Here is a 72,089-nt window from a genome sequence, read left to right as displayed (position 1 = left end):
CTGAGCCCACTGTCTCCCAAGCCACTGAGTCTCTTTTAAACTTTCTGGCAGACGAAGGCTAGAAGTTGTCCAAGGAAAAAGCCCAATTATGCCAGACTAAGGTTACCCATCTGGGGCTTGTCTTGGCTGGGAGAACAAGAGCCCTAGGGGAAGATAGAATTCAGCCAGTTTTAGTCTTCCCCCTCCCCAAGACCCTAAAGCTGTTGAGGATCTTTTGGGGGGGTGACAGGTTATTGCAGGATATGGATTCCAGGGTATGCAGATCTTGCTCGACTCTTTTATCAAGCCCTTGGAGAGGCCCAAAAACACTCCCAGCTCTCCATTGAATAGGATAATGCTACCACTGATGCATTTCACCAATTAAAAAGAGTTCTAACTAGGGCTCCTGCCTTAAGCCTCCCTACTCAAGATAAATTCCAGCTATTTGTCTGTGAAAAGAAAGGGCTGGCTCTGGCAGTAGTAACCCAACACCAAGGAACAACTCCCCAACCAGTCCTCATGTATAGAGGTATTCTATATTCTAAGGGAGGCTTTTGATAGTTGGACGGCTGTCTCCTTAAATATAGGCCCTATTGTTAGAAGGAACTGAAGTTACTTTAAAGACTTGTCAAAGTCTCATTCCTGTGTCTTTCCTACCAAAGAGGGAGGGAAAACTTGAACATTCATGTGAAAAGGTACTTGTGGAAAGTTATGCCACCAGACCTGACTTAACCGATCTGCCAACCCCTTGATAACCCCGATCTGTTACTATACACTGATAGCAGCTCATTTGTCAGGAATAGAATCAGATATGCCAGGTTCACAGTAGTGATGGAGTTTGGCACACTCCATTTAGGCCCTCTCCCTCCCAATACCAGCACTCAACTAGCAGATCTAGTAGCCCTTACAAAGATAAGAGAGTTAATATTTATACAAACTCCAAATATGCCTTCTTTATCCTCCATGCTCACACAGCCATTTGGAAGGAAAGAAGGATGCTGACTACAATGGGGTCCCTTGTTAAGCATGCAGAGGATGTACTTGCTCTCCTGGATGTCATTTTGTTACTCAAACAGATATCAATGATCCATTGCCTAGGCCATCAAAAAGGGGAGGACAGTATCACTAAAGGAAACAGGGCAGCCAATGAAGCTGCAAAAAAGGGCAGTCCTGGGAGAATCATCAGCTGGTCCTCTCCTATGAGAAAAGTCTCTACTCCTGCCAGAGAGGCCTCATTACCAACCCGAGGAGGCTTGACAGGCCTCCAATCAGGGATGCCAAACTAGATCATAGTGGCTGGTGGCTTTCCTGCAATGGGCAGCTATGGCTCCCAGGGGCCCTCCAATGGAAAATATTAAAAATTCTCCATCAACTCTATCACCTATGACTAGAAAATACCTTACTCCTAGTCAGTAAAATGTTCAAGGGAACAGGCCTAAAATATACAGTCCAAAAGTAGTACAAGAATGCGAGATATACCGAAGGACAAATCCTAACAACAGGCATCTCCAAGTTCCAGGGACACAGAGACAGGAAGCTTACCCTGGTGAGGATTGACAACTAAACTTCACTCATATGCCAGGGGCCCAATTCTAAGCTACTATTGGTATTGTCAGATAATTTTACAGAATGGGTGCAAAACTGGATGTGCCAAGGAAGTAGTTAGGGTGCTTACCATGGAGCTCATACATCACTTTGGCCTCTCTAGGAGCCTCCAGAATGACAATGGCCCAGTCTTCAAGGCTGAGGTGATCCAGGGACTTTCATGGGCCTTGGGAATAGACTGTTATCTCCATTGTGCCTGGTGCAACCAATCTTCTGACAAAGTAGAAAAGACAAATGAACTTTTAAAACATCACCTAACCAAGCTCATTCAAGAAACTCACTCCTCCTGGACTAAGCTGCTCCCCATTGCACTTATTAGGTTTAGAAACACTCCAGAAAAACAGATCCTGGCTCCTTTTGAATCTGTATATGGCTGTCCTTTTCTCACTAAGCCTTCTGTTCAAAAAGGATACCCACTTCCTCAGATAAGTCACTCCCATAAGACCCATGAATCTTGGGTTACAAAACCTGCTGCTAAGTTTGTTAGTTTTGCTCCTGCTCATCCTCAGGATGGGATTGGCCACTACTGATCCTTCCAATTGCTCTAAATTTCAAAAAGCAGTGTTGACCTGTTCTATTTATCTGCTAGCTATATTGTTATGGGGCTTAGTCTTTTGGCTAACAGAGGAAGCCAAACAGAGGAAGATCATAACAAACTACAACTCTGGGATAAAAATGCTTCCTTGAATTTCTCCAGAGCATTTGCCTTCCTTAGTTCCCTGTTTTAAAAAAAATTGTTGGATTTTCTCTGAAAAACCAGTTGCTCCTCATTTACTGGCTTGGGTCCAGCTTAACTTTTCTAATTACCACTGGAACCCCCAGAGATAGCCCCACCATCCCTTGGTGCACCCAGGAAATGCTAATCATTCCTACACACTCATTTCCCTGATGGTGATTTCATAGACTAATACCCCAGAAAGAGAGGATCCAAGATGGCAGATAGGGTAGGGAATCAAAATTCCTTTTGCTCTGTGACTCCAGAAAACACTTTGAGATGTGAGAGCTACACTTGAGTAATTCTGCTTGTTTCTACCCAAAATAATAATTGCCAATACATTAGGTGCACATAAAATTAAAGGGCTGACCCATAAAACAGCTTTTAATTACACCTAACAGCTGGAAAAATCTCAGTGTGGCACAGCCAATAGGGCATGTCTGCCCTGAGGGGGGGAAAAAAAAAACCCTGACTATTCCTCTCCTTTCTTTCTTTCTTTTTTTTCAAAAAGCAGAAGATCCTGCAATATAGTAGATCCCTAACACATGGAAAGCCTACCTATACTGCACCATGCTGAACCCAGTCCTAGTAAGTATCTGCCTTGAGAAAAGCAGGATGCTATTTCTTCCCACTGGCTGGTTTCAAAGCTTCCTGCATAAATCTGCAGACTCAACAGGTGAGCAATACACACCACACACAACTCCTCTACCTACCCACCAGGAACATAATCCAACGCAGCCCCTGGGGAGATTGAACCCCCCCGCCCCGAACAAAACCAAAAAGCATAAATAGTGAATTGTGAACTACCACCAACAGTAGGGGTGGGTGGAAATCTGAACCAGTCTCAGAAAATGGAGTTGGGCAAGGAGCTGAACTCTCAGTGAAAAAGGCAGGATAATAACAAAAGCTGAGAGTGAGGATGAGTTAACAAGCCAATCTCCCAGAGGAACCGAACTATCAGTGAGCAGAGGCAGAGTGAGGCACAAAGGATGAGAGCAGGAATGGGGTGACATGCCAACCTCTCAAGGCAGGGGTTTGGTGGATCACTGAGCTAGTCTCATGGGACTAAGGGAGGTTCTCAAAACTGAATTACACCACCTTGCTGGAGGAGGAGCTGACCAGACAGAGTTGCAGTGGTAGGGAAATGCAGATGCTGCCTGGCAAAAACAACAGATCAGACCACTTTGCACAAACTGGTACTGAGTTACCTCAGGTCCCAATTGCAACCTCCCCTGTGGACAGAAGAAAATAAATACTTCTTGCAAGCCAGTCATCTGGTGGCATTAGATGCTCCCACTTGTAATGGATGGCCAATAAGACCAAGGAAAGCCATCTCCCCCCCGCCCCCAGGCTGTCCAACAAAGGGTCAATATCCTCTGCCACAGAGCCCAGAATACCAAGCACCAATACCAGGACTGAACACCAAAGGAATAAGTCCAGAACTTTTGCCAAGCAGACTGAACTTTTTGTTGTTGTTCTTGTACCTGGGGTTTTTTGTTTTTCTTTTTTTTTCCCTTGTATTATTAATTTTACCATTACTATTTTCTTATCCCTATTCTTACTCCCTTCACTTTCTCTCCTTTTCTTATGCTACAATCCATGGTTCTCCTCCCTCCCCAACTACTTTTTCTACCTCTTCCCATTCACTCTCTACCCCTGTCTTTGCCTACCCTTCCTATCCTTCCCAACCTGTTATCCCATTATCCCTCTGACCTACACATTCACCACCCACTGAATAGTCTACTGTGCCAACCATTCATACCTCCAGGATCCTGCAATCCCTGACAAAAGCACCCTCCACTAAAACAGTGCAAACACACATAAGAGCTGCAAAACCCAGAGGCTCCCATACCTGTTCCTCCACCAACCCCACCTCACTCCTTTCCACCACCACCCCCTTTACCAATCACCACCTTTACCAATTACCCAAGTATCTACCTTTAGCCAAACAACCATAACCCTCCCCCCAACTCAGTTTATAGATACTATTACCAAGGGGTTTTCTATATAATATGTGAACTACTGATCTGGCATTGAACCTGTGAATTTGTTGTTGCTAATTTACACCTCCACACCAGGGACAGAAAAAGCACACCAACCTAGCTAACAACTAAGTCAGTTACAACACAAAAATCAAATCAAGGCAAAGAAACAGGCAATTAGAACTGACAACTAGCTAATCAAGAACATAGTTGCACAGCAACAATTAGAACAATGGGGAGAATAAGGCAAGGAAACTACACTTCTCAAAAAAATAATTCAATAGAGAATTTAGTGGGAAATGAACAAAATGAACACCCAGTTCCTGACCCCAACAAAATAATGATAAATGAGCTCAGTGATGCCCACAAAAAAACTCTCAAAGAGGAAATCAAGGAAGACATCCCTAAGAAACTCATGGAGAAGTTACAAGACATGATTAACCAGAAAGTATAAGATGCACTCAAGAAATTTCAAGACACCACAATTAAAAAACTTGAGAAGGCAAAGAAACAACTAAATTAACTCAGAGAGGACTTCAACAAACACCGAAGTGAAACAAAGGAAATTATAAAAAAGGAGAAATATGAAATAAAGAAGACAAAACAAGATATGAAAGAAGAGTTCAACAAACATATGGAAAACCTCAGAAAAAAGAATCAAACAAATCCTGGAAATAAAAAGTCCCTTTAGTCCAATAAAAACACATTGGAAGACCACTCCAGCAGAGTGAACAAGTAGAAGACAGAATCTCAGAGCTCAATGACAAAATACATATTAAAGGAAAAAAAAACAAAAAAACTATTAGTCAAACAACTTCAGAACTATGAAAGGAATATGCAAAAACTCAGCAACTCCATCAAAACACCAAACTTGACAATAATGGGCATTGAAGAAGAGGTGTAAGCCAAAAGGACACGAAATATATTTGACAAAATAATAAAAAATTTCCTAGATCTCAAGAAAGAATTGCCCAATCAGGTACAGGAAGCCTCCAGGACACCAAACAGACATGACCAAAATAGAATATCTCCATGGCATATTATCATTAACACAACGCAGAGAACAGAGAAAGAATATTGAAGGCTGCAAGAGAGAAAAAACAAAAATAAAGGTAAAATCATCAAAATAACAGCAGATTTCTCAACAGAAACCTAAAAAGCAAGAAGGGCATGGAGTGAGGTATCTTGAGCACTGAAAGAAAATAATTTCAGACCTAGAATACTCTACCCAGTTAAACTACCATTCAAAATTGATAGAGGAATAAAACTCTTCCACAAAAAAAAAAAAAATAGAAACTAAACCAATATACGACCACCAAGCCACCACTACAGAAGATTCTACAAGGAATTCTGCACACAGAAGGTGAAAGCAAAAAAACAATGAAAGGACGGGAAGTATCAAACCACAGGAAAGGAAAACACAAGTAATCAGAAAGGTGCATTGATTCAGCTGCAAACACTCAAATCCTTAAACAAAAAAAACAACTCAATGGCAGGAATCACCACATACCTATCAGTACTAACACTGAATGTCAATGGATTCAACTCTTGCATCAAAAGACCATTTGCCGAGAGAATTCCAAGATGGCAGCTAAAGGGAAGAAGCAGAAAGCGTGCCTCCTATAGTGAAATCTTGGAGAGAAGCTGGAGACACACCTTGCAGGCAAAACCACCGAGAAGAGGCAAAACTTTGACCCCTCCACACCTCCAGCCAGCGCAGAGAATCTCCACTTCACATTAAACGGAGAAACCAGTAGGGCCTCTGGGCCGCCAGTCACCCGCGCCCAGACAGCTTGGGAAGAAACAGACAAGGTGAGCTAAGTGGTACGTGGTACTTCCATAGACAACCCTGGGCCAGATCAGCATAGCCCCCTGGACAGACTGACCCCCACCCGGGGAAAAAAGAGAAACTGAGTAATAAGCACTAAGAACAATAAAGACATGTTGCAAAGAGCGTGGGATGCACTGAGCGCCGAAGAGGTGGGGAGAGGGAAATCCTTCCCAGAACTGAATAAACAAGCCAGGCCTGGCCAGAGAGGCTCTGGAGGGAGCGGGGGTATGCACCCAGCAACCAGGAGCGGGAAAGCTTGTGAGAGTGGTGGAGGGAGGAAAACTCCACAGGAGAGGGGGGAAGACCCACCTCCCACTTGAGCTGTAAACAAAAACACCGGCTGGCAAGAGCAGCAGCACTGCCCAACAATCAGGAGTGGGAAAGCTTGTAAAAGCGATGGTGGGAGGAAAACTCCACAGGAGAGGGGGGAAGACCCACTTCCCACGTGAGCTGTAAACAAACACGCAGGCCAGAGAAAGCGGGTGCACTGTCACCGCCCCCAGGTGCTTGGAAAGGGGAAAGCTTGTAGCAGTGGCATCGCGCACAGGAGAACTCTGAATAAACAAAGTCTGCGAGGCCAGGGGAGTGTTAAGCTCACTCCTGAGATCTGCATAAATAATGCCTCCAGCAACAGCAGACTGACAGCAGCAGGCAGGAAAGCCACAGCCACAAATAGCCATTCACAGACCTATCTCCAGACTCTTTTTTTTCTCTTTCCCTACCTTTGATGAGAAAACAACCAAACTACACCTGCATACTGAAAAACTTACTGAAACTGTATTGCATTTGAACTTGGGACACTTTGTGGGGTTTTGTGGGGTTTTTTGTTTGTTTGTTTTTGTGCAGTTTTGTTCTACTTTATGCGTCCCCTTTGATGAGACACGACAGAACAACATCTGAGGCACCATCTACAGAATTGGAGGCTAAGACGGATACCAAAATTATTAAGACCGAAACTTCATTGCATTTGAATTTGGATGTTTCTTTTTTTTCTATTTTTCATTTTGTTTTATTTTATTTTATTATTACATTTTTTTGTTTCATTTACTTGTTTTTCATTTTTCTTCTTATCTTTATTCTTTTTATTTTTTATTTTCAATCCTCTCTCTGTCTCTCAAATGCCTGTTCACCTTACTGTTGATTAGTACACTAACGCTCCCTGCTTATATCTTTGAAACTTTTTAGTTTGATTCTTGTTTTGTTCTTTCCTACTTGTCTGCTTGTTTTTCCCTTTTTCTTTCACTTCTTTGCTTTACATCTCCACTCACCCTTCCATTCTAAATATCACCATTGTTATTATTACAAGCCAGAAAATACTTAATCGCACACAGTACAGGGACAGTAACAACACCAAAGACAATGACGGGAAGACAGAAAAAACAGGGAAATCAGTTTCCCCACAGCAAAAAATTAGTACAGGAACCAGAGGGAAATGAAGAAAACAAATACTCAGATCCAGACTCCAAAAAAATGAAGATAAACTAAGCCAAAGAACCCAATGAAGCCCACAAGAATAATTTAAAAGAAGACATACTACAGGGACTCAATGAGAATTTTATAGAGATGGTACTGGATATGGTCAACAAAATGTACAGGAGACACTCAAGAAATTCCAAGACAACAAAAATAGAGAATTTGAAAAAGCAAAAGAAGAAATAAAGGAAACCATAGAAGCACTATATAAACACCAAAGTGAAACAGAGAACATGATTAATAAAGACATAAATGAACTCAGGACGAAAACAGACAACATTAAAGAGGAAACAATCCAGGATATAGAAAACCTCAGAAAAAAGAATGAAACAGAACTGCAAAACAAAATGGAAGGCCAATCCAGCAGAATAGAACAAAGAGAAGACAGAATCTCAGAACTCAAAGATGAAATGGTAATTAAAGGAAAAACTGAAGAACTATTAATTAAACACAAGACCTGTGAAAAGAAAATGCAAGAACTCACCAACTCCATCAAAAGGCCAAACTTGAGACTCATGGGCATTGAAGAAGGAGAAGAGGTGCAAGCAAAAGGAATGCGTAATCTATTCAACAAAATAATAACAGAAAATTCCCCAAATCTAGAGAAAGAGATTCCCATACAGATGCAAGAGGCCTCCAGGACACCAAACAGACCAGATCAAAATAGAACTACCCCACGACATATCATCATTAAAACAACAAGTTCAGAAGCTAGGGAAAGAATATTGAAGGCTGCAAGAGAAAAAAAAATAACATACAAAGGTAAACCCATCAAAATCACAGCAGACTTCTCAACAGAAACATTAAAAGTAAGAAGAGTGTGGGGTGAGATCTTCTGGGCACTGGATGAAAATAACTTCAACCCCAGGATACTCTACCCAGCAAAACTATCATTCAAAATAGATGGAGCAATAAAAGTCTTCCATGATAAGCAGAAACTAAAACAATATGTGAACACAAAGCCACCACTACAAAAGATACTTCAAGGGATTCTGCACACAAAAAGTGAAACCAAACAAACAACAGGAAAAGAAAAAGCAAGAAAGTAGAGAGTAACCTCAACTTAGTACACACAAACCTTCAAACAACTAAGACAACTAAATGACAGGAATCACCACATACCTATCAGTACTATCACTTAATGTTAATGGACTTAATTCACCCATCAAAAGGCACCATTTGATGAAATGGATTAAAAAGGAAGATCCAACAATTTGTTGCTTACAGGGGACCTATCTCACCGACAGAAATAAACATAGGCTTAGGATGAAAGCCAATCGCCCCCCAAAACAGGCAGGAGTAGCAATACTTATCTCTGAAAAAGTAGACTTCAAACCTACATAGATCAAACGAGATAAAGAAGGACATTACATACGAATAAAAGGGGAAATAGACCATAAGGAAATAATAATTATCAACCTATATGCACTCAATGTCAACACACACAATTTCATCAAACATACCCTGAAAGACCTAAAAGCATACATTACTTCCAACACAGTGGTTGTGAGAGACTTTAACACCCCATTATCAACAATAGATTGGTCATCCAAACAAAAAAATCAATAAAGAAATCCAAGATCTAAAATATACAATAGATGAAATGGACCTACTTGATGTCTACAGAACATTTCACCCAAATTCTACACAATATACATTCTTCTCAGCAGCCCATGGAACCTTCTCCAAAATAGATCGTATCCTATGGCACAAAGCAAGCCTCAGCAAATATAAGAAAATAGAAATTATACCATGCATACTATCTGATCACAATGCAATAAAACTAGAACTCAACAACAAAAGTAAAGACTAAAAAGATGCAAACTGCTGGAAACTAAATAACTCATTACTTAATGAACAATGGATCATTGATGAAATAAAACAGGAAATTAAAAAGGTCCTGGAAGTCAACGAAAATGAAAACACAACCTACCAGAACCTATGCGACACAGCTAAGGCAGTCCTGAGAGGAAAGTTTTTACCAATGAGTGCATATATTAAAAAGACTGAAAGATCCAAAATCAATGACCTAATGATACATCCCAAATTCCTAGAAAAACAAGAACAAGCAAATATCAAAACAAATAGAAGGAGAGAAATAATAAAAATAAGAGCTGAAATCAATGAAATAGAAACCAAAAAAATCATACAAAGAATTAATGAAACAAAAAGGTGGTTCTTTGAAAAAATAAACAAGATTGACAGATCCCTGGCAAACCTGACTAAATGAGGAGAGAAAAAACCCAAATTAGTAGAATCAGGAATGCAAAAGGGGAGATAACAACAAACACCATGGAAGTCCAGGAAATTATCAGAGACTACTTTGAAAACCTATATTCAAATAAATTTGAAAATCTTAAAGAAATGGACAGATTTCTAGATACATATGATCATCGAAAACTGAACCAAGAGGAAATTAATCACCTGAATAGATCTATAACACAAAATGAAATTGAAGCAGCAATCAAGAGTCTCCCCAAAAAGAAAGTCCAGGACCTGAGGTATTCTCTGCTGAATTCTATGAGACCTTTAAAGAAGAACTGATATCAACCTTCCTTAAACTGTTCCACAAAATAGAAAGGAAAGTAAAACTGCCTAACACATTTTATGAAGCCAGTATTAACTTATCCCAAAACCAGGCAAAGACACCTCCAAAAAGGAGAACTATAGGCCAATCTCCTTAATGAACATCGATGCAAAAATCCTCAATAAAATAATAGCAGACCGAATTCAACAACATTTCTAAAAGATCATTCACCATGACCAAGTAGGCTTTATCCCAGGAATGCAGGGATGGCTCAACATATGAAAATCAATAAATGTAATAAACCGCATTAACAGAAGCAAAGACAAAAACCACTGGATCATCTCAACAATGCAGAAAAAGCCTTTGATAAGATCCAACACCATTTCATGATAAAGGCTCTAAGATAACTAGGAATAGAAGGAAAGTACCTCAACATTATAAAAGCTATATATGACAAACCTACAGCCAGCATTATACTTAATGGAGAAAAACTGAAACCATTTCCTCTAAAATCAGGAACTAAACAAGGATGCTCACTATCTCCACTCCTATTCAACATAGTACTATAATACCTAGCCAGAGCTATTAGGCAAGAAGAAGGAATAAAAAGAATACAAATAGGTAAGGAAATTGTCAAAATATCCCTACTTGCAGATGATATGATCCTATACCTTAAAGACCCAAAAAACTCTACTCAGAAGCTCCTAGACACCATCAATAGCTATAGCAAGGTAACAGGATATAAAATCAACATAGAAAAATCATTAGCATTTCTATACACTAACAATGAACAAACTGAGAAAGAATATATGAAAACAATTCCATTTACAATAGCCTAAAAAATAATAAAATAGCTAGGTGTAAACTTAACAAAGGATGTGAACGACCTCTACAAGGAAAACTATAAACTTCTAAAGAAAGAGATTGAGGAAGACTATAGAAAGTGGAGAGATCTCCCATGCTCATGGATTGGCAGAATCAACATAGTAAAAATGTCGATACTCCCAAAAGTAATCTACATGTTTAATGCAAGTCCCATCAAAATTCCAATGACATTCATTAAGAGGTTGAAAAATCTACCGTTACATTTATATGGAAACACAAGAGACTATGAATAAACAAGGCAATACTCAGCCAAAAGAACAATGCTGGAGGTATCACGATACCTGACTTCAAACTATATCACAAAGCAATAACAATAAAAACAGCATGGTACTGGCACAAAAACAGACATGAAGACCAGTGGAACAGAATAGAAGACCCAGATATGAAGCCACACAACTATAACCAATTTGTCTTTGACAAAGGAGCTAAAAATATACAATGGAGAAAAAGCAGCCTCTTCAACAAAAACTGCTGGGAAAACTGGTTAGCAGTCTGCAAAAAACTGAAACTAGATCCATGTATATCACCCTATACCAAGATTAACTCAAAATGGATCAAGGATCTTAATATCAGACCACAAACTCTAAAGTTGATACAGGAAAGAGTAGGAAATACTCTGGAGTTAGTAGGTATAGGTAAGAACTTTCTCAACGAAACCCCAGCACCACAGCAACTAAGAGATAGCATAGATAAATGGGACCTCATAAAGCTAAAAAGCTTCTGTTCATCAAAAGAAATGGTCTCTAAACTGAAGAGAACACCCACAGAGTGGGAGAAATATTTGCCAGCTATACATCAGACAAAGGACTGATAACCAGAATATATAGGGAACTTAAAAAACTAAATTCTCCCAAAACTAATGAACCAATAAAGAAATGGGCAAGTGAACTAAACAGAACTTTCTCAAAAGAAGACATTAAAATGGCAAAAAAACACATGAAAAAATGCTCACCATCTCTAGCAATAAAGGAAATGCAAATTAAAACCACACTAAGATTCCACCTCACCCCTTTAGAATAGCCATCATTAGCAACACCACTAACAACAGGTGTTGGCGAGGATGTGGGGAAAAAGGAACCCTCTTACACTGTTGGTGGGAATGTAGACTAGTACAACCACTCTGGAAAAAAATTTGGAGGCTACTTAAAAAGCTAGACATTGATCTACCATTTGATCCAGCAATACCACTCTTGGGGATATACCCAAAAGACTGTGACACAGGTTACTCCAGAGGCACCTGCACACCCATGTTTATTGCGGCACTATTCACAAAAGCGAAGTTATGGAAACAGCCAAGATGCCCCACTACTGATGAACGGATCAAGAAAATGTGGTATCTATACACAATGGAATTTTATGCAGCCATGAAGAAGAACGAAATGTTATCATTCGCTGGTAAATGGATGGAATTAGAGAACATCATTCTGAGTGATGATTGGACTTTGAGCACATGATAAAAGCGAGAGCACACAAGGGAGGGGTGAGGATAGGTAAGACACCTAAAAAACTAGCTAGCATTTGTTGCCCTCAACGCAGAGAAACTAAAGCAGATACCTTAAAAGCAACTGAGGCCAACAGGAAAAGGAGACCAGGAACTAGAGAAAAGGTTAGATCAAAAAGAACTAACCTAGACGGTAACACACAAGCACAGGAAATTAATGTGAGTCAACTCCCTGTATAGCTATCCTTATCTCACCTAGCAAAAATCCTTGTTCCTTCCTCTTATTGCTTATACTCTCTCTTCAACAAAATTAGAGATAAGGGCAAAATAGTTTCTGCCGGGTTGAGGGGGTGGGGGGAGAGAGAGGGGGCGGAGTGGTGGTAAAGGAGGGGGTGGGAGCAGGGGGGAGAAATGACCCAAGCATTGTATGCACATATGAATAACAAAACAATAAAAATTAAAAAAATAAACCATCCCACCAAAGTTAAAAAAAAGAAGTTAGGTGCTAACAGCACACTCATCCCAAACGTGGTTCTCAGAGCAGGAGGACCATGAGTTTGAGACTAGCATGGGGTACATAGCAAGTTTAAGGCCATTCCAAACTGCAGAGTGAGATTTGTCTCCAAAAACAAAGGGCTGAAGGGGAGATCAATGAAACAAGGACTTATCAGATTTCCCCAAATGGGAGACCATAGCAGTTTCAGTAGCATGGGGAAGGTAGAAGCCAGGTGGTGGTAGGTGCAGGAAGAAACAGGACAAGAAATAGAGAGCACTCATCTGAAAAACTTGTGGGAATACAGACAGAAGTGAGAGAGCTCTGACTCTCTGTTTTCTCTGTTTTCTCTGTGAATTCTCTGTTTTCTCTGTGAATGAGGAGGAGACAGATCATCTACTGAAACTGAAGGAATACAGACAGAAGTGAGAGAGCTCTGACTCTCTGTTTTCTCTGTGAATTCTCTGTTTTCTCTGTGAATGAGGAGGAGACAGATCATCTACTGAAACTGAAGGAACCCACATGAAAGAAAGTCAGAGGTGAATTTAAAAGATAGTGTTAGAAAGCCAACCTTGAGAAGAGAAAGACAGCTTCATTTCTACCTCATCCTGACCTCTGGACTTGTCCTTTAAGGAAAACCTCTCTGCTCAAGAGACTCAAGTTTGACCTGGAGTTAACTGAAGTACAGAGAAATGAACTCTTCTACCTGAGGCCACAGCATGGTTCTTTAGAATTCAGAACTAATTCTGCAAGGGGATCCTCTCCAGCTGTGGCTCTTGTTTTTCAGCCTCAGACTTCAGTTTCCTTTAGTATCCAGGTCAGGCCAGCCAGTGGAGTGTTTTCAGTTTCTAGAGTTGATTTACTTCAGTACTTGCATGAAATACTAATGAGCTCAGATTTGGACCCCACTCCATTGTACAGAGTATTAGAGGCAGGGAGGGCTATTTGGCATAGTACTACTGTCCTTCAGATAGATAAATAGATACTAAACTCTTGTGTCTTATGATTGATGTTAGTAGCTATTCAGAGAAAAGTTAAAGTTCCACACAGAGTAATGAGGAACCTTGTGTTCCAGCCAACAACCACCTTTCTCAGCATAACAAATAGGATCTCTTGTTGGCAGCTTTCCGAGTTGTTGCTGAAAACACAAAGGTGGCTCTGTCTTTGCCTATGGTAAATAGGCAGCAAGCATTTAATTCTTTAGTAGATAAATCACACTGAGAAGCCTCAGGACAATATGTGTCCGGCCCTGGTTGTAGATTGGTTTTTTAACCTCAATTTATTAATTTCTCCTTTCTTAACTAACTTGATCCTCAAGACACAAATATATATATATATTTAACAATGGCAGTTTTTGAAAAGTAATTAGAGAAATGAGTTGTTCAACAATGCTTAGTGAAAAATCTCTCCAACTTTTGCTCTAAGTTCCCATAAAGATGCCACCTGTAAGATAATGAATTAAGTGTGATAGTTTAATGGCTATTGCTATGGTTTGACTATGGTTTATCCCCTCTAAAACTCATGTTGAAATCTGATTGCCATTGTGGTGGTGGGAGGTAGACATTTAGGAGGTAATTAGGTTGTTAAGAAGGATTATTGCCTCTCTCTTTGGAGTGAGTTCTCTTGCCCACTGGCCTGGACTAGTTACAGTGAGGTTGGGTTTTTAGAAGCAAGGTTGACCCTGAAATCCCACTTGCCCTCTTTTTTATTTGCCTGGTTCATCTTCCATCTTTCTGCCATGACCTCACACAGCATGCATCCCTCACCAGATGTGGCCATCTGATCTTGGACTTTATAAACTCCAGACAAACTTCTTTTTTTATAAAATACCTAGGGATTGGGTGTAGTTCAATAGTAGAGTACTTGCCTATGTGTGAAAAAAAAAAAGGAATTTCTCAGAGAGGTATATCCCAATGCAGAACTGCTGTAGGAAAATGTAATGATCAGAAGTCATTTTGGTACTGAGCACCTATGTGTCAGGAGCCATATTATTTCTAATGCAATAGCCAGGTGTCTATTGTCATCACCATTTTTTAAATGAAAAAAGTAAGTTGAACATGGTGGTACATACCTATAATCCCAGAAGCTGTGAACCTAAGACCAGAGGATCCTTTGTACAAGGCCAGCCTGGGTTACACAGTGAGTTCCTGGTCATGTGGACTGCAAACCAAAACCCTCTATCAAAGGTAAAACAGAGAGGGAGGGAGGGAGAGAGAGAAAGAAAGAGAAAGACGGACAGGCAGACAAAGAGAAGGGAGGCCCAGCATGCTAAGTAATGTGCTCAAGGTCAAACAATCAAAAAATGACCCTCATTCCTTGACTGGAGGCTACATGACTCCAATATCTGCCTCCATCTTCACATTGCCTTCTCTCACTCTACTTCTGTCATCTCATCATCTCCTCTGCCAAATCTTACTCTACTGCTTCCCTCTTCTAAAGACCCTTATGATTATACTGAACCATCTTAATAATCCAGGAAAATCTCTCCATCTCAAGATTGTTAGTCATTTCTTCCAAGTTCCCTTCACCAAGTGAGGTAACATAATCATAGTCTCTGAGGACATCAACATCTTTGAAGGATGTTTATTCAGTCATTCTTACCATAAATTGTGTTTTCTATTTGTTGAAAATAAATTTGGGTCAGGTGCTGGTAGCTCATCCTGTAATCCTAACTACTCAGGAGGGAGAGACCAGGAGGATCGAGGTTCAAAGCTAGCCAGGCAAATAGTTCAAGAAACACTATCCTGAAAATAACCAATACAAAAAAGGCCTGGCACAGGGGCTGAAGCAGTAGAATTCCCACCTAGCAAGAGTGAGGCCCTGAGTTCAAACCCCAATACCACAAAAAAAAATCAATTTGGCCTATTTGTGTAGTCTACATCTGAGTATTCTGCTCTGATCTATTGATCTATATATCTATTATCAATCTCACGCTATTACTGTGAGACTCTTATGAGGATTATGTTTGCTGTTCATTAAATATATTAACAAGTATATAAAAATGTAATATATTGTAAAACCCATAGGAAAACAATATTGTGTGCACTTGTAAGCCCTACAAATATCACTTGGCAACCAATATGAAAATCAGCCAACCCACAGCTGGTGCCAATATGCAGATCAGCTAACCCTAAACTGGTGCTGATAAACCAGTCCGCTAGGAATACTTAAACTCCACTCGCCAGGACACCATCGGCACTTCCTCCTGACAAGGCAACACGCATCATGCTGGTTGAGAGCAGCCCAGGACGAGGTGAACCAGACACTCCACACAGCCCGTCAGATGCCCTGGGCGTCCTGGAGGCATATCGAGACTGAGAACTAGCCAGGACCAGCGGACTAAGATTCACGTTGCAAGGTGAGTACTAATTCATTTAGCGCCTGACTGACGGTCAACTTTGCACTGTCGCCTGCTTGCGACAGACTTGATATTCAACAGATTTCCCCTCTTAACCTTTTCAAAATGTTTTATAAATTCTAGTTGCTTTGACTTTCCACATTAAAATTTAGAATAATATTGTCTGTACCTATAAAAATCATGATGAGTTTTGACAGAAATTGCATTAAATCTTCACATCAATTTAGGAAGAATTGATATTTTGCTTTGTTTAGTCTTCCAACCTATGAACACAATGTGTCATACTGATTAGATATTCTTTGGATTCTTATCACCTTTTTTTTTTGCCACTTTTTTTTTTTTAATACTGAGGTTTAAACTTAGGGTCTCATACTTGCTAGGCAGGTGCTCTGCCATGTGAACCATGCTTCCAGCTCTTATCACTATTTTGTCATTTTCAGTATGCAGATTTTGTCTATAATTTGTCAGGTTTATTTTCAGTATAATTCTCAGTTTAATTATATACTTTCTTAGGTGTTTTATTGGGATACAATGTCATTTCATTTTTTTCGAGGTTTTAATAAATAAAATTGTATATATTTAAGCTGTATAATGTGGTGTTTTGATACACATATACATTACAGTATGATTGCCAAAATCAGGTACAGTAACATATGATCACCTCACATAGTTGCCTTTGTGTGTGTGTGTTTGTGAGTGTTCATTTCCACGTGTAGATAGTGAGAAGACAAATATGGTTGATTTCATACCTTAGCTATTGTGAATAATACTACAATAAATATGAAGTGCAGATGTTCAACCATCCTCACATTCCTGGGATGAATTCCAATTGATCATGGTAAATAATCTTTTCAATGTGGTACTGGATTCAGTTTGCCAGTATTTGGCTGAGGGTGTCTCTGAAACATAATATTGAAATTAGACCAATTAATAACAAGTAACATGGCCTCTGAGCATTCAAGTGAAAGAGTCATGTGTCTCAGTTTACAGCAAAAGCTAGAAATGATTAAGCTTAGGGAGGAAGGCATGTCAAAAGCCAGATATGCCAAAGACTGTCAGAGTAGCTCAACTGGTAAGAATACAATGCTGCCTACCAAGAGCTGTACTTCTCATGCTGAACAGCCAAGTTGTGAATGCAAAGAAAAAGTTCTTAGAAGAAATTAAAGGTGCTATTCCAGTGAACACACAAATTATAAGTAAGCAAAACAGTATTAGTGATATGGAGAAATTTTAGTGGTCTGGATAGAAGGTCACACCAGCCATAACATTCCCTGTAGCTAAAACTTAATTCAGAGCAAAGTCCTAACACTCTTCAATTCCAGGAAGGCTAAGAGAGGTAAAGAAAATGCAGAAGAAAAGTTTGAAGATAGCAGAGACTGATTCATGAGGTTTAAGAAATGTGGACAACTTTGATCTAAAAGGGCAAAAATGAAACAGCAAGTGCAGGTATAGAGCTGAAGTAAGTTATCCAGAAAATCCAGATAAGATCATTAATGATGCTGACTACACTAAACAACAGATTTTCAGTGTAGCTGAAACAACCTTACATTGAAAGACCAAGATAAAGTCTTCTATCCAGATCACCAAATCTTTCTCCACATCAGCAGTAAGGCTGTTTTGCTAAAGCTGCCATCTAGGATTTTCATAGCTACAGAGAAGTCAGAACCTAGCTTCAAGCTCTCAGAGGACAAGCTGACTCTTGTTAGAATCTGATGCAGATGGTGACTTTAATTTGAAGCCATTGTTCACTTACATTCCCAAAATGCTTGGGCTCTTAAGAGTAACACTAATTGTACTCTTTGTGTGCTGCGTGAATGAAACAACAAAATCTGGATGACAGTATATCTGTTTCTAACGTAGTTCACAGTATATTTTAATATTTCCGTAAAGACCTGCTGCCATAAAAAAATTTCTTTCAAAATATTACTGTCACAGACAATGCACCTATTCCCCCAAAAGTTCTGATGTTAATGAATAATCAGGTTGATGTTGCTCCATTTTTACAACTCAGGGAATCAATGAGTAACAACTTAAGGTTGTTGAATTGCTGCAATCTCATAATGAAACTTTAAAAAGATAAGGAGTTGGTTTTCATGGATGAACAAAGAAAGTGGTTTCTGGAAATGGAATCTATTCCTGGGGAACATTCTGTGCACATTGTGAAATGACAACAAAGAATTTTAAATATTATATAAACTTAGTTGACAATGTAGTGACAGAACTTGGCAGAATTGACTCCAATTTTGAAAGAAGTTTTACTGTGGCTAAAATGCTATTCAACAGCATTGCATGTGACAGAGAAGAATTTTGTGAAAGGAGGAGTTCATGGGTACCATAAACTTCACTGTTGTCTTATTTTAAGAAAGTTCCACAGCCACCCAACCTTTGTCAACCTTCACTGTGATCGGCCAGCAGCCATCAACGTTGAAGCAAGGATTTCACTGGCAAAAAGATGATGATGTGTTAAAGGCTCAGATGACTGTTAGCATATTTAGCAATAAGATATTTTAAGTTGTGTACCTTTTATGCACTTGTGCTATTGCACACAATCCTCTACAATTTGGTGCAAAAACATAAGTTTCATATGCACTGGGAAACCAAAGTATTCATGTTTATCACTGTGTGGCAGTAGTTGGGAACTTAGCCCATGATGTCTACTGAGATGTGCCTTTGGCGGGGAATAATTTTTAAAGAAATAAAGGATACACCATAACCTTTTTGAGATCAATGTCAAGTTATAAAACCGAGAAACTAACATCACCAAAAGTAAACATATAAATCAAACTATCACATTTCCCTCATAACTGAATGAACTGTTCGGTCCGATTCATTTAGTAATTGGTCCAAATGCCCAATCCAATGACCTATCTTTATTTACAATATTGTATAGCCAAGAACTTTCTGCAAGGCAAAAGAAAACAATAAAAAGATGCCACTCTTTAAAGCAAGGTACATTGTAACTACAGCCATCAGCCCAAATTCTAAAGCTGTTTGCAAAGCCTAGAGGTAATTAAGTATTGATAGAAGAAAGAACAGGAGAGTTAAGAATTATATACCTGATTCCCGTAATAGCTGCTTCCTTAGAGTTGGTGTCACATGAAGCTGAAACTGGAGTTTTGAGCCCACAGCCCAAATGCCTGGGATTCCAACATGCCAAGTCAGGCCACTCACCCCTTATATGCCAAAGTGTAACCACTCAGCCCATCTTCAGCCATCTTCCTGGGGTACAGACATGAATATAGGCTTAAGTAAACAAAAGAACTGGGGGCAGAGGACAAAAGGAATGCTTAGTTAAACAGTTCCAGTCACAGGTGTATTTTTTTCTTTTTTTTTTTAATTTCTTTTATTCATATGGGTATACAATGTTTGGGTTATTTCTCCCCCCTTCCACCTGCACCCTCCCTTTCTCCCCAACACCTCCCTCCCCCCCACTCCCTTGCTACCAGGCAGAAACTATTTTGACCTTATCTCTAATTTTGTTGAAGAGAGAGTATAAGCAGTAATAGGAAGGACCAAGGGTTTTTGCTAGTTGAGATAAGGATAGCTATACAGGGAGTTTACTCACATTGCTTTCCTGTACATGTGTGTTACATTCTAAATTAAATCTTCTTGAACTAGCCTTTTCTCTAGTTCCTGGTTCCCATCTCCTAATGGCCTCTGTCGCTTTAAAGTTTCTGCATTAGTTTCTCTGCATCGAGGGCAACAAATGCTATCTAGTTTTTTGGGTGTCTTACCTATCCTCATACTGCCCTTGCGTGCTATCACATTATCATGTGATCAAAGTCCAATCCCCTTGTTGTGTTTACTCTTGCTCTAATGTCCACATATGAGGGAGAACATACGGTTTTTGGTATTTTGGGCCAGGCTAACCTCGCTCAGAATGATGTTCTCCAGTTCCATCCATTTACCTGCAACTGATAAGATTTCATTCTTCTTCATGGCTGCATAAAATTCCATTGTGTATAAATACCACATTTTCTTGATCCATTCGTCAGTGGTAGGGCATCTTGGCTGTTTCCATAACTTGGCTATTGTGAATAGTGCTGCAATAAACATGGGTGCACAGGTGTATTCTGATTGACCATTATCTAGTCAGACGGTTCCAGAGAAGCTGTCATGGCTGTCATCACTCAAGGGGAGCAATCTTGTTACAGGGTTGATTCATCTAAGAAGACATTAGTTCAGAAGACTCTGAGTCCTGTTGTCACCTGAACAGAGAAGTGGACATTGACACAACTAGCAAAACTTTATTGATAGAAAAGGAAAAAAGAGTAAGAGGAAGAACCACAAGAGAAAAGGGGCAGGCCCCTGCCAGATGGCATGGAAGCATTGATCTCTTTGTTTAAAGACCAAATTATAAATTGTAAGGTGGGAAAAATCTGGGGAGTCCTTAGGGAGGAGCTAGGGTGGCTGGCAGGTATACTTAACACAGCCTTGTCACATAACAAAGGATACCCTGCACATGTGCTTATGATAAATTTGGGCTTTAATTGTAGGTATGAGAGGTAACCAATATTCATGAGGGCTTAAGTAAAAGGACTTGACCTAGGAGGTTAAATTGGGGGCATATCCAAAGACTATTTTGCAATGATATTTACAACCACCAGGTTTTATACAACTTAGAGAGGGCAATTATTTCTCTAGAGATAGTTCAGGGATGTGCTGGGTTGCCTGTTAACTTTGTTTAAGAGAAGAGAGACCCTGGTATGTTATTTTCCCTGCCTGCTAACCTACCTCAGAGTCTTAAGTGCTGAACAAACAGTAAATAGTTAATAAACATGGGTGTGCAAGTGCCTCTGAAGTAACCTGTGTCACATTCTTTTGGCTCCTATTTAAAACACTTACCCATTGCATTCCTCTGATCCCAGACCATTCTCAAAGCCCCCTCTAATTGAGTCCATTTGAGATCCCCTATGGAAGACCTTCCTCTTAACCAGCCTTCTGTTTGACTCCAAAATGAGTCCAACAGCCTTAACAAGTCCACAGATCCTCCAATATGGCAGCACCTTGATACTGGCACCCACTCCCTGCAATAGACCTGTTCCATATCTACTTGAGATAAGAACAGGAAAGATTATCTCCTTGATTCCTTGGCTTCAGAACCAAAGGGGCCTTGAGTTACTAATGGCTCACTAAGGTGGCTCATGCCTTTAAATAAGAGACGACTGCTGCTTCTATGTCAACCAATCAGAAAGGTCCAACCAAATTTAAAGGGCTTCTTAGAACAGGTTACAAAAATCCAAAATCCAATGAGGTCATTCAGCCTCATTGTCAGTTTCTCACTCCCATTGTATCATGGATCTTCTGCTTTCCGTGTCCCCTACTTCTAATTCTCCTACTTGTCAAATTCAAGCCTCTAATTTTTAAATTTCCCATCCCCAGTCTACAGAATACTTTCATCTTCAGACAATACCAGCAATTTCCACCAGTACCTTTTCACCCCTGGATGACACAGTCCCGAAAGAGAGCAAAATCCTGGACCCCTAGTACCTCCTCCCATCAGAAGGAAGCTGACAGATCAATGTCAACTTCCTATTCCCTGAAAGAATTCAGGGTACTGGGCTCTTAAAATTGGAATATTAACATAGGTATCTAAGTAGACAAGAGCAGGAATGAGGAAACGCCACCAGCAAAATATTCCATCCCCTATTTGTGGAGGTGGATTCATAAATCCAAGAAGGTCCCACACTCTGCACCTGAAGTTCAGATGTTGGTTATCCTCCTCATCAAGCATACTTTCCATGTCAAGGCCACACATGAGCCTTGAAGGGCATAATGACAGCTATGTGAACATCCACAGACAGTGCTAGACTGGGAAGGGCAAAGAGGATCAAATGCACAGGTAGGTGCCTGGCCTCATGTTCCCAAAAAGCACAGGTATATGATTTCCCACACCCAAGTAAACACTACACAGTTGCCAAACCATCTGCAGAGGGCCCCAATGTAATGTTGACTAGTAATCCCCCCCCATAGGATAATAAAAACTCCATGGCAACTTTGAAACAGTTTGTTCTTATCTGAACTGCCTGCCTCAGGTCTCATGGTGTGTTTTCACTTTGCTAATAAATTGTTCCTTGCTATCTTTCTACTCTTTGAGGTTCTTTTGTTGTGCCTGGGGCAGTTTTATTTTTGGCAGTACTGGAGTTTTGCCCAGGCTGCCTTCAAACCACTATCCTTCTGATCTCTGCCTTCTGAGTACCTAGGATTACAGGAGTGAGCCACCAGCACCCAGCACTGGGGCAGCATTTTAATCTTAGACATTGCACCCAAAGAGCTGAGGACATTTCATTCACCTGTAACATACTCACTACCTCCCAAATCAAGGGGACTTTTTCTCCATTTTTATTTCATTTTTGTTTTATGTCCCAAGCTAATATTATACTTAGATATCAAATACCAAAAATTGGAACATTTATCCCAGGAAGAATTGTTCATATGAAAGTATGCTCAATGTATCTGATACTGGAATAAAAAAAAAACTATGTGATATGACAAAAATCATTATATTGATATTGAAATATAGAAGAGATATAACGCTAAAAAACTATATTGATTGAGAAACATCCCCTCAGTGAAAAGTATTACATTAAACATAAACATATTACCTTGTAAGTTAAGCCTTCCACCATTTTCTCTCTTTTTTTTTTAATGGGCTGAGTGGGGTTTAAACTCAGGGCTTTGTAGGCTTGAGCCTCACTTCCAGTCCATTTTGCTTTGGTTATTTTGGACATGGAGTCTTGCAAACTATTTGCTTGGGCTGGCCTCAAACCATGATCCTCTAGATCTCATCCTCCCAAGTAGTTAGGATTACAGGCATGAGCCAGCAGTGCCTGGCTACACAAACCTTTAATATACTGAGAAAGTGAAGTAACTGTCTGAAAGTCTACAAAGATGAGAGAGACAGTGATTTGAAAGATTACAATTAAGAAAAAATCGTCCATAATGCTCAAGAAAAACTAAGACAAACGAGTAAACTTATTAAAGCAAGTTTATTATTTTCACTTTTTCCATAAAAAGAAAGTAAAATAAGGTTTCTTTTCCAAACTGCAAACATGCTTAAAAAAGCAGAGGGACAAAGGTTTTTTTCCTTGTTTCAATGAAATGAAAATCATGCTTTTAGGAGGTCATGTCCATTTAGGATTCAGGTTCTGCTTTGACAGAACATTTTCCACACAATTTTTTGGAATTTTAAGATGTTGCCATGGAGTGAGTTTGCCTGTGTTTCCAAATTTGACCGTATTTAACTCAATTCCTTTATTTTACAAGTTAAATTATAAGGAATAAGAAAGTTCTTGGGAAAGCAGGGAAGAATGGTGGATTAAAAGCTTCCTCCATTTGACTGTGTGAATGAGAAGACTCAGGGTTACAAAAGAGAGACTAGATTCCGAAGTCAGAAAGAGCGGAAGAGCATCAGGAATCATGAGAGAGAACAGCTGAAAAACATGGATAAACAGAAAGGGGAGCCGGGAGCCAGTGGTCCACTGGCTGTCTGAAGCTATAATCCTAGCTTCAGATCTGCAATTTGAAGACAGTCCAGACAGAGGTCAAGAGAGTCCCATCTCAACCAATTGCTGGGTGTGGTGGTGCATGCCTGTCAGCCTAGTGACAGCAGAAAGCATAAAATAGGAGTATTGTGGACAGAGTAGCCTGAGCAAAAAGCGAGACCATATCTCCAAAATAATCAAAGCAAAAAGAGCTTGAGGTGTGGCTCAAACTATAAGTGACTGCCTAGCAAGCACAAGCCTTGAGGTCAAACCCCAAGCACCACAGGTTAAAAAAAAAATTGAAAGGTGACAGAGAAAAGGTAAGAAACAGCCTGCAATTCCAACAGAAGTTTGTTTACCCCAGGGGTTGGGAGGGAAAACTGAAGCCACAACCTCAAGGTAAATCTAATGACAGACTGACAGACCTAACCATGGATAAGCCCACATTTCTCCGAAGACTTAAACCCAGTATGGGGATTTAGCATAATAGTGACTGCTCCTGCATGGTAGGCTAGCATCGGAAAAGAAATTTTGTCACTCCTCGTGTCATACAGTGTGTTAGCAAGGTGCCTTCTTGAGAGAGGGCCTTATTGTTTGAGACTGAGCTATTCTCGGAAACCTGTAAAAAGTAACAACAGTGGCAGGACACCCTGCCACACTGAGTGGGAGACAGCCTTTAGAGGAAGGGGCTGATGTGGACCTGCTGAGAAGTTTAAGCAGCAGGGAACTTGAACAGTGACAAGCATCATGGTTGGTGGCCCGGCCCTTTCTGGCAAGGAATGAGCCCCACCACTAGATGATCACTGCAGAAAGTGCGCTGAGCCAGTGGTTTGCAGACTACTCAGCCTCTCTCCTCACTACATGGATGCTGTTACCAAGTAGGACAGAGAGTGCTGAGCCCAGGTCCCACAGGTCACCTGATTTCCCAACCTCCTCCTACTATAGGATGGTTAACTTCCAGGTGGGGTCTGAAAGTACTGAGATTGTGAGGCAGAGTGCCTGAGTCTTTCAGTTCTCCCATTCTGGTCCATAATTAGTGCTGTTTGCTGTCCACCCCCACCATCTGATGAGTTCAGGAGAAACTGCTATATCTGCACACTTGTTGCCCATGAGGGCACTAAGCATGCTGGGAAACATGTGGAACAAGTGGGAATGTGCTAGACCACAGGCTAAGCATGCTGGGAAACATGTGGAACAAGTGGGAATGTGCTAGACCACAGGCTACAAAGCTTCTTGTAACCGGCAGCAGCAACCAGTACATTAAATAAGGGAAGCTTTTAAAGTGAAAGCAGCCCTGAAGCAGATAACTTGACTCATGGCTGCTCCCAGCATCAGCCTACATACAACATCAACCTATAGACTAGGAATTACAAGTGACTCCAGCTAGCTTTCTTGTCTCTAAGGGGTAATAGGGATAGAGCCCGGTACAGACAAGCATGTGGGTGAATGTTTAGCTACTGAGCTATGTTCCCAGTCCAATGGTGAGAAACTGCACATCAATCCAAACTTGCTATGGTTCAGTTTTTGTTTGATGTTGAATCTCAGAACTGTATAGTTTAAGCCACCTTGGCTTTTACAAGCTTAGAAAAATACAGGGTTTGAAGGAATAGAGCAAAGAGTGTGAGCTTAAATATGAAGTGATTTTCCAACTGAAAGATTTCATGTCCAGATTTTTGTAGCACTAGAACTGCCCATGTATATTCTTGACAGAGCTCTGTGACATGAAATCCCCTTACTAGAGTAAGCACTAACAAGTTAGTCCCTCCTATAGTATGGATCTGAAATGTCCCCCCAAAGGCTCTTATGTAAAAAAGACTTTGTCCCCAGACTGTGGTGCTGCCAAGTGATGGAACCTTTAAGATGTCTTAGGTTATTAGGGGCATGTCCGCAAAGAGGATTATAGAACCCTGGTTCTTCCTTTTCTTTTGCTTCCCTATTTGACATGCACTCCCTATCATGATGTGGTACCTTGCCACAGGCCCAACAGCAATGGAACCAAAAAATGATGGACTGAAGTTTCCAAAACTGTGAGCTCATAAAACTGTGAGTCTTACCATTTTCTAAGTTTTTTTCTCTCAGGTATTATTGCAGTAACGGAAAGTTGACTAACACAGTCTAGTCATCAATAAAAGTCATCAACTATTCTCTTCATCAATGAAAGTCACAAACAGAATACTGCCAAGGACTGGGGAAGTAGCTCAAGTGGTAGAGCTCCTGACTAGCAAGCAAAAGGTCCTGAGTTCAAACCCCAGGTCACTAAAAAAGAACATTATGGATACTGCTTAAGGATACAATTAATCTGTTTTGGAGGAAAGAGGGCTGGGTGGAGTGCCCTGTTTATTTGGAGGGACAACTATTTGAGTGATTAGCTCCATCAGGGATTAGTCACTAGGAGATAATCTATGGAAACCTTAGATTTTACTCAAGATTTCTTAATGGCAAGGATTCCTGGTCTCTTCTGTGATGAGGACATAGGCCATTTCCCTGAGTTAACATCCCTTCCTGAAGCAGAGTGGTTGTGATGGCAGCAACCAGTCTGGAAATGGATTTATTGAGGAATATTTTAAGGACAACTGGTAAATCTCTCCATCTATTATTTGGGAAGTATTTATTTCCCAGACCGAACAACAAGACATGAAGAAAACATCATTTCCTTAAGACAGATCTAAGTGTCTTATAATAGCACCAAAGAAAGACAATTTGGAACAAGCATCAAAGAACATGGTTTGTTCAAATGTCAGTTTCCTCATACCTTGAAGAAAGGCCTGCAAATCTCAGGGAAGTAGAGAACCCAAAATAAGAGCAGAGACCTCAAGAATCTGTTCTGCAGGAAACAGAACACCTGGTCAAATAAAAGATACCATGCACACAGTTTTGAGACTAAATTTATTGAGTAAAAATGAAAACAATGTAGACATATTAAATTTGGTTTTGTTCAAATGTGGCTGGTGTCCAGAGAAGACCCAAGGTGAGGAAGGTGCACAGTGATGGTGGCAATAGGACAATGTACAAAACCACTTCCCATTAGTTGTAAAAGTAGGCATCACACAACCAATGTGAGTCATTACCTGAAGAAGGGGGACTCAACATTTAATGAGCAAGGATAATCCCAAAGGAAGCAGGGGACTTTCAGGAGAGGACCAGAACACTCAGCAAACAAGGTGCTGTAAAGGCTGGCTGGAGAGCAGCGGTTTATACAGATCTTCTGGATCACTTGGGGAACACAGTGACCACATCGTAACCCTCAGGTGGTGTGACCCGCTCCCGGGCATGCTTTTCACAATAGATTTGATCCTCTACAAAGAAATGGCCCTTCTGTTTTAGGTTGGTTCCGCAGTCAGTGCACACGTAACACTCAGGGTGGCGATGACGGTCCCGCAGCTTCACAAACACACCACTGAAGGAAGGGAGAAGAGGGCTCCATGAAGGACAAGGTAGCTGTAAGTGGCACAGGGGCCCTGTGCTATCCTTGCTGAGCTGGGGTCTGGGGAATCGTAAGAAAGGCCTACCAAGGAGAAAGACTAGGCCCCCACGCAGCCTCCAGTGAGTCAAGAGACATTGCTCTGGAAGCCCCTCCCACCTGAGCTGAGCCATCCTGTCTTTCTGCTTTGACACGTTCACAACCTAAGGGCTCCACAACAAGGAAAACCTGCATTGCCTGGCTCTGAGACAGACCCCTACAGTACCTTTCTACTCGAAGCATCCAACATCCACATTTCCATCATTTACTCAACCTGCAGGGCCTCTAGGACTGGGGAAAGCAGATACTCACACAATGCCGGTGCCACATTTGTCACACATGGGTAACTTCTGAGCATTTCCAATTGAGGCAGCCACTTTGGTGACGGGAGCTTTAACACTCCTAAATCCTGAAGGCTTGTTGGGATCCCCTGAAGGAAGTGCAGAATTGCATCAATCTCATTTAGCTCTTTCAGAGTCGTGTGTGTGCATGTGTGTGCGTGCGTGCGAGTGTGCGTGGTGTGTGCGTGTGTGGTGTGTGTGCACGCGCACGTGCGTATCCAAGCAAGGCCACAGGCATTCAAGTCAAACAGATGTGACCCTGATGTGTGATACTGAACAAGTTACTTAAGACTTTGTGGACTCCCAGCTTCCTTCTCTATAAAACAAGAGATCACTTTTCCCTTCATTGTTGTACCAGAAGATAAAAATGTACACATAAAGCATGCCTACAATACCTGGTATGTGGTCAGTCCTCACAACACAAATTAATAACTACATGCAAACACTGATAAGAAAACTTAAAATGCCTCATACAGATATAGCAACTACATAAAAGCAGTATTTGATAAGACAGCTCATTTAGATGCAAAGAAACCCATTATCTCACACACACACACACACACACACACACACACACACACACACACACTACAGCAGGCTACAAGCTGTCAGATTAAAAGCATGTCCAGAGTAAGGAATCTTTCTGTAATCAGACTGGTACACATGACATAAGCTTCTAGTTGCTAGATGCTGCCCACTGCCTACCTTCTGCATGTCTTAGGGCACAGAGCCCTGTATCTCAGTAACTATCAATAATAGTAGGATAAAATTTAATACATGAAGAAATGTTCAACATCTTTGGTCATAAAGGAAATGTCAAAACTATTGTGAGATTTCAGCTCACTCCCGTCAGAATGGCTACCATCAAGAACACTGGTGGGGACCAGTGGCTCACACCTGTAATCCTGGCTATTTGGGAGGCTGAGATCAGAAGGATCTTGAAACTCCATCTCCAAAATAACTAGAGCAAAATGGACTGGAGGTGTGCTCATGCAGTAGAGCACCTGCTTTGTGAGCACAAAGCCATGAGTTCAAAACTCCAATCCCACTAAAACCAAAGAAAACAAACAACAAATGTTGGCTAGAATGCAGGGAAAAGGAACCCTTTTACACTGTTAGTAGGAATGTAGATTAGTGCAATAATTATGGAAAGCAGTATGGAGGCGCCTCAAAACACTAAAAACAGATCTACCATATGATCCAGCAATACCACTTCTGGGCATATATCTGTAGGAATGTAAGTGAGGATACAATACAGACTCTTGCAAGCCCATGTTTATTGCAATATTATTCACAACAGTCAAGCTGTATGGAAACAGCCAAAATGCCCCACACTGATGAATGGATTAAGAAAATGTGATATATATATAATATATATATATATACACTGGAGTAGTATTCATACATGAAGAATGAAATTATGTCATTTGCACACTTACTTTGTATTAAATAAAGCCAGGTTCAGAAAGACGAAGGTTGCATGTTTTCCTCATATGTGGAAGACTGATCCAAAAGTTAAATGTATACACAAATACAAACAAACATGATCATATATCTGTATTTGTAATAGTGGGACTATTTGAGGGGACTTGGCAGAGGAAGGAGGGAGAGGAACAAAATGATAAGAGAGTGAATAATTTGAAATAAGTTGCATCTGTATGGAAAGACGGCATAATGAAATGTACTAAATCTGTTGAATAACGGGGGAGGAGAAAAGGGACAGTAATAGAGGGTATTAATCTGACTAACATACAATACATTCGTGGGTGAAATACTATGGCAAAATCCTTTCGAACAATATACAGGAATGTAAAACAGGACCTGTTAGAGAGTGGGTACTAGTGGGAGGGGCAGGGTAATGGAGAGGGTGAATATACTGGATGTACTTTATATACTTGTAAGAAAAATGAAACAATGAATCATTTTAAGTAGTGGGTAGGGTGGATGAGGGAGAATGGAGGGGTTGAATATAAGCATATATGGAAGTACTACAATGAGACTCCCTGTTCAACTAATATATGCTAATAAAAGTGTTAAATAATAATAATAGTAGGCTGTTAATATTATTATTATTATTATTCCCGTATTTTGGGCTGGTTGGGCTTCTGCGTGACTTTTTTTTTTTTCTTTTACTGTGATGTGGCCTGGCAGTATTACTTTGTCAGCTATTTATACATTCTCTCTCTTTCTGGACTGCAAACTACCTGAGCAGCATGAACCTTATTGTATGTACTCTTCAACACCACACAGAGCTGAACACAGGGTTTAAAAAAAAAAACAGAGGCTCCATAAAGACATGGGAAGGAATGAGGAAATGGCATGATGATACATGATGACTCTACCTTAGTTTGACATGCTTTGGCTCAAGAAACTAGACATTAAAACAGCAGCAGTGGTTCTGAATAGGCACCTGTGAACATCCCAGGTATCAGGAAAGCTTTCATATATACACAAATTCACAAACAAGCCCCACCCCAGACCAGCCAAATGAGCATTTCCAGGTACAGGAGACTCTATTACACACTACTGGTTAAATTAGTCAAAAGCAGCTGTTCTCAAATGTTATTGTACATCAAAATCATCTGTAAGGCTTGCTAAACCATAAATTACTGGGCTCCCTCCCACCAGAGTTTGTGATTTAATAGGCTCAAGATGGGGCCTGACAACTTTCATTTTCAACAAGCTCCTGGGAGTTGCTGGTGGTGGTACTGGAACCACTATACCAAGAACTACTGGACAAGGGCAAAGAAATGGCATTCTGTGAAAGGAAGTAGTAGGAGAGGGTACTCCCAAAACTGCGGCTAAGCTGTGCAATCCTGAGGCTGACAGACAAGGACGCTGGCTCTTTCACCCTCTCAGAAAACAGTTCCCAAATGCTACCTCGTACTTTTGAACAAAAATCGAGACATGGGTACGTAGAATGCTTCTGGGTGGTGTGGTTGACTGCATATTCTGCCCTGCTTCCCTCTGGTTGGTGGTCCGTTACCGGACAGGGGGTTATGTGCCCTAGGAAACAGCTTGAATTGTCACAACTGGAGGGGTGATGCCATTACCATCTAGGTGGAAGGCCAGGGATGCTGGAAACATTTCAACACGCCCAGGGCAGCCCCACCACAAGGACTTACATGGCCCAGCATGTCACCAGTACCGAAGCTGAGAAACCCTGCTCTTGGTGGGGTAAATGGCATTTACAGACTGTGGCCAACGGAGGGTGAGACATAAGCCCTACTCAGGCAGAAGCAGTAATTCACTGTGTAGCTCAGCTCTGTCCCCACAGGGCACATGACTTCTGCTGCCTGAGAACAGCAAGCCCCAGAGAATGCCTTGCCTTCACTGGGCTCCCTGTGGTGAGAAGACTCACTCCAGCCCAGCCAAGCCCTGCCAAGCCACGGCTGAACAGCAGCCCTCATGTGACGAATAACCCACTGTTAGCACAGTATGAGACCTAGCTTGAGGTACTTTGCTGGCTTAGGGGGAACAGGAGGGAGTATTTGAAAGCAGCTTGGATCCTCAACAGACCTGTTGTGAGTACTTCTAATTGCCTGGAGTCCAACAGTAAGCTAGCTTCAAAGAAAGAAAATTTTCTGTATATTTCCAGTGTTGGTTGGATAAAAAAGAAAACTACCTCAGGCCAGAAGGTGGCGCTGCAGGACTGAACAAAATACAGTGAGGGTTGCATTACCTAGCACCCAGCCCGTTCTGCCCCGGTTGTGCCCACTCTCTCAGATTTCCCAATTAGTGTTGGGTCCTCCTACACTTGGGAACAGATGCCCATCTGGTAACATGAGATGGGGCAGATGTTAGGATTCTCCAAAGTATCCATTGTGGTAAGTTGTGAGTTCTATGGATGGGCTTGGGGAAGGCTTAGTTTCGGCCCTACCACAGGTTCATCAGGGAAAACCACCTTGATGTTTCCATATTCAGAACCCAGGGCACTTCTTGCCTTTCCCAAGCTTCCCTCCCTTCCTTTGGGCGGTCGGGGCCTAATTTTGTTCATTATAGTTGTTTTTTAATTTTATTTTTTTAACTATTGCATTTTATTAGTTTTGTCTTGACTAGTGTGTTTTTTAATGTTGTCAAGTTTTATACCCAAAGCAAATTCCTCACTCATCTCACCCCAACCTTGGCCCTGCATGAGGCTATCTCGGAAGGGCCTGCGTGGGCAGTTGTGCCATGCATCTTGCCTCAAGCATCCCAAACAGGTCTTCCTGTGTCCTGGCAGTTAGGACTTGGCTGCCTACCCCATGTGACAAGAAGGGAACTGCAGCGTCTTTACACATCTCTTCAGTGGACAAGAGAACTGACTTCTGAAGGGACAGCTCAGCAAGACTGAGCTGTTTTACATGATTGACTGTCTTGCACAAGACTCAATCACCAGGAAATAAGAAGGGGTAGGTACAAAAGGATAGAAGGAGAGAAGGCAAGAGAAACATGGAATCACCACGTGGTAGGAGAATCCACATCTAGGCTGTGTGCTGGATGGAGCAGCCCTCACTTTGGTTTGTTCGGTCCTGCAGCGCCACCTGCTGGCACAAGGCGTTTTCTCTCACTTATCCAGACAACACTGGAAATGCAATTTGTAACTAGCTTTTACTGTTGGGCTCTAGGCAACTCCAAGTGTTTCCAAATTTCTCTTCTTCCAGTGAACCCTGTATCCCAAATATTTCAGGAAAAAAGTGAAAATTATCTAAATAAAGCATAGTTGTTTTTCTAGACACTTCACTGCTCAACAATGTGGTCCCCTCCCCCTACAGAATCAAACTCAGGATCCTTCACATAACACTGGTGGCTAGACTCCAAACCATCTGAGGGTCCTCCTGGAACCCTGGGCACCAGGCATAATAAGCCTAGATATTTACTGAGCAAGTCTCCAGCTTTCATATCTAGGAGCCTAAGGCCATCACTGCATTTTCCCACTTCATGTCTCTTTCCAGACATACTGCATGTCTCCTCACTCCAAAGTCTCCTTCTAAGGACAGATGAACAGATAAACAAAAAGCAGTGCATGCACAAATGGAATATTATTCCATCTTAAAAAGAAAGGAGATTCCGAAACACTCCTGGCACAGAGGATGAACTACAGCCAAAATCTGACAACCTGTATCAAACCTGAGGTTTGTTACCATCCTGCTGCTGCCAAGCGTCCTGCGGTGCCTCACTGACCTGGCACTTCCCAGAACCATGTTCCCTTGAGCCCCCTAACAATCCTGTTAAAGTGAGGTGGCCACACTGGACATTTGCAGACACCATGGCTCAGGGGACTAGTAGCTTGCTGGACATGGACACTGGGTGCCAGTGCTTTCTACCTGCAGGCTGCTCTCTGAAGCAGAGGACTTTCCAGATGACAGCAGCACTAACTGAGTGCTTTTACCATTACAAGCCATGGCTCTAAGCTTTGGCCGTCTCATTCCAACAGGCATTTTTGGTTCCCTTCGCAGAGAGCCTTCTGTCTGCATGTAATGGACATTTGGACTAAAATTTATCCTGTTGCATTCAGTGAAAAATTTAATGTAAGTACACATTAAAAGACATAAGAGAAGCTGGGTACCGGTGACTGATGCCCATAATCCTAGCTCCTTGGGAGGGTGAGATGAGGAGGACTGAGGTTCTAGGCCAGCAAAACGTTCACAAGACGCTATCTCAACCAGTAGCTGGGCATCATCCCAAGTTGTGTGGGAGGCTGAGATCAGGAGGATGGCAGTTCTAGGCCAGAAAAAAATTTTCTAGGCCAGGAAAAAAATTTTGTGAGACCCCATCTCAATAGAAAAAACCTGGGTGTTGGTGACACATACCTGTCATCCCAGTAAGGATGGGGAGCCTAAAAAAACAGGATCAAAGTCCAGTGAAAAAGTGAGATTCTATCTCCAAAATAACCAGAGCAAAAAGGGTTAGGGATGTAGCTCAAGTGGTAGAGCACCTGCCTAGCAAGTATGAAGTTCTATGTTCCAATCCCAGTACCATAAAAGAAAGGAAAAAAAAAAAGACATGGAAAAACTACTAGATCGTCCTCTTCCTTCTTAGCAAAATCATTTTTCTTTGAGGTGAGGAGGCATCCAGGGCCAGGTGTAGTTTCACACACCTGCAATTCCAGCTATGCAGGAGGCAAAGATAGGAGAATAATAGTTCAAGGCCAGCTCAGGCAAAAAGGTTAGCAAGACCCTACCTGAGAAACAAGCCGGGTGTGGTGGTGGTGTGGTTAGTGCACACCTGTAACTCCAGCTACACTGGAGGAGGTGAGAGGATCCCAGTCCAAGGCCAGCCTGGACAAAAGCATGAGACCCTATCAAAAAACAAACTAAAGCCAAAAGGACTGGGTGCATGGCTCAAGTGGTAGAATGCTTGCCTAGCAAATACAAGGCCCTGAGTTCAATCTGCAGTACCAGGAAAAAAAAATTGTAATTCACGATCACATAATTAGATGTGGCCATGTGGTTAAATTCTGGTCAATAAAATGTAACTGAAATAGAAATGTGGGAAGGAGAAAGCTGGCTTATCTGACAGGGGACCCACCCAATTATCCCTTGTCCCCTTCCTTTGTCTCTGGAGCCTAGAAGTAAGCAAGATGGCCAGAGCACCAGCGCTGCCAACTAGGAAGATGAGGTATCCTTGAGCATGGAAGGCAAGGGATTGGCTGGTAGAGCAGAGGATAGGAGGAATTCAGATACTGATAGACATCTATTCAGAACTCCATGCTCAGGTTCTTATCTGTGAACCAGGTAAGTTTTGCAGCATCTGTCTATGTCCTACTTGGGACTGAGATGGACTGACTCTGCCTCTTAATTGAAGAGTTTCGCCCCCAATTACTCAGAGTAAAATAAGCTGTGATATCTCATATGTTTTGACAAAGCTGTCATCCTCCAGGGTTGGATCCACAGTTGTCTGCCAGTCAGGCCTAACACTGACATTTAATACAAAGTTTGGCTCGTTTCTTTCCTTCTGCACAGATACTCCAAGGAAAGAGGGAAACTGCTGGTAGAATAATATTGTGTAGCACAAAAAAAGGACTTTTCTAATTTTCTGGGGATATAAGTGATTTATATCTCTCTAAAGTACCCAACACTGGAGTAGCCACCTGGGAGGCACAGAAACCCGAGGTGTCAAGGCCCAAGTGACTTTATGAGGTGAAAAAGCATCCCTTCTTCAACACATCAACAGGTCATAGTCTCTCAAAATATACTGTCGTTATTAATGAAGATAAATTACTGCTATCTGCTTTAACATCACAATAATAAACACATGGCATGAGATGCCTACAGTAAGAACATTGTCCTGAGACCTATGGAACCACACGAGGTGGCCCTAAGTGCTGCAGGCATCACAGCTCACCCCTGGGCAAGCTAACACTGACCCGTAGGCCTCCTGATAAAGATTCAAGCATCCTAACAATTAGGGATCACCCACACAGTGAGGGGGTCTTTTGCACAACTTATGATACCTGAGCCTATACACTAGCCTCACAGGGTGAGGACACAGACACACTGGAGACTCTCAGGCCCTCAAGAGGCCATCTGTCCAAGAGTGAGAATGAACTCATGAGGGGAAGTGTGTGCCTGACTTCACTGGACTGCTGATCCATTTTCATTTCACATCTTCATCACCCATGGCCTCCACCAACTCCTGCTTATCTGCCATCCCAGAAGCATGGTGTATAGGCTCAAACCAAACAAATGGCCAAGGGACAGACCAAGAAAATCCCACAAGAGTCAAGCTCACTCTGACTTCAGCTTCCAAAAGCACATGTGGCAGCAAATAGTGAGCCAGGTATGGAGAATCTTAAATAAAGACTATGTGAGAAGGTGTAGTCAGGACGGGGAGCGCTCTTGTGCCTTTTTTTTTGGCCTAGTAGTGGGGATTAAACCCAGGGCCTGGGGCATCTTGGGCATACTAGCATACTGGGCAAGTACTCTGTCACTCAGGTACATCCCCAGCTCCCTCACGCACTCTCACACTCTGAGTTTTTAGCAGTTTACAAGTTCATTGCCAAGTCAGGTGTGTCCCTGTAGCCCCAGCCACTTGGGAGGCTGAAGCAGAAGGATAATGAGTTCAAGGCAGCCTGGGCAATTTAGCAAGACCCTGTCTCAAGTAAAAAACATTAAAATTCCATGCTTCCGAAGCACAGCATGCTCTTCCCACCTACTCCACACTGAGCTCTCCTGTGCTTCAGAACAACTAACCCTCACACCAGGCCTTGAGTAAAGCCACTGACTGCAGGTAAGGCTGATTACCTTTTTCCTCTGATTCCAGGATTTCCTGCAGAACCAGGAATGATGTGGACTGTTTCGGGGGCTCATTTAACTCCTGCTTCTCCTGTAGCATCTTGTAAACCTCAGATTCTTTGTCAATGACAAGGCCGCCTGAAGACGGAGGATGGTCGAAACTGTGAAGAATGTTTGGAAATTCATTAGGACATATTAGAAGTCAGAAAAAAAACTTCACCAGGCACTCCCCTCCAAGTAAAAATGCCCTGGTTCAAAGAATGGATAGAAATGATCCCATGTCTCTCGACCCAGTGTAGACCTTCTGCCAGTGTTGGTTGTAAGGTGTCCTCATAGGCAGGATGGTTGTCACTTTTATGGTTGTAGTTAAGAGACTATCTGCCCAAACAGCTTCAGTAATTCAATTACTTTTTGGCTTAATCCTACAGAAAAGGAATGCTTTACTTCTTTTTTGGGGGGGGAAGGCATACTGGGGTTTGAATTCAGGGCCTTGTGGTTGCCAGGCAGAAGCTCCACCTGCTTGAGCTATTCCCACAGTCCTTTGTGTTTGGTAATTTTTTAGCCTGGGCCAGCCTGGACCGTGACCCTCCTAATTATGCTTCCCTGCACAGCTGGGATGACAGGCATGTGCCACCTCACCCAGTCAGACTTCTTTTTAAATTACATAAACAACATTATGTCAAGAGAAAATTATTAAGAGGGAAAATGTCGACCACAGCCTGACCACTAAAACTCAGCTGAGACCCTCACACAAGCCACACGCATTCCTTCACAAGCAGAAACCACGTGCCCCTCATTCCTGATGCTCTCAAAGCACTTTCCCTGTCTCCCTGAGTTCCTCGTAGTTCTAACACTTGTAACACAGAACTAACAGTGCCTGGTTCACAGGGGTGGTGGCGAGAATAAAAAGGAAAAGTGCTTGCCAGGCCTCACCTCCCACCCCTTCCTCCTGTCACTCTATGTGTCCCAGAACAGGATGAGATAGGCAGTGCTGTGAGGCCTATTTCCCCTGGGCTCTATTTTCCAGTGGGTGAAGACCTGGGGTGCTGGCCCCAGGGAAGTAGGCTCCAGTGAGGCTCCAGATCCAATCCCTTCTCACCACCCCCAGGTCTCCTGCACGTGCAGCCACACCATCATCTGCCAGCAGGACTGATCTGCTGCGGTTCTCAGATGTGGACAGTTTTATTTTCAACAAGGACTAGAGGGATATTTTAAACACGTGAATCGACTATAGCGTATCATGCTGTGGTTCAATATAATCTCACAGCTTAGAGCCAAATATTTACAGTTTTAATAACAAAATGCAAGTTCAACCACATTCAACTCCTTGGGATAAATGTTCAGTACAAACAGGAAAAAGGCCCTCAAAGATGCGGCCCAGCTTCCCTGTGCAGTCATATCCTCTGGCTCATCTTCTCTCCTCGGCCCCTCTCACCCTTTTGCTGTGCCTAGACTACAGCAGCCTTGACTATCTTCCCAGATATATCACCAGGTTCCCCAAGTGGCTTCGCTCAGGTGCACTCCTCAGAAAGGGTTTCCCAACCCAAACTTAAAGCAGTCCACCCATCCCTATCACTCTAAACCCCCTTCTATACACACACACACACACTCTACCACATACTGTACTTGTAGTTCTTTATCTTGGTTCAGTCTAACTTCCCTTAGATGGTAAGCAGTAGCCTGGCCTGTCTTGTTCAGGCCTGGCTCAGTGCCTAGCCCAAGGCCACAGCTAGCAAGTATCGGTAAATGACAGAACACTGCCAAGGGCACCCAGTGCCTCTTCCTCAAGCTGCTATCTCCCTGTTCCTAAGACTCAGAGGTGTCCTCCAGGGCAACAGCTCCAAGGACTGTGCAGGGACGTGGGTGGCCCATCTTCTGGACCTTCCTCTCATTTCCACAGCTTCTTCAAAAGCTGCTAGAAGGACAGTGTGTCCAGGGGTGCAAAGGGCAAGTATCAGATGAATTGTTGGTGATGCAAATTATTAATGCAGATGGGTAAATCTGTACATGAACAAGTGTAACTGCAGAGTAACAAAGCTATGTGCCCTACAGCCCACGAGGCAGACCCCAGCTTGAAGGATGCCAGCAAGTGCAAAGAAATTATACTAAGCTGGGTGCCAGAAGCTCACGCCTGTAATCCTAGTTACTCAGGAGGCAGAGATCGGGAGGATCGTGGTTCGAAGCCAGCCTAGGCAATAGTTCACGAGACCCTATATGGAAAATACCATCACAAAAAAGGACTGGCACAAGGTGAAGGCCCTCAGTTCAAGCCCCAGTACTGCAAAAAGAAAAAAAAATTATTCTAATTATATTAATTCACTCACTTCCCAACAAGCATTGTGTAATTAGTTCACTTTCCATTTTCTTAAGAAAAATCAAAGTATATGTGTTCCCTGGGTGATTGTCCCAGGGAAGTTCTCTCCCTCTATGGGTTTTCTTTTTTTTTTGGTGGGACTAGGATTTAAATTCAAGGCTTCACATTTGCAAAGCACGCACTCTACCACTTGAGCCACACCTCCAGTCCATGTTGTTCTGCTTTTTTTTGGTGATGGGGTATCACCAACTATTTGCCCAGGCTGGGTTCCAGCCTCGAACCTCCCCATCTCAGCTTCCCAAGTAGCTAGGATTACAGATCTGGCCTTCCCCCTACTTCTTTTTTTCCCTCTCTAAGACAACCTGTGGGCAGCCTCCTGGAGCACTTTAAATGCGTAGTCCCCAGCTTAAAGCCTACTCAATCAAACAGCAATGAAGCCCAGGTGTTTCCTTTTCATTACAGTTATGTTCTGGCAACAAAACAAGACCCACAATAGGTGACATATGCTTTGCTGCTGCTGGAGAAGGTCAACATTTATAAAGCAGAAATGCTCATCAAGAGGTCACTCCTGCCAGCTGCAGTTTGTAGTGAGTGAAGGGAAGCAGCTATCCCTGCCTGCCCTGCCCACATCAGCTGAACTGCCTTTGTCTCTCTCCCTCCACCTGCAGGCAAGTGTGGGAGCCTCCCCTTAAGGCAGGCAAAGGGGCAACCCTGAGGAGTTGTCTTAACCCAGGGTCTACCTAGGGCTCACCTACTCAACCCTGTTCTTTGAGTTAGATGCTTGCTCCTCTTTCTTGAGTCTTGAGCTTGGAACTTGCCCTATAATAAGTGTATTACATTATTTCTTATGAATCTTTTTCTGTTACTCTTGGAACTATTTTAAAATCAAGATCAGACCATGGAATGTTCTTCGGAAGAATTTTTCCTCTTCTTTGGTGTATGTTATGTCTGGAAGTCACCAAGGGAGCAGTAAAAATGAAAGAACCAAACCACAAGGCCATCACATCCTCTCCAGCAAACAACCTTGGAAAGTATTTCCGTAATTAAAAACAATTTACTATTTATTCTCAAATGATGACACAATATTTTTGCTGCCAGACAATTTATAAAGTACTTCCGATATCCATTACCTTACTTGAAACACTAACATACAGAATTTAAATATAATAGCCTGAGTCATAATAACTCTAAGTCATAGACATTAAGCTGTAAAATAATAGTATGATAACACAATGTCTTAAAAAAATAGAGAACAAAAGTATTCATAAGAAATGGAGCAAAAAATTCTCATTTGTATATATAAAAACAGCAATGAAAGAAAATTCTACAGTGAGCCAGACATGGTGGTACATGCCTGCAATCCTGTAATCCCAGCACCTGGAAGACTGAGGCAAGAGGATGGAGAGTTTGAAATCAGCCTAAGATACATAGCATAAGCCTGTCTGAAAAAAAAAGAGCAGAACACTGAAATCTATTGAAGTCACTTTTAGAAGAATGGGCAGGAGTGAGAATAATGGAGGGGAAAAATAAATCAGGGTATGATACATGTATATACGGAAATGTCACAACAAAATCCCCTGTATAACTTCATATACTAATAAAAATGCTTTTTAAAAAAGCAAGAGAACATAAAAAGAAATTCCCTTTGACCTCACCTCCCAGAGGAGGATTTTGGAGGTTATGACTGCCTGCCTTGAGTGACACGCAGCCCTGCTCCAGCAAAAGAGAGCAGCTGGAGCCCTACGAGGGTCATAAGGTCAAGGAGGACCAAAAACAGCAGGCCTGTGGCTCTAGACATGGATCAGAACAGCAACCTGAAATGAAAGTTGACTCTAAATTGAAGAGTGGGGACATTATAAGGGCTTTTGTTGTTGTTTTTTAAATTTGAGTCAGCACCTGTGACAGCAAACTTAATAATCTAAACATAAATCCCAACTAAAACAAGAAATCTCTCAGTAAAAATTCATCTCAAATATTAAGACATAGGCAGGCTAAAAGGGTAGAAAATATTTCCATGACAATATTAATCAAAGGAAAGCAGGAGTGACTGACTGTATTACTAGACAGAGTACCCATTTAAACAAATAAATTCACCAGAGATGGAAAAATGTTATAAAAGCACAAAAGGCTGGCCAAGTGTGGTAATTCAAGTCTGTAATCCTAGCTACTTGGGAGGCAGAGATCAGGAGGACTGAGGTTGGAGGCCAGTCCAGGCAAAAAGCTTTCAAGACCCCATCTCAACCAATACCTGGGTATGGTGGCATGCCCCAGTCATTCCAGCTATCTGGGAAACACAAACAGGTGGACTGCAGTCCAGACTGGTCCAAGCATAAAGCAAGATCCTATCTCAAAAAATAAAAAATGATAATAAAAAATAAATGCAAAAAGGGCTGGTAGAATGGCTCAAGTGGTAGAGTACCTGCCTAGCAAGCACAAGGCCCTGAATTCAAACCCCAGTTCCAAAAAAAATAAAAAATAAAAATAATCACAAAAGGGCCCACCCACCAACAGGCTATAATAATCTTAAATGTGTCTGCAACAAACAATGGAACTTCAAAATATGTGAGGCAAAAACTGATAGAACTGGAAGGAAAAATAGACACATTCACAATAATAGCTGAAGGTTTCACTATCCATTTCTCAACAAATGATAGACCAATTAGAAAAAAAATCAGCAAGGAAACATGAAAATTCGACAACACTATCATCCAACAGAATCTTTCATTCCCCAACAAAAGCAAAATAAACATTGTTTTCAATATCCATAAACATCTCCAACACCACATCCTGGGGCATAAAATAACCTCATCAAATGATAAAGAATTGAAATTATATAAAGTGTGTTTTCTCTGATCACAACAGGATCAAATTAGAAATTGTAATAGAAAAAAAAACAAGAAAGTCTCTGAACGTGAAAATTAAAGACTTCTAGATATAGATCAAAAGGAAGTCTGAAGGAAATAAAAATATATCAGACTCTCAATATACAAGAGCGATACTTGCATACCCACGTTTATTGCAGTTCTGTTAACAATAGTTAAACTATGGAATCAGCCAAGGTGCCCAATGGATACAGAAAGTGAAATTATGTCATTTGCAGAAAAATGGATGGAACCAGAGATCATCATGTTGAGATAAGACAAACTCAAAAAGCCAAATATTGTTGGGTGCCAGTGGCTCATACCTGTAATCCTAGCTACTCAGGGGGCAAAGATTAAGAGGATCATGGTTTGAAGCCAGCCTGGACAATAGTTCACAAGACCCTATCTCAAAAAACCCATCACAAAAAAATTGGCTGGTGGATTGGCTCAAGGTGTAGGCCCTGAGTTCAAACAACAGTACCGCAAAAAAATTTAAAAAGCCAAATATCACACTATTCTAACTAATTTGTGGAACCCAGATGTAAAATGATGATAATGGTAATAATAACAACAATAATAATGGGACATGAGTGTGAAAAGAGGACAATGGGGGGGATAAACAGGAAAGAAGAAAGTGGGAAAGGAAAGGATAATACCGAGGGATGAAAAGGACTGAAGTATGCTACATATACAAAGACAGCATAATAAAACCCACCAAACACTAAAAAAAGGGGGGAGCAGGACAGGAGAGAATAGGAATATAATGGAGGGGGTGAACTTGTTCAATGTACAAGTACACATGTATGGAATTATCAAAATGAAATTCCACTGCATTATTAATGTATGCAAATTAAAATATAATAAAACTATTAAAAATAAGACTGAATTAAAATGAAAATACAAAACATCCAAATTTGTAGTACAGGATGTGAGGGCAATCTGGCTACAACATCTGTCACCCCATTGATCGCCAGGGTTGATTCAGCTGATCTGGCTGGCTAGAAGCTGCGCGCTCGGTCATAGAGGACGACCATCCCCGATAGAGGAGGACTGTTCTTCGGTCAAGGGTATACGAGTAGCTGCGCTCCCCTGCTAGAACCTCCAAACAAGCTCTCAAATTTGTAGTACATAGCTAAGATAGGGTAGAAGAAAACTGCTAGCACTAAATGCATACACTAAAAATCAATAACCTAAGCTCCAACCTCAAAAGCCAAGAAAAAGAACAAAGTAAACCGAAAGCAAGCAGAAGAAAGAAAATAAAGACAAGAGCACAAAGCAATGAAACTAAAAAGATAAAAAATAATAGAGAAAATATATTCTTTCAAAAGATCAATAAAACCGAGAAGATTTTAGCAAGAGTGACAAAAGAGAGAGAGAACGCATATCTTACCAATATCAGTGTTACAGTTTGGATATGAATTGTCCCCCAAAAGGCTCATGTGACAGTCTGGTCCACGCTGATGGTGCTGTTGAGGGATGACTGGATCTTGAGGGTGCTAACCTCAGCAATGGATTACTCTACTAATTGTGATGAATTCATACCTGAATGGGATAGTGGAAGGTGGGTGCCTAGCTGGAGGAAGGTCACTGGAAGCATGCCTGTGAGGGTGGGCCTGTGAGGAGGGTGTGCCTTGTCCCCGGTCCCTTCCGCTCTTGCTCTCTCTGCTTTCCAGTAGCCATGACATAAAGAGATCTGTTCCACCACATGCTCCCCACCATGAGGCTCTGCCTCACCGTAGCTCAGGAACAATGGAGCCAAGTGGCCATGGACTGAAACCTCTGAAACTGTAAGCCAAAATAAATCTTTCTTCCTTGTTTTTTTCTTAGACATTTTGTCACAGAAATGAAAAGCTGTCCAATACAATCAGAAATAAAACAGTAGTATCATAACACGTATCTGTGATTTCCCAGTTTTCTTTGTGCTATTTATTTCTCCTCTTACTCTACTGCAGTTAGAAAAGATGTCTTGGGTATTATTTGTCTTCTCTAAATTCATTAAGACTTGTTTTAAGTGGTCTATCTTGTGATCTATCTTAGTAGAATATTCCATGTGCACTTCAGAAGTAATTATATTGGGCATTATACTCTTAATTTCATTATCTACATTTTCACTGCTAGTATAAAAAATATTTTTCATCTTTTTTCTTTTTTGGCAGTACTAGAGTTTGAACTCAGGGCCTCATACTTGCTAGGCAGGTGCTCTTACTGCTTGAGCCACTCCACCAACCCTTTTTTTGTGATGGGTTTTTTCTGTTGAAAAAACTATTTGCTCAGGGCTGCCTTCAAACCACAATCCTCCTGACCTCTGCCTCCTAAGTAACTAGGATTATAGGCATGAGCCGCCGGTGCCCAGTACATTTGTTTTTTTTTTTTTAATGTTTATCTTATATCCTACATTCTTGCTGAATTTATCTATTAGTTTTTTCTAGGAGAGCTTTTTGCTGTTGTTGTTAGACTTCTTGTAATTTTCTGTCTACAACCATCATATGTAAACAAAGACAGTTGCCTTTTGTTTCTTCTTCTTCTTGCCTTATTACATTGACTATAACTTACACCACTATGCTGAATAAGGATGGTAAGAGCACACATCCTTGGCTTGTTCTCCACCTTTGGGGGAAAGCAATCAGCTTTTCAACATGAAGTAGGATGTCAAAGAGATATATTACTTTGCAACCATGTTTATAATAGCCAAGAGATGAGAACAACCTAGAAACCCATCAACAGATGAATGTGACAAACGAGAAGGAAATCCTACCATATGGTACAACATGGATGAACTTTGAGGATATAATGCTAAGTAAAATAAGCAATCACAAAAAGACAAGTACTGTATGATTCCACTTGTATGAAGTATCTAAAGTTATCAAATTCTTAGAACCCGAAAGTAGAATGGTGGTTTCCAGGCGCTTGGGGGAGGGACAGAAGGAGTTGTTGTTCATTGAGTATAGAGTTTCAGTTTTCTAAGATGAATAAGCTCTAGAGATCTGTTGCACAACATACAATTGGCACTAATGACTGTACACCTAAGAAATGTACATTAGTGAGTTTTATGTCATGTGGTTTTTACCGCAATTTAAAAAAAAACTTAGAACAGGGAAACAAAAAGGGAACAAATTATTGTTATCTCCAAAAACCTAAATAAATCCCCAAAGAACTATTCTGAGTAAAAAAAAAAAGGTCAATCCCAGAAGGTTACATACTTTATGATTCCATTAATATCATATTTTTGGGCTAACAAAACTAAAAAATGAAGAGCAGATTAGTGGATTGCTGGGGTTAAGGAGGCTGTGGGGAGTGGAGGGAAGTGGGTGTGGCAAGAAACAGGAGACTTTGAGGCACCTGCTGGAGAGCAGATGTTCTCTTTCCACTGTGTTGACATCAACATTCTGGTTTTGATACTACTGTGCTGTAGTTTTCAAGATGTCACCATCAAGGTAAACTAGGGAAAAGGCCTAAGGGACCTGTGTATTATTTCCTACAACTACGTATGAATCTATACTTATCTCAGAATAAAATGTGCAATTAATTCTAAGAAATATTTGCCCCCAAACAGTGGAAGTAAATGCTAACTGAAAATGGTGTAGAAGTTTTAATACTTGCCTCCCCCAGTAGGATTTAGCAATTCTGGGAAACTGTATGTATTCAGTTGTAGAGGGATGCCTGGCTTAAATGCTCCCTGTTTTAGTCTCCAATGGCCTAGATATTGCTCTTGTGGTAAGAAACCAGAGAAGGATCTATGGGCACCAAAAGACAAACACCAGACATTGGAGACAGTTCTACATGGGTTGGAGGCAAGGTTAGCTACAGGGACAAGAATCCATCTTCATGCTAGAGGTCTTCTGGTCCAGCTTCAAATGAATCAGCGTTAGTATTATCCCTCTGATATCATTTGAATAGAGAACAGTGCATCTCTTGATTTCCACTACACCTGCTTAGAACTCTGCCTCATGAATGTCTGAGCCTGCGAATACAAGTTAGAAGACCTAATATTCTGGGACTAGTGTGTTGGTTGTGGGAACTCGACCAATTATGCCATGGAGACCACCACTTCATCAGGAAGGTGATGGATGGCTGAACATAAGCTACAATGCTGTAAAGAAAGTTTATTGTAAGGGATTGCAAAGTCCTCTCAATCACATTTGTCTACGTGTTTCCACCCTCCTGGAGCCGCAGTACTCAGAAGTTCTGGGAATGGTGCTAATCATATGAGCAGTGAAATCACTAAGAACTAGCATTCACTAAGCACCTACCAGAGGCCAGGCACTGTGCTAGGTGCATCTTACACATTGCACTGCATTCTCCATAACCGCGAGGTGAGGCAGGTAGTATGAGCTCCACTTTAAAGATTAGAAGACAGGATTTCAGAAGTGACATGATTTGCCCAAGGTCACTCAGCTGGTAGGGCTCAGGCTCCTCTATCTACAAAGCCTTTTAGGAAGTCTCAGAAAACATCATATAAATAATGAAATCCAAGCTTTGAATTACCAGATTTTGACAAAAGCCCCTAAACTGGAAGAGGTTAGAGAAAAGGTGCTAGCTTTCTCCTGAACTACAACATTACCTTTACATGGTGAACAGTAGGCAACTTAAATGGTTGTTAACAACTTAAATGGTTGTTAAACTGTAATGACCTGAAGGGAAAATGCTGCTCAGAACCTTATTCTCAGTCATGTGTGTGGGGAGGAGCAGTAGTGGAGGAATCTCTTGCCTGTTGATATTCTGGTCTGACTGGGACACAGCTGTACAAAGACCTGTAACACACCCAGCCACACACACATCAGGTTGCCTGAAGCGCATGGGACAAAGAAACCCAGGGCAAGCCCCAGGGTATGGATGATGACCTCAGATGCAAAGTATGTAGTGAGCCAATTCTGAGGCCTCAGAGAATTTCACAGACTAAACAGAAGGGGAGAGCCAGCTCTTGGGACTTGTGCTGCTGAGCCAGCAGGGCTAACCAGAGGCTGCTAGGATGGCGGGAGAACAAAGTAGGAATACACTTTGGCAGAGTAGGCACAGAACCCTACACAAACAGCATGTCTAGGTCAGGCAGCTCCTTTGCCTTGAGCTGCAGGTATCCCCACTGCTTCTGGATTCATCCACAAAGAGGCTGGAATCGAGCAGATTAACAGGCCCCTTTTGCTGGGAAACTCTGAAAAGAGACTTGATAAAGACTCAGAGGCTACTGCAGCCAAAGAGACTGTGACACAAGGGGACAGTTTCAGACTTAATTGTTTCAGACTGGTGGGGAGGGAGCAAGCAGGGAGCATGAGAGAAGAAGAAAGAAGACATTAATGAAGGAAAAATAGCCAAGGCCACACTAAAAATACTTTCCAGGCACATATTTCTCCCAGCACATAGCAGTTCTGTCAATTAAGGTTGTGTCATTTCCTGGGTTATTAAATCCAGAGCATGCAACATTCCACTCTGGGACAGTACAAGAAGGTCACATTCTCAGCCTCCCTCAGCACCAAAGCAGTGAAGCACAGTGATGGCAGCCCCCGGTGTTCTATCCCTCACAGAGCTGCCTGGAAGCTTCCCTTCAGGGTATGTCTAGAGGCCCAGCATGGCATTCTTTCTCAGGAATCCTCAGTGTCACCACAATCACCTTAAAAGGCATCAACATCTCAAGCAGGCAAAGCCTTAGTGGAACCAGAAGCTGGGACAGGAAGTGTAGTGCTACTTTGCCTTGATTATCACGATAAATGCCAGTAGCCTTCAGTGTCTTCTAAAGTCAAAACAGCAAAAAGTCTGCCTGTATAAGACTTAAGGAACTTAAATCTTTTAGTGTCAGGCAGAGACTTGATGCAGCAGATGCCCAATAATACCTGTCTCTCTTCTGGAGGGCGGCCAGGGTGGGGGGGAAGGGGGAGGTGGGAAGGAAAGAAAGACTATACGGAATAGCCAATGTACAATGTACCCTTGAGTGGGGTTCCTACAAAAGTCCCTTCCATACAGTTAAGGACTCAGGGACCTCTGAGACCTTAACCTCTCCTAACCTGCACTTGAAGCAATTGGCTTGCAATTTAAACACCCTTAAAGTAGGGCAGATCACTAGTAAAAGTGAACTGGAGAGGAACTGGATGGTAGAGTGGGCTTTAAAATTAATATAAAAACTGAGCACTCCAAATGGGAAAGATCCGCAGAGCTCAGACAAGTTTGGACCACACCATGTTTTCCAACCAAACTTAAACGTCACCAACATTTAAAAATCAGATTTCAGATTAAAAGGGGCCTTTCAACTTGTGTTTTAATGAAATTAATCAGCAAAAATGGAAACCCTGGGCCTACATGTGGCTTCTGGCTGGAGCCTAAGAGCAGTACCCGCTCTGGACAGGGCATGAACACTCCAACTGCCACGGGCCACAGATCCCCTTTCTCTGCCCTTGGTTCCTTATCCAACCCTTTACCTTTGGCCATTTGAGTTGGAAACTCCTAGCCTAATCCATTCCCTTACTCTCCATCCTCACACAAAGTTCCTTTGGCACAACCTGCTGGGATTTCTGGATTTGTCCTTGATGGGTCTGGATGGAGCAGATGAGCCTCTCTGCTAGGATGATCCAGACTCAAAGGTATTATAGGCAAATAGTCTGTGACAGAAGGGAACATGCTGCCTAGTCCCCAGCAAGATGCTTCCCCACCTTCCACCTGCAGACCCATCTCTCCCCATGTGAAACCTGCCTCTGCCCCCAGATCAGAACACATTCCTGTGGGCAAGCATTTGCAGCCTCATGGACTTCTTTTCTTGGAGAATAAGCAAACACTGCCTCCCCACAACTGTGCACCACGAGGAATTTCTCCCTGCTCGAATCCAATGGGAAACAGGAGTACAAACCACACTAGATTCTCTCTCATGCTCCTCATTAGGAATGCTGAGGAATTTCCCAGTAAGTGGAGGGGCTGTCAAGGAAGGACCATGATCAGTCAATGATGAGGATGCCCACTCAGTCAGGACAAGAATAAAACACTTCTCAGCAATTACATGATTTGTGCCAGACATGGTGCTGAGCATTTTACACATTTTTTTTTTTTTGGGTGGGGAGGTGGTACAGTACCAAGGGTCGAACTCAGGACCTCATGCTTACAAAGCAGGCAGTCTACCACTTGATCCATGCCACCAGCCCTTTTTGTGTTGGTTGTTTTGAGTCTTACTTTATTCCCAGGATGGCCTGGACCACAAGTCCTCCTTATTTGTATTTCCCCACATTGCTGGGATGACAGGCAGCCAGCCATTGGTTGAGATAGGGTCTCTCAAACTTTTTCCTCTGGCTAGGCCGGACTGGAACTGCAATCCTCCCAATCTCTGCCTCCCAAGTAGCTAGGATTACAGGCTTGTGCCACTGTGCCCTGCCTACATGTTACTTCTAATTTTTACATCAGCCCTGCAAAGCAGGAGGTACTACCCCCTTTTTACACATAAGAAACATGAACACAGAAAGTTTTTCTCCCTGGGACAGTGGTTCAGTTTTCTCTCACCTGCCTACAGGAATGTGGTCCTGGTATAAGTGACCTGTTCCAGAACTGGCCTGAAGGAAAACTCATGGGCCTACTTACGGTCTGCCATTTGCCTCCTCCCCACTGACTGAAGTCTTTGAATCCACAGCGTTGTTGAAATTGGAGATGTTTTCAGAAGAGTACAAGCCAGCTGGGTTGTTATACTGGTTGGTGATGACCCTGGGGGCCATGCTGGAGGCAGGTGAGGCAGTGAATGGCATGGCACTTCGGTTGTGGGCACTTCCTATATGCAGGACCTCCTGCAGGTAGCGAACAGAGGAGAAATCAAGGGGGATGTCCACCATGCATCCTTCGACGGGCAGTGCAGACTGAGGGCCAGGGAGAGGGTTCCAGCAAAGCCACAATGGCCCGGGTTCAATGCCAAACTTTGGCTGACAAACTCAGATGGACCACTAAGACATGTGGGCAATGACCAGGAAAGTGTCCTGCCTTCTGATTCTGCCCTGAGGCCCAGCAAACCCTGATCTCTGCAGGACACCTCTTCATGCCTTGGACTGTCAGGATGCAAGTCAGAGCTAAAGTAACCTTTCAGGGCACATTCCAGAAGGATTAAGGAATCAAAAGGAGAGAAATATGCAATGCAGAGCAGGAGATGACACAAGTTGGAGATAATTTCCCCAGAACTGAGTGGTTTTGATCACCAAGATAAGGGGGGGGGGCAGTTGCTGATTAGGCAGAGGTGGTTGGTCTCAGTCCCAGTGGAGGGGCAGAGTAGGACCTATTGTTCCTTTTGGAGGAAATACAGGCTAATCAGATAAAAGGTTAAGGGATACCTGTTTCAGGGGCAGTACCTGTAGAGCTGCAGAAAGGACTTTGAGTTCTTTGTGTTCTCATTCTCTTCTCTGTAATTTGAGAATGCCCCCTCCACCACCACCACCACCCCCAGAAGTTCAGTGAATAATTACTACAACTACAACCTCTAAGTGCTTCTGTGCAAGCACCCAAAGCACTTTATAAACAATACTACTTTAAAAAAAAAAAAATAACAGGTTTTCTGTTTTAACGTTCTGGATCAATCCATGACTTCCAGGCCACCCATGCTCTGTGCAGCCCACTAAACTCAATTCATATCATGTTTTCTGAATTCCTCAAACACCCAAGGACAAAACAGTTGTCCCAAAGTGAGTTCCTGTCCCTCTGTTGCTCTTCCTTCCTCTTCGTCCTTTCTTCAGTGTTTTCTTGGAGAACATTATATATGAAAACTAACAGCTTAATCCATTGTGTATGTAATTTAAATTTAAAATAAAAAACAACATAAAATGCTTTCATGATTAAATAAGATTCCTTTTTCACTATTCAGTTAGGCTTCCTTTTCCACAGGTCAGAATCAGCGAGGTTTTATTGTATAAATCACATTTAGTTGACTCTGTCCATGCTAAACAGATAATCACAAAAGGGACCACATAGCTAGTTGAGAAAAAAATTTCAGCAGTAATCAAGAAATGGTTAAGTAGTTTTATGGCACAATGACTCAAAAGAATCATGAGATCATTATAGCCTGATTGTGAAGACAGAGGCAGGGTTACAAATGGGAGGCCTGAAACTCTCATCCACATAAACTACGGCACTGTGGACAGTTGCATGACTAAATCCAACATGGCTGACTTTCTTCCTCTACATCTCCACAGCTATTACTGGGAGCAGCATAAGAGGCTGAGCATGGGAGAAGAGCCCTTATTCTTCAGATTGCTTCAATTTTTCCTTGCCACTTCATGTTTGACCGTGGTCAAGTTACATGTCTGTAAGTCCATTTCTCATCCTTAAAATGATGAAAATAAAGTCTTCCCAAGGACTCGGAGTGGCATATTAGTAAACCAAACACAGTGCCTGACACCAAACTAATATCCAACCAAGGCCTGTTCCCTTCTACCCCCCATAGAAACATATTTCCAATTAGAATTTAAGTCCATGGAAAATCCAAGTTGGAAATTCTGATTTTCACTTTGTAAAGAATTTTTCAAAAATGTATCTGGTTTGTACATAAAAGGCTTATCTCTACCCCCATGTGTATACTGGTCTTTCCAGAAGGCAGGCGGATTTAGGGCTTGCCTTTTGGAAGGGATGATGTAATTGTTTGGGCTTTGTATTTATCAGTCTCCAAGGAAACTGAATAATGAGGAAATACAAACTAGGTGTGTAACTATGCTGACCGCAGATAAGCTGGGGTGTTGGTTGGCTTTACATGAACTAACAGATCTTTTTATTATCAATGAACTCTGCCCTCACTCATTTGTCTTCTATTTCAGAAAGGCTAGAAGTGGAAGATTGTGGAAAAATGAGAGGTGGGAGGTTTCTCATACTAATGAAAAATTACCGGAATCAAGAGAAAAATATACTCAAGTTAGATTTTAAAGTAGTTGAGAACTTTTTAGTCTGAAGAGAACTACCTTAAAACTATTAAGTATTATATAAGTAACTAGATCATATGTTTAAGATGAAAGTTCAAGTATGATACAAATAAAAAAATATAACAAGTGTAATGACTGCTTTATTCAAGTGAAAACCAGGATTTCAGACAGACCAAATTAAAACAAAATCATTCCTTATGTTAGAAAATATGTGAAAACTAAACACTAAAATTTAACAATTATAACACATTTAATGAAGTGGCTAAGAACTCCCAGGGAAAATTAAAATTAACCCTAGTATGTTTTAAATTAATTTGCATAATGACCAGTTGATAGACTATCATTTCAAGAACTTTCCTTACAGGGCTTGTATAGAATAATATATTCATGTCAGTTTTGAAGTAACAGGTGGAAAATGAGCCTTCAAGTAAGGATTGGGATTTTTAAGTATGAATGTTATTATAATAATGGGAAAAAATTTGTGACTACATTTTTTAAATTTTAGTGACTTATATCAACCACTCAATTTACACACTAATATACCATGTGAATTCAATTTCTGTATTATGGATAAAAGAGCTGGGTGTATGTTACCCTTTGATTATATCTCAGTTCACCACAAAAACTAAATAGTGTACCAAACGTAGAAAAAAATTAAATTTTAAATCTTCTACTGGGGTTAAATGTGTAACAACCCAGTCTAAAATTTACAAAATCCATTTAATTTATCAATGATATGCTGCTCAGCATTTTACAAAGGAGTTCTAAACATTCTTCTGTTAGTTTCCTTTATTTCAAAAAAGAACATTCATACACTGTGGACAATTTAGAAGATGCACCAAAGAAAGAAGTAAAACCACCTATAAAGCTAACTAGTGAGAGATTTATTTACAAATATGGGATTTCAAAATGGTCCACTGTTCCCAGAAAATCCTATGTAAACAACAAACAGTGCAGACAATTTATCTTAGTAATTTTAATGCCTCACTTCAAGTTTCACTGTAACAAAAATGGAGATTTCCATCCCAGGACTCAAAGGAGAATGGGGGAAAGAAGTGGGGTTTACTATTAATGGTCCCTTTGTTTACTTTTGACTCTGCTTCAGGACCTAAATTTATTTTCACCACTAGGATTATTTGTTTGGATCTGAAATCCATAAGAGCTGAGTTAGCTCTCTGATTTCTCTATGAGCCTGCCAACCCTACTTCAGGAAGGGTTCCATCCGCTTCCCTATCCTCTTCCTACTCTTGCTTCCATCCCAGGCTGAGGTCCCTGCCCTGGGGTTTTCCAGCTCTTTTCTCCGACAGTTCTCTTATGGGAAGAACTGAACAGAAGAGTCAGATCCCAGCAGTGACAGTGGAGGGCTCTCCCTGACATTTTCTTCCCAGGCTTCCAGGGCAGGAAAAACAGGAATATGCTGAATAGTGCCACAAGTGGGAAGTGGCTGGTGGCAAGAGCGACAATGCAGAGCAAGTACTTACTTGAGGTTCAGAGGCTAAATTCATCTTGTATGGATGTCGCTTCCCCTCCTCAGTCACTAGGGGAGACCAGATTTTTTGTTCAGATCTGTAACAAATGAACAAAGCTGTTGGGTTTTTTGTTTGGTTGGTTGGTTGGTTTTTCTTTTGTAACAGTGCTAGGGATGGAATGCAGGGCCTTGCATGTAATACTGAGTTATATCCCCAGCTGAACACTGTTATTTCATTGGTGCTAAAGAAATAATACAGTCAGTCCTCTCTATCTATGGGTCTTGCATTTTCAGATTTAATCAGCTCTTCAGTTGATATTTGAAAACAAACTGTAGTAAATAGATACAGACTTTTTCCCTTGTCATTATTTGCTAAATAATATAACATAACAACTATTTACATAGAATTTACATTGTATGAGGTATTAAAAGTAATCTAGAAATGATGGAGTGTATAGAGAAAGATGTGCAAATACTACACCATATAAGAGGGACTCGAGAACTCATAGCTTTTACTATCCACAGAGGTCCTGGAAACAATCCCCAATAGAAGCTGAGGGACAACTGTACACACTAAAAAAACAGATTTAAAAATGTAATCCCTGCCTGGACTTCTACCCTCTGAACCCACACTCTACCATCATTCTTACTTCTATTTGTCAATCTGATGGTATCCATGTCTGAAAGCTCCCCACAAACAGCCCTGAGGGACTTCCCAAGCCACCCCACCTTCTTCCAGCCTCAGCCTTTCATTGCACTCTGGGTAGCTGACACCAGCCACTAGGCTCCTCCTTATACATGCCTCATTCTGTCCCACATCTGCTCAAGATGGAATGGACTCCTCTATCTTGATCAGTATTCCCACTGCAAACCAGATCATCCAACTTATTCATGAAGCTTGTCTGACCCTAAAAAAAGCAATGGTTCCATTTTTGATCTTGCAGAAGATTTTCTTCTTGTCAATCACACAGTCATGGTCTCAATTTTCCTTGCTGTAGGTTTTTTCCTCTCTCCCCAGGAGAGAATATTTATGCTTACCTTTGTATTTTTCAGAGTACCTAGCAGTGCCAGACATTTACAAAATGTTCTTGTTCAATTTGTTGGTAAACAAATCAAAAAATCAACCCAATGAATGTATAAATGGCTTAACTAGAACTTGAAGGAAAGGATTATGAACTCAATAAAAATGAAGATGAGAATAAGGAGTAAATGTGCTTTACAAAAGTGTTGCCTCCCACAGGGTAGGGCTCTAAAGTGCACAAAATATTCTGGCATACTCTCCCACTCTTGGTCCTCCTACTAATCCCAGGGTGCAGTTAGAAGAAATAAGAAAACATACCTCATAGATGAGAAACTGATGAGGAACTGTGGAAGCTAAGATTAGTGAAACATTAAAGGGCAGGCTCACAAATCAGAAAGAAGAATCTGAACTTGATCCAATAGGAAATAGGGAGCCAATGAAGGTTAAACAAGATCACTCCCAAAATCTTGCCTCATATAGGACCCCTTCCAAGACTAAATAAAAGAATGGAAAGTCTACCCTACTTACATTTCCCAAGGTGCTAGCTTCATTTGTCCATTCAATCCAGCTCTCTTTTCTTGTAGTGAACTTTGTTACACTCAGCACCTTCTCTAACATGTTGAAGTCTTTCCATCACTGTAACCTCCTAACAGAATACCTACTGCTTAGTGTAGTGCTAAAGAAACTGCATTATAAATTGATTCTCAATGGTCCCCAGGAAGAAGTTCTCATTCCATAACACCTAACAATATTTAACTAATTTTACTTCCTCAGAATTTTGGTTAGTTGTGTTGGATCAAGTGAAAATTCAGGTAACTTAAAGAAAGAAGCCCACACCTATGAGAAATGCATTGAAAAAGAGAAGAAAATGAGCAACCTGAAATTCCAATGCTACAGAACTTTTAGCATGATTTCAGGATACATGGCACAAAGCTAGGGGTACAAGGGGTCCCTAGATGGGGAAGGCAGCCCCTACCCACAAGCAGCTTCCAGCCAATAAGAAAAGAACAAACATTCCATAGGCTCACCTGTTTACTGTGAGAGTCATATTGTCTGTGCAGCCTTTGATTTTGTTCTGAGCTTCCAAATGTGTCATATTGCTGGTATTTTCCCCATCGATGGCCGTGATTATATCTCCAATACATAAATTAGCTATAGCAGCCTTGCTTCCAGGAGTGACCTGGCAACAAAGGAGAGAACAGACTAGTTACTATTTGGCTCCACAGAAAAAACTGTGTAAGTGACCACCAGGTTAAATAGTCACTGATATAGATCAAAGCACTGAAAAAGGAAGGAGCCTGGAATAATGGCACAGGCCTGTAACCCCAGCACTAGGGAGGCCCAGGCAGGAAGACTGAGAGTTCCTAGCCATGATGGCTACCAAGTGAGACCCTGTCTCAAAAAGAAAGCAAGGAAAGAGGACCAAAATTATTAGTTTAAATTACAATCCTTTCTATTTATGCAGTACGTTATCATTTATAGAGTTCTTTTCTATATCAGTCTTTTGGATCCTTATAACCACCTTGCGAGAAAGGAGGACAAATACTAATCCTCACTTCAGAGACCAGGAAACTGAGGCTTAGACAGATTTTTACCTACCCAGGATCACCTAATTAGTATAATACTATATTACTCATCATCCATCCAGTCTACTGCAGACTCAAACCCTGAACCAGACCCAGTGTCTTGCCCATTGAACCTTGTCATTTCCTTAAAATAAGTCACCAATTGCATTTTTTAAAATACACACAAGCTGCAGGTGTGGCTCAAAAGGCAAAGCACCTGTCTAGCAAGCAAAAGGCCCTAGTTCAACTCCCAGTACCATCAAAAAAAAAAAAAGAAAAAAGCATTTCAAGAACATCATGTATAGATGGAGACAGAAAGTAGATGGTGGTTACAAGGGGCCAGTAAGAAGGAAAAATAGCGACTTATTGTCTAACGGGTACAGAGTTTTAGTTTGGGATGATTAAAAAAACTTCTAGAAATGGACAATAGTGATGGTTGAATATTATTAATGCTACTGAATTGTATAATTAAAAATGGCTTTTAAAACTTTGCTAAAACCAGTCTGGATTTCGATCCCAACTGTAACACTTCTATCTCTGTGACCTTTTTGCTTCAGTCTCCTCATCTGCAAAAATAACAAAACAGTGTCTCACGTAAAAAAAAAATAAAAGAACATCATGTATAGTAACATCCTATTTCTGTAAAAATCTTATTATGTTACTCTATGCACAGGTGAAAAGTAAGACATTATACACCAAATTGTCCAGTTATACATTTCAGAAATGTGCTTACTTTTTTGCCATAAGCTTGAGTTACTTTCACAATTTAAAAAAGCAATAAATATTACTTTTTTTTTTTTTTTTTTTTTTTTGCGATACTCAGGGCCTACACCTTGAGCTATTCCACCAGTCCTTTTTTGTGATGGGTTTTATTCAAGATAGGGTCTCAGGAACTTTTTGCCCAGGCTGGTTTTGAACCATTATCCTCCTTGATTTCTGACTTTTGAGTAGCTAGGATTACAGACATGAGCCACCAGCACCCAGCTTAATAAAGATTATTTTTAAATGTTAGTGTGTGTTTACATCGATTCATAACCTCCCACCCAAGAAGCTGGCTATGATTCAGGTCCTCCCTAGAGGTGGCTGGTTTTCTGCACACTGATGCTTCCAGACCAGTGGTTCCAAATTTACAGAACACCAACAACTGGGGCAGGCCATGTGTTACCACAACAGGTCTTCAAATCCATCTGTCTACTGAGCATTACATTTGGACTGAATAAACATGTCTCCCACACAGGTGTACAACTGTTTTTCAAGTGAATACACAGATGTTGGTATGATGAATGAAGTACAAATTCATTTTGAAGTAGAGTATCTTTTTGCTCTTAGGTATCTTCTAAACCAAGATATCCCAAAAAGGTCACTATAACCACCCCAGGCCAGTCCATGACTTTCTGACATTAAAGACCTTCTTGGATGGGAACCCAGAATCCCCAGGAGCAGGGCAGTGCTAACACTCTCAGGTTCCTAGTGACCAAAGGGCTCTGACAGCTCTTTGGAGAAGCTCCTTGGCTCCTGGGAGTAGTAGAGGAAGATCTTGTGAACACTGGGATGTCTCTGAAAGTTGAGCCATAAGAGGCTCCTCAAGGCAACAAACCAGGACACAAGACTGAGGCCCTAAGACTCTATATCACACAGTTTTTAGTCATCACATTCCCAAAAGGCTCTCAACAAACCAAAAAACACTAGCCCTTATAGGGCAGCTGGTATGGGGTGACTGCCTTGGTCCACTCCCTCATTAGACCCTGATCCCACAAAATGAGGGGGATGAGTTGATCCCTGAGGTCCCTTCTAGCTTGAACAGGCTATATGACTTTAACAGGCAAAACTCTCCTGGAATGTGGCAGGATGTGGAAACCAGCACAGAGATCTTGACCTCCTAACCTTCCTCTCTGGCTTTCCAATCATCTGTTTACCAGAGATTTGGCTCTCAGAAAACGAAAGCCCCAATCCAGGGCTAGACCTTCCTCCCAGGCAGCCACTGGGACGAGACACTTTACAAAGACCAGGGCAAGCTGCCTTCCTTTCAGTTAGCAGTGAGGAGTTAATTTCTGAGTCACCCACTGCAGGCAGTGAAAACAAGTCCTCTCATTTTCTTCTCAGGAAGGCTGATCTGGTGTGATTTCATATGCATTCATTTTTTATGTACTCATTTTTTTTTTTAAATGGCTCTACCTAAGCAGCACAATATTTGGGATTGGCAACAGTTCTGGACTGGTAAATTCTATCTCCATGGAGAGTGACTTAAATCCAGTAGGATAATGCTGATCGAATTCATTTACCTTAGGCTCATGGACTGGCTCAAGTGGTAGAGTACCTGCTTAGCAAGCGTAAAGCCCCAAGTTCAAAACTCACTTATCATAATGTTAAAGTGTTAAAGAACAGTCCCCTTGGGATAAAACCCAAAATCTTTAGCAAAGCCCCTAAAATCAGTGCCTCCCTCCCCACCTTCATGATATAGTCTTCCGACCAAGCTCCAGCTACAGTGACCTCCCTCAAGTCCCCCCTCTCCTCTTTCTCACCTCAGGACCTTGGCACATATTTTAACCTCTGCCCAATTAACTTTTCTCACCTTTCAAGTCTCATCTTAAAAGATCCTTCTCAGATTCTTCCCTTACCTCCAATCTATGCAGTATTTCTGCCATCCTTTTAATACACTCTGTTTTCCATGGCACCTGTCACATATTGCCAAATCTACTCTTTGGGTTTATTTCTTTAATGTCTTGTTGCCTTGTTTCCTAAACAGTAAGGCATGTGAGAGCAGGATTTTGTCATCCTTTGTGCCATGGTATACCCAGGCCGTGGTACAGTGACTATAGCACATAGTCAGTGCTCAAAAGATTTGTCCAATAAGTAATCTAAAATATCTAGTGTTGTTAAAGATGTAATCAAGATGCTTCACTTTCTCCTTTACCTGTGTATGTCAAAATAATCAAAAATATTTTTACTTCAAAAATCAAATATTCCTTTCCTTTCACATACTATGAGTGAAACACATCCACTCACAAAACTCAAGTAAGGGGACTGAGAAAGGTCGGTGGTGAGAAGATAAAATAAAAGTTTCTTTTTAATTTCCTATGTTCAATTGCTAAGAAGTTTGAGCTTTCCAGCATTTGATCCACGCTGTTTTGTGGAGAGGCATTTCTGCTGAGAACATCCCAACAGGTCTTAGACAAGCTAGAACCAGCCTGATGAGTCTTAAGTATGAGTAATCAAGGCCTAGACATTCTATCTTTTGGTATGATTTCCTTTCCTGGTTTTTGTTTTGTTTTGTTTAAGTCAAACCAATAGGCAAAGGAAATTTTCAAAGGTTACAACCCTGTATCATAAGATGGGACTCAGAATCACATTCTTTTATGAGCCATCTCTTTTGGGAAAAAGGAGAATTTAAATAAATTATGGAATTTACTTTTTACAAAGCCTATTCATATACAATTTCCTATTTTAGATAATAATAACGATGAGCTCACCACAAACAAAAATTTGATAACCTTACAGATGAGGAAATCTAGAGTCAGAGAAGCTGTGACTGGCTCAAGGTCATAATAGCTAAACTTTTGCCTGAATTAACACTAGATCTTCACGTTCCAAATTCCATTCTTGTCTGTTTGAGCGCAACACCAAAGTAGAGACTCCAAACTCAACTGTCAGTGCCAAAGAGAAATGCAGAATTAAGAGATGCATCTGTGTGGCCTCCTACACAAATCCCTGCTGCTGGCATGGGACAAGGCTGCCTTGCTCTGTATTCAACTGGGGCACTACCCTCAAATAATGACCTGAAGAGCTGCAGAGCTGCCAGAAAAAGCCTGTGCCTCAATGTTGGAGAGTTCCTGTAGTGAATGACAGATTCAGATCCTTGCCACACAACCATTTCATCATAATCAACCATACTCATAACAGTGGCCACAAGTTAATGGGTATTAATTACATGCTAAGCATGGTCTAAGTACTGAACAAGGGTTAACTTACCCTCCTCACCTGAAGCTACCAGGTAGGCAATGTGATCTGCATTGTTTCTATAGATGAGGAAACAGAGGAACAGGGGTTAAGCAGTTTGACCAAGGTGACTCAGCGGATGAGCGGCAGGCCACAGCAAGCTCCAGGGTCCGCTACACCACACTGTCTACCCTAATTTCCTCCCAGCCACCAAATTCCATCATAACCATTCATGATGGAGTGAGCTCTGAGTTCTAATAAAAAAAAAAAATCTTACACGCCAGAGAAACAGACCCATTAATTCAATGGACATCTCCAAAAATCCCTCTGCCAGTTTTCTTCCCCAGAGACCATACAAGTAAATTACACAACTGTGTGAGAGTAAACGGGTTTCTGCATGATAATTTCTACTAATGAACAATCTGCTGTTTTCTGAAGGCTTCGTTCTCATCACCCACACCCTTCAGCCACACCCACACCCCCACACATACCCATCAGACACTGCTAGCTCAGAGGCCAACCTGCTGTCCCCAGAAGTTCACAACACATCTTCCAAACCTGTGAACTGCTGCCAGAGTCCTAAGCCCATAAGGCTGTTGAAGATTTTAATTTCACTTTTAAATGGTGCAAAACAGCACTATGATATAGCCCCCCCACTTTCTTCAGTGTACATCTAAATAACTAAATATCTAAATGATAAGGTTATTGTACAGTATTGGATACATGCCACTGACCATGACAAACAAAAGACAACCCCCTTCCACAATAACAGCATGTTTCTATTTCATCCCTCCCTTGTTCTCTCTGCTCTCTCAGTCATTCACTAATCAGACATCCTTATGTATATTCTGAAAGACTGGGCAGGTATTAATTAAGATGTGGCTTTTGGAGGTATATAGCCAGGGTTCAAGTCCTAGTAAGCCATAGTGGTCTTTGGGTGGAATTTTACCTCTGTGTGCTTCACTCTTCTCACCTATGCAACAGGGATGAAAACAGCAGTCCGGACATTAGAAAGATGTTGTGAGGATTATGTGAGACAATTCAGGCAGAGCACACTCTCAGAGGTCTACGAATGTGGACTCCAGGAACCATGTAAGGCACAGTGAAAAGGATGGCCCCTTCCATCAAGGAGCTCACAGTCTCCTGAAGGAGACAGTCAGGTACAACAGCTTATGGGTGTTCTGTTAGAAGCAACAGGAGATGGGAGGCCAAGGGAGGAATCAGAGAAGACTCCCTGGAAGAGGTGCTCTTAAAACTGCAAAGTTTAAAAGGAGGCAAGAAGGTACAGGCCAAGGTACAGAAATAGCATGTGGACTGGTATGGATGAAACACAGGAAGCAAAGGCAGAGGAAAAGGATGAGGCTAGAGATGTAAACACAGATGAGGGTGTCAGAACTCTGTTCTTTTCCCACTAAGAAGATTGTACTTCATCTGAAAATCATGGAGACCAACAAAAGAATTTCAACATGGCATCTGACGTGTCCACTTTCTGCTAAGAAAAAACAGTGGAGCCTTAGCTCTGCTGAGATGAAGGGGACTGCACTGGACAAATATTCTCTAATGACAGCTCTAATGACCTATTCAAGGTATCACCCACTTACCCTCTAGGCCAGCCATTCTCTTAGCAGACCTTTCGGAAGGTAATCCTATTTAAAATCCCAAGTCCTACTGACTGCTAGTCAGGGTTCCTTTAATCTCTAGACTCAAGATGGAAAGCTGGAGTTCCATCAAATGAGTCCAGTCCACAATCATGGTCGTTTCATGTTGGTTTTAATTTAAGTTACTTGTCAATACTTACCTACTGGTAAATTTTGCAAAAACTCCTAGATTCTGAGCTTCTTGTGAAAAATTAGAAAACCTGGCAATTCTGGGCTTAGATTCCCATATGCCAACAATCAGTACCAAATATAGATGAGGTACATACTCTCCACTTAGCCACAAGTCCCACTATGCTCTGCTGCCTCCAACACAGAAACCCAGTACCAATTTCCATTTTTTCATCATTCTTGCAACTACTAGTTTTCTTACTACCTCACCCTCTAGACAAAACTCATTTATGATGACTCCCAGTGCCTATAAACAAATGAGTTTGGGACCACTGGCTCAGTTTAAGGGGTACATAAAGCACAATTACATGAAGAAACACTTTATGGCTAGGATTATAAACAGCCCACTTTACCCAGGACAGTAGCCTATTTTTCCCCAGCTTAACTATCCAAAGCACCCACACTTGTTCTCGGAAGTGTTCCAACTAGCAGAGTGTGGCAATTCACACCTGTAATCCTAGGGTCAGAAGACTGAGGGAGGAGGACTGTGAGTTCAAGGCTACCCCGGGTTACATTGCGAGATCCTATCTCAGAAAAATTTGCAAAAGTTGTTCCAGCCTGGATGACAAATTATATTGTAGCCCTGTTGATAGGGAAGGGGATTTTAGCCAAATAGTTATCAAACAGTTTAAACAGTTATGAGCAAAGCTCCCCCGGCCTAAGGAAAAACTATTTCTGCTCAGATACAATTCTATGACTTTTAACTGGGCAGAACTATTCAATTTCCAGAATGCACATGGAACACTGCTAACCTTGGAACTGGCATCCAAACCTCAGGCCAGAAATCAATCCAGGTCAGCAGTAAGAGGCAATGGTTCCCAAACAAGTTGGTCATCAGATGCCCTGAAGGGAAGGGGTTTAATAATACAGATAGAACTCTATCCCACCTCTGACCTCCCAGAGGGGTCACAGAGAGATCCATACATGCATTTCTTTTACTTTATTTTTGTGCTGGAGATCAAACCCAGGGCACCATGCATGCTAAGTACATACTCTAGCATTGAGTTACAACCCCAAATATACAGATTTGGTGGTACTGGGATTTGAACTCAAAGCCTGTATTTTTTTTAAAGCTTCCCAGAAAAGTCTAATGCTGACTGGCTTTGGAAACATGTAGGGAGTCAGTGACTATCCTTCCCCTGAAATTCTCCCTGGGTCAGTTAACAGGCAGACAAAAAAAATACTTAGAGCCTAAAATCTCAACTCCAGAAACAACTTCAAGGGCTCACACTCCTGTACATAAAAGGCCGTCAAAAGAAATGTCCATTAGAATAGTAATTTTCTCTTACCAAAACAGTTTAAAAAAAAAAATTCAGCCCTATAGATGTTGGTCAAGCTCCCTAAGGTGCTATGCAAATGGAGCATTGTAAAAGTAATTTCCATCCAGATGTCTAAATAACTCAAAGTGGTTCCCATTTTGCCTTGGCCAGAAAACTCATAGCTAAATGCAGTGTGCAATTACAGAAACCAATTGATTTAAAGTTCCTGGCACATTTCTCTTTCCTCTTCTATGTTCCAATTTTTTGTTAAATCTTATGTGTGTTCTTGTGTTTTAAAAAATACAAACATGTATTTTGGTGTTGTGACACCTTAAAGCCATTCTGTGAGTAGGTGAGAAGGGCAACATAAATAGTGATAGTTATGATTCAGTATTATTATAAAATAAACCTGGGATAAATAAAAAAATATGAAATTTGGCCAGGCATGGTGGTACATGCTTGTAATTCCAGTTACTCAGGAGGTGGAGATCAGGAGGATGGCATTTCAAGGCCAGCAGAGGCAAACAGTTAATGAGACCCTAACCCAACCAACAAACTAGGAATGGTGGCATACACCTGTCATCCCAGCCATGCGAGACATGTAGGGACACAGTAGAGGCTGGCTCTGGGCAAAAATCATGAGGCCCTATCCAGAAAAATTACTAAAGCAAAAAGGGTTGGAGACATGGGTCAAGCAGCAGATCAGCTGCCTTTTGTGTTTGAACTCAAGGTCCTGAGTTCAAACACAAACAAAGAAATGGGAAATTCCAGTTCAATCTCAATGCCATAGACCTTTAAGCACAGTCTCTGTTAATCTAATGGCTGAGTCTAGGTATGAATTTGACAGATTTTAAACCAGAGACAGCATAGGACCCAGGCCTGTAGTGTGGCATTTAGATGAGGATCTTGAATTCCTCCCTCAGAATTTCTGACTCACTCTGTCTGTGGACCCAAGCTGGGGCCCAGACTTTGAAGCCATATTATAGCCATAGAAGCAGCATGAGCTTACACAGTTTGCACTGAAACAACAGTTTCAAAATGTTCTTGGTTAGTTTACAATCATTTTCTCAAGGAAATGAGGCGATTAAGTAGGGTAGATGCTTTTAGATGAGTTGTACCTAATCCAGCTTCCTTTCATGCATGGTACAAAAAGAAAACTGTTAGTGCTCAGAGGTGGCACTTCAAAGAGACATTGCCCTCTTGGTCTGAAAGACCAACTACATTTCACAAATGGGAATACCAAAAAAAAAAAAAAAAACAGATAGTAAAACAGAATACCCTGACCAGCTTCTCAAAAAAATCATTGAGTTACTCAAGTCTCCAAACAGCCTGTAAGAACTCCAAGTGTTTTTATGTGGCTGTAACAACCACCATCCATCCATAACCCAAAGCTTAAACATTCACTAAACCTTGGGCAAGTTACTCTGTCTGAATCAGTTTCTTCACTGATCAAATGAAATTTATAATGGTATCAGTCTCATTTTGTTGTTAGAAGGGTAAATGAGATTCCATCTGTAAAGAGTTTAGAACAGAGGGCTGGCAAAGTGACTTAAGTGACAGAACACCTGCCTAGTAAGCATGATGCCCTGAGTTCAAGCTCCAGTACCAACAAAAAAGTAAAAATCTAACTATACAGTTGAATGAACGCACACAAACACAGTACACCCATGGAAATAGCACCAGATACAGAAGCAAAAGATGACCTGAACCTCCAAAATCCCCTTTCTGTCACAAACCTCTCAGTAAAGATTTTCCCTCATTCTGACTTCCAACACTATTATTATTAATTTAGCCCAATTAGCTTTATATAACAAGAATTACACAGTATTTACTCTTGTATCTGTTCTTTCTCTCAACATTAGGCAAGTGTGAGATGCAAGCCATTATGTATATGTTCTCACTGCTGTGGGGTTTTATGTAACTATATCAATATTTATCTATTTTATTACTGGTAGACATTTTAATTGTTTCAAATAGGATTACATAAATAGTGCTGCTTGGGAAATTCTCACCCTTCTCCTTTAGAGCTCATGTGGACCCATTTCTTTTTCTTTCTTTTTCTTTGGCAGTACTGGGGTTTGAACTCAGGGCCTCACGCTTGCTTGGCAGGCACCCTTAACATTTGAACCACTCTGCCAGCCCTTTTTTGCATTGGTTAGTTTCAAGACAGAATTTTGTGAGGTATTTGCCCAAGCTGGCTTTGAGCTGCTATCCTCCTGATCACTGCTTCCCAAGTATACAGGATTATAGGTACGACCCACCAGCACCCGGCTGGACCCATTTCTATTGAGTAGTTAGCTAGGAAAACTGCTGGATTAGAGAGATAGGTATGTTCAGCTTTAGAAGTATTTTTTATATTTTAAAGAAATTTTTGCAAATCATTGCTGCATCATCCAAACTTAAATCCATCTGTATGCATTTTTGCCATCTTTATCTTACATAGGTCATATCTATGTCCTATTGTCTTATATACTGTCTTCTTCTATGTCTTATGATTTAGATATATGATATCTATAAAAATTAGACCCTGAGTCCTTCAGGAACTGGCCTCCAACAAGACCATGTGTTCTTCAGAAAATTCCTTTTCATGTTTCTGGCATTCCCATGGAGGCGATGTGCTGTGTATGAGAAAGCCCACACAGACCTCAGCTCCAGGTGAGCATTCTGACCTGCCCACCATGAAGCTAATAACAGCAGCAACAATCACAAAGGGGGTTCTAAGACATATAGTATTTATCTTTTTTGTCTTAGGTTTTCATGGGTATGTTACATTTGAACTTGGTTGTTCAAACCTGTGGTTGGCTACCACAGGTGGATGTGCTCACTATCTCATCATCTTCATTTGCCACAAAAACTGTCCCCAAATTCCTGGCCATCCAAACGAGCCTTTCTCTAACTAGTCCTTCAATCTCTCTACCTTTCGGTTCTCTCTGTCCACGTGGGTTTGGAAGCCCAGAACTGAGGTCGTGGCTTCTGGCTTCTCAGGACAGGGAGAGCATATGCTGCTCTCCAGGATGCTGAGCTGATGCCTCATAGCAGCTTCTACATCAATCCTCAGCCAACAGACACCAGAAGCACTAAGGTGAGGAGCCCAGGAGGGTCCAATCCCTCATATTGAATCCTGCACCACCATGAGCATTTTGTGGAGTTATGCGCTGGATAATATTGTTAGCAACAGTTTCAGTTACAGCTTATCAGAAAGTAGAATAGCTGGGCACTGGTGACTCACACGTGTAATCCTAGCTACTCAGAAGGCAGAGATCAGGAGAATCACGGTTCAAAGCCAGCCTCAGCAAACAGTTCATAAGACCCTATCTCAAAAAAAAAAAAAAAAAACCATCACACACAAAAAAAAAAGTCTGGTGGAGTGGCTTAAGGTGTAGGCCCTGAGTTCAAACCCTGGTACCACAGAATAGAGTGGTTAAAGCTGGCCTGGGAGTCAACTGGTCTGCTTCACAACTCAGTTCTGCAATACTGACTTTGGGACCTGTGTTTCGAGGAGTACAGAAGATGACAATGCAAGTTCATGCTTAGCACAGAGCAGTTATTCAAGAACGTATTGTCTGTGGCTGTAGCTCAATGGCAGAGCACTTGCCTAGCATGCACAAGGCCCTGGGTTTGATCCCTAGCAATGAAAAGAAAAAAAATATTTATTTTTTTCTTAAAAATAATTAAAATATTATTATGGCATTGAATTTAAAGCCAAATTGCTCAGTCATTCACCACTGTATGACCTATGCAAAATAATATTTCCATGCCTCAGTGTCTTCGTCTGTAGCACGGGGATCTTCATTGTACCTGCCTCACAAGACACTTGTGAGTATTACTGAAAGAATATATTAAGCACTTAGAACAGTGCCTGGCATATAAGAAATCCTATATATGCTTTAATTATAGCTACAGCAAGCAGATCAAATAGGCATTTTTCACACAGATTTTTTTTACTCTAAATAGGTGGTCCTGTGGTTAAAAGAACACAAGTTCTGGTGAAAACACACTAATTAATAAGACATTTCCTCAATCAACTTATCATTAAAAGTACAACTAATACTGCAAAAGACTGGGCCCCCGTAACAATAAGAAGGTGGGCTTTCACAGTCAAACAGTATAAGAACCACTAGGCTGGCTTGCTGGTTTACCAGTTCATTTTGTTTACAGAGGGAATTAAACCCCAGAGAAGGCACATGACTTGCACGGGGTCACCCAGTGAGTTGACTAGGACAAGCTCAGCTTGAGTCCCTGCCATGGACATGGTACCAGTCACCATCCTGGCAGTTTCCCCTATGCTTTTCCCCTGAGTCTTACTGAAAGTCAAGTCATCCTTTAAAATTAATTTTCTGATATAGCCACTTCTGCTTATTTTTAACCAGTCTCTACAGTCCCCTTTACAGGAAAGTTAAGAGGCAGTTCAAAGTCAATGAAAAATTATGTAAATTCAAACAAATTACCTAACCTATGGACACCTGGGTTTCCCGATCTGTAAAAGGCAAAGGATGCCAGCCCTCGTGTCCCCCAAGGAGCAGTAACAAGGCAGGACCTAGAGAAGGTGCGCAGCTTGGAAGCCAGCCCTAGCCTGTCTTGGCACATGTCAATCCCTTGGTGAATTCCCAGTTCCTGATCAGCCTAGGAGACTAGCACCCCAGGAGTTAGATGATGCTCTCCTCTCAGGCATCTGTCAGGCTGTGATTCCTGAAAGCCATTCTTCTTCCTTCTCTCCTCCTCAAAAATAAACCAGAATGGTCAATACCTAGAGACTGGGGAGGGGAAGAGATCAGGTCAGTGGACTGAAGCATCCACTCACACATTATTCATTCTCTTGGATTTGTCCTCGTCCTCCTCCCTCTGTAGGTCAGCTGTGATCAGCTGGAGCAGCTAATACTTCTGAGATGACTGATTTCACAGAATGAGGGAATGCAGCAACAGGCCCATTCACATATATTTGAATGGTTTATTTTGTTGTTGCTGTTTGTTTTTTTGCCATACTGGGGCTTGAACTCAGGGCCTACAGCCTGAGCCACTCCACCAGCCTTTTGTGTGTGTGTGTGTGTGTGTGTGTGTGTGTGTGTGTGTGTGTGTGTGTGTAATGGGTTTTTTTCAAGATAGGGTCTTGCAAACTACTTGCCCAGGCTGGCTTCAAATCGGCATCCTCCTGATCTCCACCTCCTGAGTGACTAGGATTACAAGCGTGTACCACTGGCACCCGCCTGAACATTTCTGCTTCCCACAACTTGACAGACAACCCCTGCTCTTTCTTGACATTTAGGACATGATGTAAACTCTACTTCAATCTGGAAATAACTCTCTTAAAAGAATCAGGAAAGACCCTCTAGCTATGGAGTATCCATTATTAAGTACCTCCTCAGGATCCTTGAGCAAAAGGCACAAGCACTTGCCATGAAACCACTGGCTCAGCCACGTGTTCTCCAAGACTCAAGAAGCAAATAAGCAGCTCCTCCAACCAAGAGCATCCTCTTATCTCTGGCCCCACCCCTTCCTGTCTTTTGTAAGTTGCTGGGAGAGAAAAACACTCAACATAAACTGAGCAGCAATTTTGGTGTGGGTGTGGATTCTCTGAAAGTTTCCCTTGAAAGCAACTAGAGGAAATAAGAAATTACATGGAAGGAGAAAAGAAAAAACTCAAGGACATGGGCAACTATAGGGCCGGAGCAGGAACTGACAAAAAAACATCTCTGGGAACAGTAGCAAATATGTAGTCAGATTACCAGGGAATCCATGGCAGGGCAGTCAATGAGATACTGAGTAAAAGAAGAAAACTAAGCCAGGCACAGGTGGCTCATGCCTATAATCCTAGCAACTCAGGAGGCAGAGATCAGGAAGATCACGGATCGAAGCCAGCCCCGGCAAATAGTTTGCGAGGCCCTATCTCAAAAAACCCTTCACAAAAATAGGGCTGTGGGAGTGACTCCAAGGTGAAGGCCCTGAGTTCAAGCCCCAGAATGAAAAGAAAAAAAAAAGAAAAGAAAACTAGTTTATGTCCATTTGAAGATGGGAATCTGGGTTTGATTTTAAGATTCTCACAATAACAGATGAAAATGCTGTATGAGTCTGTTTAGAAACAGGCAAAATTAAGCATGGGGTGCTAAGGACACCTACTTGGGTGGTAAAAGTACAAATAAAAGCAAGGAAAAGGGCTGGAGGTATGGCTCAAGTAGTAGAGCACCTGCTTTCCAAGTGTGAAGACCTGAATTCAAACCACACTCCCACAAAAAAAAGAAAGAAAGAAAAAAAGAAAAGCAAGGAAGTGATTACTGTAAGAAGTCATGTCTACATTACTAAGCTGGGTGCTGCCAATGTTTAGTTTCTTGACCTGGGTAGTGACTATACAGGTGTTTGCTTTATAATCATTTGCAATGCATTCATATTTTATGACTTGTTATTTCACAATAAAAAGTAAGTTAGAAAAAGAAGATATTACAAATGTATAAGACTATGAAGTTCTATTCAGAAGCTTTAGCAGTTTAACAAAAAACTGGAGCCAATATCTGAAAAACTCATGCAAGAGAAAGCAAACATAAGATTTTTAAATAAAAGGCACTCCTCTCTCTCTCTCTCTCTTTCTGCTTCATTTTATGGTTTACTTTGGTGTGGAGCCTCAAAGTCTCTTATATAAAACCATACCAGCCAACTGTATCTGCCCAGGATAATAAATACAGCACACCTACAAACTAACGAGAAGGTGTGTATAGCTCTTTGTCCAAGTTCTCACCTCCTTACCATATTCCATTATTCACTGCTTACAGACCACTCTCATATTCCTTAACTGGCAGCCATGGGCTGGTGTTATCCCAGCAAATATATATGTGTAATTATATTTATGAATATATTTATACATATATATGACAAATATGTAATATACACATATATATGACAATAGAAGACTCACCACAGGTACAGCTCGAGGAAGAACCAGACCCCAGGGCTAAGGATGTAGCCCAGTGGTAGAGCACTTGCCTGCTATGTGCGAGGTCCTAGTTCAATCCCAAGCACTGCAAAAAAAAAAAACGAACCAGACCCCAGACCAGCCTCAGATCTTAGACCTCCTCCCCATGGTCCTTTTATGATAATGACTTCCCCATTCCCAAGACATAAACAGGCTCATATGTTTTGTAATGGAAATAATGAGTTGAAGAGACAAGTAAGTTACTGTCAGCGTGAGAATGTCTCCTTCTGAGTCACTTTCACTTTTCAATTAAAGCACCTACCAGTCATTACAAAGATTAGCTTTCATGAACATTTTCAGAATGGAGCTGTGTCCTCTCATTTCTAAGGAGTCTGCATAGGCACATAGTAAATGCTCATTAAACATGTGCACATACTATAAATAATAAATTAATCAGTATATGAAGATTCAAACCATTCAACTCACAGTGTGATATTCTCCCACCCCATGCCATCTTTCTGCTCAGTGGCACTTTTATATTAAGTTTTTGCTGTGTTTTTTGGCAGTGTTGGGGATTGAACTGAGGGTCTTGTGTATGTTAGGCAAGTGTTCTACCACTGAGCTACATTCCCAGCCCACATTAAGACTTTAAAGCAGCCAAAATGACAGTCAGTGACTGCCCTTTTAACTGATTGCCAATACATCCTCCCCTACTTATTAAAAAAAAAAAGTTTCATGTCATACATAAATGACAGAAGTAGAGAGGCCCGACAGGTTAATTATAGACACCAAGAGTAGAGACAAATAGACTATGAGGTAAGCAAGTCGAAATGTGCAGAGGCAATGCCCTCTCTGGACAAGCATTTCTCACTAAGGTTGCAAGGTTATACCAGGCATTGCCAGGTGCAGCCTTGTGCCAGGCTTGGGGAAGGGTCCAGATTTGGTAAGGCACACTTTCTGTGCTTGAGGAATTTAGCTAGAGGTTGTGAAGCCACTGTCTACCTCCAAGAACAATCAAAGAAGCCTCTGGGAGACCAGATGGGCAGGTGAAGACAGGGCCTTAAAACTGGGCTGCCTGCTCCTTTTGAGTGTGAAATTTGAAAGAACTGCTCACTGTGCCAAACCCACCTGTAAGGAAGTGTGGGTGGCGCTGTGACTGGCAGAGAAGCTAAGAGGAGACCCCCCAAACCTCCTCCTGCATCTTCCACCCAACTCCTTCAACTGCTGGAGGCTGGGGCTTAAGTCAAAAGGACCACGAGGGATCTTTCCCTTCCATCTCCACCGTCCCCCAAACCCAAGAAAAATAGAGGGATGTTTAGAAAACCAGGGAGACAAGTTTAAGGTCAGCTTCGGTGGACAAATGGGTTCAGGGATGGAATGTTGTGCTCTCTCTAGGCAAAACAAAGAGATGGGTAGTGCTTTTTTGCTACCTTTCTTTATTCAATGAGAAGATATTCACACACACACACACACACACCCCTCCGCTGCAGGTACTAAATGTGAAGACTCTCGGTAGGACATCAAATTTGTGTTGTTTGGCCCAAACACGGAGTCTAGACCCGGGGAGACCATGGGTCTGGGTGCTATGGAACGCGGGCCCTTCCAAAGATAAGATCCCGCTAAAAAAAAAAAAAAGTACTGAACCACTGGGTGGGAGTCTCTCCCTCTCCCCTTCTCCACCCAAGTATTTACTCATCCCCTGAGGGGAATGACTGGCAGAAAGATGGCGTTGCCACCTTCCGCAGGGGGAGACGAATGACTAAGAGGGTTTATTTCCAAACTCCCGCGTTTTCTCGGAAAAGCATTACGGAGATAAGACCCACCCATGGATCAAATTCAAAGAGTGGAAAACTAGTTGTTTCCGTTTGGTTTCTTTTTTTTTTTTTTTTTTTTTTTAAGATATTCCCACTCGCCCTCTAGTAGCTCCATTCCCCCTCACCATCAGGACTTCCCATCTGTTATCACCCGATCCCCACCCCCGTGGACGGGGACGATCAGGAAAGTGGTCTCTCCCAGTGCGCGGGATCTGAGGAGACCCTCGTCCCCGAGTCGGTGGACAAAGCGTCCACACGCCGCGCAGCGCCGCGCTTCCGGGGCGAAGGAAGAAAACCTTGGCCTTGCAGCGGGGAACGCGGCGGACAGCGCTCAGCGCACCGCGCACCTGGACGCGCCCCAGGTGCGGCCCCGTCTCTGTCCCCGTCAGCACCCGCGGGTTCCAGCGTCCCCAGATCCCCTCGTGGCGGAGCGTGCCGCCACCCCGCCCGCGGGCGCCCCGCTCCCACGCGCGTCCCAAGCTGCTCTTACTCGGGAAATGGCGAGAGGCTGCTCGAAATCCTTGCCGCCCACGAGGCGGAAGCCCCATGGTCCCGGGCCCTGGAGGACTATCTGCTGGGTGGTCATGGCGCGGCGGCGGCGGCGGTGGGCACGACCCGCGGGGACAGACGGACAGGACGCGCGGCGCGGCACGCTGGGCACTCGAGCAGCTGTCGGAGAAAGAGCGCGCGGCTCTGGCCCGAGAGCCCGAGCGGGGACTGGAGGAGGGCGGGATCGAGGGCGGGAGCGGCTCCGCCCAGGCCGCGTCGTCGCCGCGCCCAGCCTGTCCCTCGGCGGGGCCCGCAGCTGGTCCACGCCCTGCGCGCGTGCAGAGGACCGGGCCGGGAGCCCCGCCGAGAGAGGCCGAGTGAGGTCGTGGGGCCCCGGGCCTGGGCTCTCAGCAGCTCCGCCCCGGAGACCCGCCCCACCCACCGCCGCTCCCAGCCCCGAGGCCCCCGCAGGTGAGAGGGAGCAGGTCCCGACAGACCGCGGACCAGACAAACCCCCGCCGTGTGCTGTGCGAAAAAGTGGAAAAGGGCTGTGCAAAGTCAACTCTGAGGTCAGCTCCAATTTCACTTTTGCTTTTTGGAAATCATAATGATGTTTAAGAGGTGCTTTCAAATGATCTCATTTGATGCTGAGAGCGAGCCAGAACATTTAGTCCCATTTTACAGATGAAGTAACTGAGCCTGCCCGCCGTTAGAAGACTTGCCTGAGGGTACACAGATCATCAGGGTTAGTTATATCTGGACCAATGCCCTGGCTCCCAGTGCTGAAGAATGCCATCCGGGAACTTTTCTAATGCTAATGAGACCATCACATACTAATTGGGCTTCGTGAGTTTCCTAGAAACCTTTCCTCCAGGCTGGAATGTGGGTTCAGACCTTCCAACAGTTCGGTCTTCAAGTCTGGGACAGGCAAATTGACTGAAAGGGGTTGTGGGAAGCTGGGTTCCCAGCTGCTAGGAGCTTTCTA

General features: G+C 42.0%; 1 protein-coding gene across 2 annotated transcripts; it reads right to left on the bottom strand.

Moving 5' to 3' along the window:
* Positions 1–26,642: 26,642 nt before the first annotated feature.
* On the bottom strand, positions 26,643–71,340 carry Pdlim1 (PDZ and LIM domain 1). 2 transcript variants are annotated; one of them, XM_074078694.1, is made up of 8 exons: positions 71,106–71,243; positions 68,805–68,907; positions 54,343–54,494; positions 52,307–52,391; positions 48,517–48,716; positions 35,800–35,951; positions 27,546–27,663; positions 26,643–27,170 (listed from the first exon to the last, which is right to left on the bottom strand). In XM_074078694.1, exons 3-8 carry the CDS (start codon positions 54,408–54,410, stop codon positions 26,984–26,986), a joined length of 810 nt encoding a protein of 269 aa, XP_073934795.1. In that variant the 5' UTR covers positions 54,411–54,494; positions 68,805–68,907; positions 71,106–71,243; the 3' UTR covers positions 26,643–26,983. The 2 variants fall into 2 exon arrangements, with proteins under 2 accessions (XP_073934795.1, XP_020030642.1); XM_020175053.2 differs by lacking the exon at positions 68,805–68,907 and having other exon boundaries at positions 71,106–71,340.
* Positions 71,341–72,089: the final 749 nt, after the last annotated feature.

This window comes from Castor canadensis, chromosome 7, assembly GCF_047511655.1.
Source record: "Castor canadensis chromosome 7, mCasCan1.hap1v2, whole genome shotgun sequence".
Lineage (NCBI taxonomy): Eukaryota > Metazoa > Chordata > Mammalia > Rodentia > Castoridae > Castor > Castor canadensis.
Note: the sequence above shows the minus strand (reverse complement) of the source record. Positions and strands in the feature narration are given on the sequence as shown.

Bases quoted from the DNA above. Each gene is read 5' to 3' on its own strand.
- Pdlim1 (XM_020175053.2), bottom strand. From the start codon at position 71,201: ATGACCACCCAGCAGATAGTCCTCCAGGGCCCGGGACCATGGGGCTTC. The intron at 27,664-35,799 runs GTAATCAGCCTT...CACTTCCTTCAG, and splicing joins CCTGGAATCAGAGGAAAAAG to GGGATCCCAACAAGCCTTCA. The intron at 27,171-27,545 runs GTGAGTATCTGC...CCCTTCCTTCAG, and splicing joins AAATGTGGCACCGGCATTGT to TGGTGTGTTTGTGAAGCTGC.